At 47.2% G+C, this 72,089-nt stretch overlaps 1 protein-coding gene across 1 annotated transcript; it reads right to left on the reverse strand.

Moving 5' to 3' along the window:
• Window positions 1-25,745: 25,745 nt before the first annotated feature.
• On the reverse strand, window positions 25,746-43,719 carry SEC22C (SEC22 homolog C, vesicle trafficking protein; the record flags this gene model as incomplete). The annotated part of the gene is made up of 6 exons (XM_084280346.1): window positions 25,746-26,160; window positions 27,571-27,636; window positions 29,367-29,485; window positions 35,841-36,023; window positions 39,312-39,475; window positions 43,538-43,719. The coding sequence occupies 6 exons, from the start codon at window positions 43,717-43,719 to the stop codon at window positions 25,960-25,962; spliced, it is 915 nt and encodes a 304-aa protein (XP_084136472.1). The 3' UTR covers window positions 25,746-25,959.
• Window positions 43,720-72,089: the final 28,370 nt, after the last annotated feature.

Consider the following 72,089-nt stretch of genomic DNA (forward strand, 5'->3'; position numbering starts at 1 on the left):
AGTCATCAAGAGGAGTGGATCAAGTCTGCAGAGCTGAATATATATTCCAGGAGCTGTATCCCAGGTGATACAGAGGGTGAGGGAGCCCTGGGACAGGCTGCCCAGGGGGTGTGGAGTCTCCTTCTCTGGAGATATTCCAGACCCATCTGGACACTGACCTGTGTGACCTGTCCTAGGGACCCTGCTTTGCCAGGGGGGTTGGACCCAACGATCTCTGGAGGTCCCTTCCAACCCCTAGAGTTCTGTCATTCTGTGAAAATGAGCTTGTTTCAGCTCCCCAGCTTCTCCAGAGCACTTTTCCAATCAGCAAATCACAGCCTGTTTAAAAAGTCCCACCGCAGTCAAGATGATGTCAGTAATCACAGGCACATATTGGCAGCCTCAGACATTTCTTATTTTGCTCAAAAGAGGAAAAAATATGACAGGCAGGTGCACATGGAAAAGTGGATATCTCTAAGAAGTCATTTAAATTTGCTTCTCTTTAAACAGCCTACCCTCAGGTGAAGCAGCTTTGTTCCTGGTCATGAAGAACACCTACAGCAGGATGCAAACTAGGCCAGAGCAGTACCTTTTGTGCTCAAACATAAAGCTGGCTTTTTCACAACTCCAGGTAGCCTGCATTCCTGTTTTCTTCCTTTCAACAGAAACCAGGTCAATTGTTTCATGCTGCAGAGATTGCCTACAAAACAGAAAGAACATAGAAATAACTGGTGGTGAATACACTTAGTGCTGCATCTGACCACATCGTTTCCTTGTGTCCTCTCCCTGCAGAGAACCACTATAAACTGGCTCAAGTATTCCAGCTGTGAACAAATCCCAGTCAACCCAGTGGCAACTGGTAAAGCCTGGGCTTTCTCCTGCCACCAGAGCAGCATGGGGACAGTATTTGTCACTGGCATATGCCAGCAGCAACATTTCTGCCTGCTGACCCATGGAGATATAATCCATAGGAGACCAGAGGAGATATAATCAGAAAAATGAGGTGATGGTCACTGCTTAGTGTCAGCTTCAAGGTCAGCTAATACAAGCAGTGCTAAATCCCTGCTGAGACAAATATTTACTCCCAAAGGCTGCAGAGCTCAGGAATGAGCACTCTCACTCATGTACCAGTGCACATCTGACTCTTGCTAAGGTAGGTTTCTTAAAGGCATCCCTCCACCCTTTCCTCAGGGCAATTAAATAAAACTGTGGCCAAAAAGGAAATAATGAAGGACTTGAGGTCTCCTAAACACCTCATGCAACTTGGTGTGACCTCTGTTGCTCTTGCTGCTCTCTGGAAGGCTTTTGTAACTCTGAGAAAGTCCCAGCCTCGCCCAAGAAGAAATGTCCATGTCTCTGAAAACGAAGAGCCAGGTTTGATACAAGAGGCCTTGCTATTATAGAATGCTCTGAAAGTACCAGATTAAATGATAAATGGGCAATTCCTGTGTTCATACAAGCCAAAATCAGAAGTTTCTCCAGTCTGGGTGCCCAGAATCCATCACTGCCATTTTCAACACCTCATCCTCAGGCAATATTCTTTATTGACTGCAATTCTCCCATGTCCCATTCACCGACTGAGTTTGGTCTCAGGATTCAAGTATCATCATCTAGCTCTAAGGGCACTTCATGTTCACATGGAGCAGCTTCAAATACCACAGCACAGGCTTGAAACCAGACAGGCTCCTCCAGATGAGAAGGGCTGTTATTCCCTCACCAAGAGATACAAACTCTGAGTGTGGGAAGAAAGGGAAAAACACAGCAAGCTGGCACCCAAGGCACAGGAGATACACCACTGACCATTTCCTTCTGGATGCCAAGAAGTGCCATATTTCTTCCCCAAAGGACCAGAAGCTTTTCATATTGATGTTGATTAATATGAAATGAGATGGGTGTTCGTCTCTTCACCCAAGTGACAGGTGATGGGACAAGGGGGAATGGCCTCAAGCTGCACCAGGGTCAGAGCAGATGTGAGGGAAAAGCTCTTCCCTGAAAGAGTTGTCAGGGCCTGGAACAGGCTGCCCAGGGAGGGGGTTGAGTCACCATCCCTGGATGTGTTTAAAAGATGGGTAGATGAGGTACTTAGGGATATGGTTTAGCATAGGATGGGAATGGTTGGACTCAGTGATCTCAAAGGTCTTTTCCAACCTTGTGATTCTGTGTTTGAATTTTTCAGGCTTTAATTCAATTTCTCAGTGTTAAAGACTCAGGCAAAGGTGCAGGACATGCTACAGCAAAACTGTTCATAGAGGTTTCTTACTCTCAAGTGCCAATACTGGGGTTTCTTGAAGGCTTCTTCTCGAAGATAGAGGTCCTGCTCTGCCATGACACTAACTTGATCCCACTGCTGATCCCACCCATCACCAGCTTAGCATGGGAAGTGCTATTTGAGGCTGGGATTTTGCAGGAACAGTCGCCAAATGCCATAGATTTGGAGCTCTTAGTCCCTGTAAGTCTCTGCAGCCCCAGTCCATGTAGTTGACTTAGAAGACAATGAAATCTAAACCTGTTGGATATGCAGTGCAGACATGAAAAACAAAATTTTTAGAAAAAGAAGGGAAAAAAAGAGGTGAAAAGCAACACAAATATCAGCTGCTGCATTGGCATAGGATTAGGGACAAACAAAGGAGGGTGTCCAGGCTCCAGCCCCTTGCTACTGGCACCAAGGAGAATATAAATGCTACACACTGAAGGACGAAGTTCCTGTGAGGTGTTCACAGTCTCTTTGGCTGGTGATGTAGATGCCAGGAGGTCAGTGAAGGCAAGACTTACCATTTTCCAAACCAGCTCATTAATTAAAGCCAAAGAAGAACAAAGAAGCTGCACTGTGATTTTTTGCATGTGGCTGTTTGCTTATTCTGAGCTGCCTCATTTTCTCCCTTTCCCATTTCTCTCAAACTCTGAGTTTTCACACATTGACCCTTAAGAGACCTCGAGCAAGGAAGGATTTATTTCCAAAAACAAGCCACCATGGTTCTGCTTAGTTCCCATGCCTCCTCTCATCTCACTTCCACAGCATCTCCCACCCTTCCCCTTCTTCCTCTTCCCCCTCCCCTCCCCACTCTCCTTCCCTGCCCATGTCAGCAATACCAGGGAGAAAAATCTGCAAAGCTTCATTTCTTTCCTCCTCTCCTCCTCTCCCTGTAATTCCTGTAATGTTTTGTGTCCTCCCCATGTGATGCCCACTGCCCTCTTCAAGAGCAGGGGAGCAGTGACTGGGTTTGTGGTCCTTGCCCAGCTCTCCCTCTTTCACACACTGGTGGCATCACCCTCCCCTACCTGCTTTTCATTTTATTTGAGCAGCTGACAAAGGAATATCTCCTTCATGAGAAGTTTAAAGGAATTTTCTGGGTTTTCTGGCTTTAAACTCTACAGATTGCTCCTGTCCTGCTTCCTCCATCACCACCTAATGGCATGTGGGGAAACAGCATGTGGATCCTGCTAAATTCTGTGTAACTGGTGTTAGGGGAGCAGGTTCCCACAGAGGGACTTATGGGTGCAGCATTGTCACTGTGAATTTACTCAGGAGACCTGTCCACAGACAGGGCAGAATTTCCCAGGGAAACAAACCAGACACTAAAAAGTTCTTGTTTCCATTTTGCTGGAACAGGGAAAAATGATCAAAAGGTGGGAGCAATGCAGCATGGGGAATTGACTGTTCCCATAATTGCAGGTGTCGAAGGCCATCATCATCATCATCATCAAAGGCCAGTCACACCCTGGGCTGCATCACAAGAAGTGTGGCCAGCAGATTGAGAGAGGAGATTCTACCCCTCTGCTCTGGTGAGATCCCACCTGCAGCACTACATCCAGCTCTTGAGCCCTCAGCACAAGGAGGACATGGACCTCTTGGGCCAGATAGGACATAGGACAGGAGCAGTTGGACTTGATGATCTGAAACATCTTTTCCAACGTAGTGACCCTGTGATTCTGTGACATAACCAATAGTGAAAATACAAGGGCAACCCTTTGCCTTCTGCTTGATAATAGCATACAAGTTTCCATCACCTCAGGACACATTATTCTGGAGTTCAGCTCTGCAGTGTTAAATTTATCCCCTCACTACCAAACGTAGGAGTTGGTGTCAAGAGGATGGAGCCAGGTTCTTCTCAGTGATGTCCAATGATAGGACAAGGGGCAGTGGGTGCAAGCTGGAGCATAAGAGATTCCATGTGAACATAAGGAAAACCTTTTTCACTGGGAGGGTGACAGAGCCCTGGGACAGGCTGACCAGAGAGGTTGTGGAGTCTCCTTCTCTGGAGAGATTCAAATCTGCCTGGACATGCTCATGTGTGACCTAATCTAGGTGATCTACTCTGGCAGGGGGTTGGACTAGATGATCTTTCAAGGTCCCTTCCAACTCCTGACATCCTGTGATTCTGTGATTTAAGCTAGTTTATAGGTTGGTTCAGGTTTTAGCTACCTGCAAAGCTCCCCAAGGGGCAGCTGGGACTGAGGGGTGAGGGTTGAGTTCAGCATATCCCTAACAGCCAGGCTTGGGGATGAGAAACAGATGCTGTGATTAGCGAGGCAAGGATTTTATCTGGCAGCTTCTGGTGTCCCCAGTAACATAGAAATCCTCACATCAACTCCAAGAGTCCTCATCCTCCCACACCTAAGCCAGCCTTACACATAAATCCAGCTCAGGACACATTGCTGAACCCTTCCTCAACATAAACTTACTGAACCTTGATCCTAGGGCAGGCTCTGTTTTCTTAACTCCAACATCAGGAGGCACATAGAAGGTGTTCTACTCTTCTTTCACATTCATTTCTCAGAGGGCAAAGGTACTGTTTTGATTGTGGAGATAACTGTTGAAGGACATATTATTAAGAAGGACATTGACCTCTTGGAATGGATCCAGAGGAGGGCCATGAGGATGATCCAAGGGCTGCAACACCTCCTCTATGAACACAGCTGAGAGAGCTAGGGTTGTTCATCTGATTACACCAGACTTCCTTTCTGCTGGTGTCCCATGCCCTGGGCAAGAGGATGAGATGCAGATCATGGTCTCTGACTTGAGCAGCTCCTTCCTCAAAGCGACACAGCACCTCAGGCCAACAAGCAACTCCCAGCAGAAGGGCACTACAGAGAGCAGGAGGGAGGTGGTGCTAGCTCTGCCACTGCTTTTATCACCCTTTCCTAATGGCTTGTCTTCCCTCAGGTTGTTTTTAATTGGCTTTGATGTTAGAGGGGAGGATGGGTGCCAGACTCAGTGATGCTCAGACACAGATGTATTCATTGCCACTGGAGGCTGAAACTCAATGGGAAAGGATGTCAAGAAGCCACTTGTCCACCTTCTGCTTCAATGCATTGTTAGTTCTTCCTAAAACATCTTGATAACACATATTAATATGTTCCATATTAATATAGTATAATTAATTTATCTTAGTTTATATTCATGGTAATATGGTTCTAACCTTCTTCTTCCAGGGATGAAAGCCCTTCCCCAAAATCCCTTCAAGTTTTGAACTACCCTCATCATCAAGAAGCTTTTCCTAACATTTAACTAATGCTCCCCTATTGTAGCATAAACCTTTGATTCCCATCCTTTTCCCTTTGGATATGGCAAGGAATTTATTCCCTTCACTGATAGCTCCCCATTCCCTTCTTGAGGACAACAATATCTTCTCAGCTCGCACCCCAACACTGAACAAGTCCATTTCTTCTATAGAGCAACAGGTCTCTGACACTCTCATTCCCACCACATCTCAAAAGCTGTTCTTTATCTTATTTGGCCCTGGACTGCTCTCAACTCGTTAATCCTCAGGGTGCATAAAGCCCTTGTCTGGGAGTGGGCTGTGCTGCTGGGCTTACCTGAAGGTAAGGGGTTGACCTGCATGCTCTGCAGTGGGATGCAAGGACAGGAAAGGGTGCTGGGGGTTACACACACACTTGCACATGCCTCTTGCACACTCAGCCACCCACATACCAGTTTCAGTGAGAAATATACCAACATACCCTAATAAATATGTGCCCAAGCACCCTCATGGTCCACCAAGGAAACATGAAGTTGCTGAGTCCACCCTCTTTTGCCACCTTCCCAGTTCAATCAGATGACTCTCATTTAGCTTTCTCCACTGAATCCTCATCCATTACCTCATTTAATTGCAGCATTTCTGAATCAATGGGATTTCATTGATTTCTAAGGAGTCATTCTGGATTTATGGTGGCCAAACAGGTTGGAAACAGTTGGCAGTTTTCTTAAACGTTCTCTCCTCAAATCAATACTCAATAGATGAGGGGGGTACTTGACACTGAATATAACTTCTCCAGAATGGAAGATACTTCATTACAACATGACTGCCTGCTTTGTTTCCTACAGCCAATTTGCAGTCATATAAAATGATAACTGATATAATTTAAATCAAAACAAAGCAAATATTCCATGTGAAAGATAATGTGATAGTGCTCTTGGCAAGCCTCCCTTTGGAAAGATGCATGGGTTTCATCGCTATTTTTAAAGGATTCATCAAAGTTCTAGAGGCAAAAGTTGTAGTCCAGAAGAAAATTCAACTTGTTTAAGGGGAACTTGGTCCTGGGCAACCAGTTCTAGGTGGCCCTGCTTGAGCAAGGAAGGTGGGACCAGCTGACCTTCAGAAGTCCCTTCCACCCCTGACCATTCTGTGACAGTGTGACATTCCCCAGTACAAACCCAGGGATTTAAAGCATTACCATCAGACACACCTTCACACTGCTGCCAGCTCATGGACACATGTCAGTCTTGCAGTACCTTGTTTTTTCTAAAGCTTCAGGTCTGGAAATGTGTGAGAATGTAAGTAGATGCAGGCTCAGCAGATCAGCTTTATCCCCTCCTGTGATTTCCATTTGGGACAGGTGTGAGGAGTGGTCCCACTGCTTCCCCATTCAAACCAGCCTGCAGCTGCCTCAAGTGAGTTGACATAAAATGGTTAACTTGATCCTAGTGAAACAAACCCAAAATTAAGGCCCAAGAAATAGCTCAAGAAATACTTTCACCTACAGAGGACAAGCCACAACTGGGCTGGACTGGCTTTAGTCTGTGGTGACAGACTAAACTAAAAACCTCAGTGTAACAGAGGAAAAACCATTTGACTGAAACATCCCCATTCAGCAGATCCCAGAGGAACTGGGCAGCACTGACCCCACTGCCAATCCCACCAGGGATGGTGCTCAGTGATGTCTTTGGCATGCATGTGGAGAAGGCTCTGTATTTTGAGGGAGATGCATTTTTTGCACACAGTGATATAAAGAAGAGTGAACTCCTGATGGTCTCCACATCCCAACACAAACAGCCATCTGCTGGGATGAACATACCCACACAAACCAGAGAGTGCTCTGTCTTGTTAACTTGTTGATGTTTTCCTCTAAAAATACGTGTTTGAGGTTCTTTATCTCTTTACTGGTGGATTCTGCCATTAGTCATGTCTTCTCAGAATTAAATAATTTCTTTTCTGAATTTCTCAGCAGAAGCCAAACGTTGCTAGTCATGCAGACAAACTGAGGATGAGGCCAAGACAAGCCTGTGAAGGATATAGGACTTTTTACACTGCTATTATCATGATGAAGACATTTGAGCAGTAAAGAGACTCTCCAGAGCTTTGAGAAACTTTTTATGTTTCTACAGGACATTTTGGAAGACACCAGACCTCTATTCATGAGAAAAATGGGCATTTCTGCTAGCCCAGAGCATACTTACATGGTTATAATACCATTGTTGTCTCAACCAGACAATACAGTTGGGTTTGGCTTGGCACAGTCCTTCCACCCACACCTGTCAGAAGCAGGGGCTGTGGGAAAGGAGAGCCCCATCACACTCAAGAGCCATTCACAGTTGGCTTTGCAACAGCTCAGCTTGGCATGGGGATGGTGAGCTTGGCTTTGGTTAGAGGAAATGTTCCAGGAGATGATGGGGATAAAAGCAAGAGTTATTCTGGGAAACCCATGTGAGTTTTGGCCATGGTCCTAAAGGAAGAAGGAAACACAAGGCAGTAAACTCAGAGAAAGAAGTTTCACAGTGTAGAGGTTAGCTTCAAACAGAGCCACAGGTGGGATTTCCCAGCTGAAGCACTAGGAAATAACTAAGATGGACAAAGTAGAAAAGGCTTGTCCAGGTGACTACCTCACTGCCACCACACATGGAGCATCCCCTGATTATGCAGAGGGAAAGATCCCTACAAGCATTGCAATCCTTCAGGTTACCAGATGAAGCCATAGGAGTTCCTGCCTGGAGACAGTACATGGCAGCCAGTCCTCTCTGAGTGTGCAGCCTCTCAGCAAGGACAAGTGGTGGTGCTGCTTTTGACTGACTTTGATGCTGAGCAGCTGCTGATGGGATCGTCTGAGGAACTTCATCTGTCACAGCCTGTTGCAAAGCTGACCCCATCCAGCTGGATGTCTCCCTGCAGGTGTAAATCCCAGCGGCCCCATCACTGTAAGTGCATGGCACTGATTTATCCCAGCTGAGAATCCAGCCCTTTATTTTTAACTTAGATGGATGAAGACAGGAGGAAAACCGAGCTACAACAGATATAGACAAGTGAAAGGTTAACAGAGGGTGCTGGAAAAACAGGCAGACTTCAAGAGCAAAGTTTTTCACATAAACATGACTTCAGGTTGGCTCCAGCTCAACAGAAAAGACAGAGATTAATTACCTTCCCCCAGTAAAATCACATGTGCTGTTACTGCCAAGATGTGAAGGAGACTGGAGATATTTTATTGGCCTGAAAGACCAAGTTTATGTTGGCCATGTCAAGTTTGTGTGATGGGCCTGTGAAATACAGACACACACAACCTCTTCCTGCACACATGCACACAAACAGACTGCCTCATGGATACACAGATCTGCACCTTTACATACCTATACACATACACATGTCATGTGTGCATGTCTTTGTGTCATAGAATCATAGAATGGGGTGAGTTGGAATGGATCCCAAGGATCACAGAGCTCCATCCCCCCTGCCACAGGCAGGGCCACCAACCTCCAGGCCTGGAGCTACACAAGGTTGCCCAGGGCCCCATCCAACCTGGCCTTGAACACCTCCAGGGATAAGGCATCCACCACCTCTCTGAGCAGCCTGTTCCAGCCCCTCACCACTCTCTCTGGAAAGAACTTCTCCCTAATATCTCATCTAAACCTTCCCTCCTTCAGCTTCACTCCATCCCCCTTGTCCTGCCATTGTCTGCCCTTTAACAAGCTGATTCCCCTCCTGTTTCTCTGCTCCCTTCAGGGACTGGAAGGCTGCAATGAGGTCCCCCTGCAGCCTTCTCTTCTCCAGGCTGAACAAGCCCAGCTCCCTCAGCCTCTCTTCACAGGGTCATCTCTCAATAAGGCGCTCATCGAAGCAGAGATGATGAACAGGTACCTCCAAAGTGCTGATGTGGACAGCCACAGGAATCTATATAACATAACTTCCAATATTAATTAAATAAATAAATAGACAAATAAATTCACAACTAAATGTCATGAGCATCTGCAGGAGTGAGCAGGAAGCCTCTCACTGTTGGACCTGCTACTGTCATCAATGTCCTGGACTTACGTGCATGGTACAGACCACAATCACCACAAAGCAGTGATCTGTCAAACTCAGTGGCCAAAGAATAAAGTCTAAACATCCCCTAAAATCATTTAAATTGACCTGGGCAAAATACCAAAGACACACAGCAGAAGATTCCTGTTTTACTCCAGGAATGGAGTTGACATTGTATCCAACTTAATCCCATTGTAATTTCCATGAACCTGAGCATCAACCAAATCTCTGGACATCTGCAATGTTCAAAATGCCACCAGGAACAGAGCATGAGGGTCACAAAGGACTCTGAGGACACAGCAGCCACCTGGAGTTTGAAAAGTCCCTTCTATCCCATTCAGAAGGGAGTGGTGGTTCCACCTGTCCCAGCTGAGATGGCTCCTTTCCCCATTCACCCTCCCAGGACAGAAGATCACACAGAATCACAGAATCATAGAGGTTGGAAGAGACCTCAGGAGGTCATCATGTCCAACCCTAGGAATGTTCTCTTGGGGACGACTTTCAAAGGCCAAACTTTAGAAAAGAGACAGTTTAGGCTCTGATACACAGGGCTCAACTCATTTCCCTGAACACTGATACCTAACGACACCTGAGCAATGTTGGGACATCTGAGATGCCCACAAAGGACTGGAACACAATGAGGAGAACCTGGGCTGGTAGCATGGGACCAAATAGGAAACTCTCAAATGGCATCAGACACATCAGCATGCCTAAACTTAGGGAAAACATGCTCAAAGGCAGAAATTCCTGGCTCCTTACCAGAACTACATTAATATTCAGATGTTTATCACACCACTTATGCCCCAAACCATTTCTTTCTGAGCAACTGCTTTTCTGTGCTTTGTAAAAAAATCCCTTTGCAGAAGAAAGCTGGCAATTATGTTAAGCTCTCTTCAATCCCAGCCTTTCTCAGCCCAGTTCCAGTGTCTGCTTGTCTAGGATGTGTACTATCCCACTCTGAGTTTTATGATTTTAATAAGCAATGTTCATGCTGGCAGGTACTGACTAGATTTCTGGATAAAAAAACAAGCAATGCATCCACATCCTCCAAGATGCTAAACGATAGGAAGGGGCTTTTAAATATGAAATCAGTCTCCCTTAAGTCTTTAGAGATACACCACCCAGTTCCATGGCTCAAACAGGGCCAAAGAGGATGAGCTCACACCTTTTATTAAATCAAACCTCAAATCTGGGGGAAAAAAAAACCCCAAGCACACAACCAAAGTAAACTGCTGAACACGTGGTTCCTCCTTCAGACTGAAATCAAAACATAAATGTTTAAGCTAAATGTAAGATGAGAGAAAATACTCCAAATTCACTTTGCTTTGGACATTTAGGCACGTTGAAAGGTCAGCACCTGCAGACCTCAGGTAAGGCTACAAGCCTTTGTGAGACACAAAATGCTGGGATGGGGAGGGAAGGAGTAGGAATATGATTAATTATTTATATCCTGCCTGCCACTGCCAGGGGGAATGAAATGAGGGGGGCAGGCAGGAGGGGGTGGGATGTAAAATGCTATAAAATCAATTGCTATTGATTTTTCACAGCCAGTAGATTTATATGTTTTACCTGATAGCCTCATGTTTCAACAGATTTTATGGGTCTTTCCTGGGGAGGGTGAACACTGAGGGATCAGAGACAAATAGCTCACACCTTGAGAATATTCTCTCATGGGCACCAGAGTGTTTCTGCCTGCACTATTTTGCCCACCTGGCTCATTCTGGGTGTGTTTTTTTTCATCTTCACAGGGTCTCTGGCAGTACTTGGTGCTCTGAATGAAATCTATCCCGTTGTGGTGTGTCCTTGTGTGGGACTTGGTGGATTTTGGCAGCCCTGCACTGGTGTGTTTCTCAGGGTGCTGATGGGTACATAGGAGATGAACCCTGCTCACCACCACTGAGCTCCTGAGCCCGCACTGGTCCATGTGAGGTCTCTAACCTGGAGGGATGGAGGAGCCATTTGAAGTCTTGCAAGAGACCCTTCAGTGACATCTTCTTTTAGGGTATGTTCTTCTGTGAGGATAACTCTTTAATGCTTTTCTGGCATAGTTTGAAACTGCCCTTTACAGTGCAGTCAAAGCTAAATCTGGTGACCCCCAGAGCTGAGCTGATGCTAAAAAGTATCTCGTGCTGCCATCCTGACTGCCTTTTAACTTCCTAAATCAGCTGAACAGGTTGATAATGAATTGCTGGAGAGGGAAAGCAACTGCACACTGAGCAGTTGTTTCATTTGCTTTCGCCAGCTTATGAATCCAACTCTCCAGTGGCACTTTGCCCAGTTCGTTTTACTTTAGCAGCTGGTAAATGAATATGTGATCAGGAAGCATTTCCAATAAATGTAATTACTCCTCTGCTGGGGAGGCTAGTGGCAAATGAAGCCCAGCCCGTTTTATATGAAACAATAAAAAAAGGAGAGAAGAATTTCAACAAGGAGGATTTTTTTTTTGGAAGAGATTCCAGCTCAACTCAATTCTAATGGGTTAAAGGAAACCATCGTTCAGGTCCTAACCTGGTGGAAACCAGGAACCACCCCCTTCAGCCATGGTCAGGACTTTCTCCAGTGGATCTATGCACTCTTCAGGCACTGATTTCTCTTTAGGGGAATGAATATGTGGAAGAACTTCACGGTGAGGGTGACAGAGCCCTGGGACAGGCTGCCCAGGGGGGCTGGAGTCTCCTTCTCTGGAGATATTCCAGCCCCATCTGGACACCGACCTGTGTGACCTGTCCTAGGGACCCTGCTTTGGCAGGGGGGTTGCATCCAATGATCTCTCAAGGTCCCTTCCAACCCCTATGGTTCTGTGATTCTGTGAAATGCTGGTGGAAATAAAAGTCATTCTAATGCAGCAGCAACCAGAGGCTCCACTGAGAAGGTCTGGGTGTGCAAGGTGCTGTGCAGACAGTGTTTGCTGACACAATGGCTGTGGAGTTACCAAAATAACAGAACAATTCAGTTTGAAAGAATCTCAGGACATCTCTAGTCCAACTCCCCCACTCAAAGCAGAGCCAGCATCACCACTTAGCAAGATGCCCAGTCCTGTCCAGTTCGTTTTTGACTGTCTGCAAAGATGGAGATTACAGAACTTCTCCAGATCCCTGTTGCAGCATTTGCCAACTCTCGTGGTGAAAAAGGTTTCCTTATATATTGTTGGAATTTCCCTTGTTGCAGCCATTGTTTGTTGCTTCTCATCCTTTTGCTGGGCATCTCCAAGGAGAGTATGGCTTTATCTTCTCCATAACCCCTCAATAGGCATTTGAAGACAATAATTACGCTCCCCTTAGCAACTCCTTTTTCAGGTGGACCAAACCCTGTTCTCTCAGCTTCTCCTTCTATGCCATGTGCTCCAGTCTTATAACCATCTTGCCTCAACTGTCCTCACTTCAGCATACCAATGTCTTTCCTTAATGGGGTGTCCAACACTGAACACAGCACTCCAGATGCAGTCTCACAAATGCCATCTGGAAGGGAACCATCCCTTCTCTTCATCTTCTGGCCACACTGTCATTGATAGAACCCAGGATGCTGTTGGTCTTCACCACTCTGAAGACCCAACTTGTCCACTAAAATAAACAAGGCCTTTTCTACAGAGCTGCTCCCCAGCTGTCTGGTGTGGAACTCAGGTTTGGAACTCAGTATGAAGTTGACTTTGACCTCACTTCTCAAACACCTAAGATTATCATGCAGCAGCCTTCAGCTCCATGTCACCACAGCACTAAGCTGGCTAGGTCATACCCTACTGCAGATGTGCCTAAGTTAACCAAAATGGAAATAACCCTCCCACCTAGTAATCTTTGGTGCATGTGTGATACACATTGCCACAAAATCTGGAGGCTTTTGAGCCCTCACAAAAAAAACTCACATGTACTTATCTTTGCAAACACTGTGGCTATCTATCTTGTGCCCCAAATGGTGCCAAGGCTCCCAGAGAAGATGTCCCTTGAGAATCTGCTTCTGCCATGCCATAGGTTACTTGCCCATTCCACTACAACACCAAAACAACACTCCACTAGCTAAAATATCAACCCCACCTGGCAAAGACAGTTCTCAGTGTGAATAAACAGAGCAGACTCCATTGGGAAGGGTTTCCTGGACAGCACAGCACGCTGAGGCAGGTGGGTTTCCAAGAGATGCTTCAGCCCCTGATGACAAATTGAAATACTAATGTGCTGGTTTGAAAAGGCAAAGCCCTTCCCCATCACTCATTTAACACACCACCACGTCGTGTGTCATGCCCTGACCTTTTGCATTATTGAATATGCTCATTGCTACAACAAAAAAGGATTGATTTTCCTCCCAGGAAGTGATGGTTGGATAGATATGATCCAGGGGAGAGAGAGCTGCTTATTAACCTGGGTCAAAGAAACTCTGAAAGGTTTTGTGCACCTACCCAAGACTGTCTACAGCAGCGGTAGGTCCCACAATTAACCTACCGACTTCTTTTAATTAGTGCATCAGTGGGTTTGGGTACAACACAGCTGACCAGCCAGTAATGGGTGACTTTAGTTGCAGCCATTCATTTATTAAGTATTTCAATTTTTAAGTGGGTCTTAAAAGGCAATGGGGCCAAAGAAGGCTGAACATGACATTTTAATTGCTTGAGAATGTCAAAACCAGCCATAGAATCAGGTAATCATAGAATGGTCTGGGTTGGAAGGGACCCCAAGGATCATTGAGCTCCAACCCCCTGCCACAGGCAGGGCCACCAACCTCCAGGCCTGGATCTACACAAGGTTGCCCAGGGCCCCATCCAACCTGGCCTTGAACACCCCCAGGGACGGGGAATCTACTACTTCTCTGGGCAGCCTGTTCCAGCACCTCACCACTCTCTCTGTAAAAAACTTCCCCCTAATATCTAATCTAAAGCCATGGAACCAGTTGTATTCCTGTCTTTAAAATCCTTATGTGATCAAATTCTTTGAGGACAACTTACTCTTGCTGTCTCTAGGCCTTCCCAGATGAAAACTGTCCTGTGTTGAACAAAACCTTTCGTTATCAGGATGTTTTCCTCTTGACTTTTATTGAGATTGTAGCTGGCAGTGGAGTATCAGCATTTCAAGGTGAAAATAAAAAATCAACTCTGGATTTTTTCTGTTTGTGACAGAAACAACTGAATTAGTTCCAGTCATGTTTGAAAACCTCTTCCTCCCCATGCCTCTCAAGTAAAATATCCAGCAAAAATACTGTGCTGGGTCCTGACACATTCTAAAATATTTATCAGAGGGAATAGTGAGAAGGAATTAAGGAATGTCCAGATTCAACACAGCAGGCATCAGCACCAACAGACTTTCCTGTTTATCATACTCGGCATTGGTGAGGCTGCACCTCAAGTGCTGGGTCCAGTTTTGGGCTCCTCACCATCAGAAGGACTTTGAGGTGCTGGAGTGAGTCCAGAGAAGGGCAACCAGGCTGGGGAAGGGGCTGGAGGGCAAATCATATGAGGAGCTGCTCAGGGAGCTGGGTGTGTTCAGCCTGGAGAAGAGGAGGCTGAGGGGAGACCTTATCACCACCTACACTGACCTGACAGGAGGGTGCAGAGAGGTGAGTGATGGTCTTTTCAGCCAGTGACAGGAGATGGGACAAGGGGAAATGGGCTCAAGCTGCCCCAGGGCAGGGTCAGAGCAGATGTGAGGGAAAAGTTCTTCCCTGAAAGTTATGGCCTTTGTCCAGCATGGATGAGACAGCCTCTGTGGATGGAGAAACCCCAACCTACGTGACCTGTTCCAGAGCTGCACTTCCCTCCTGGTGGGACTTTCATTTAGTACCCAACCTGAAACCTCCTGAGCTCCAAGTTGCTCCATGTTTTCTTTCTGCTACCGGGAAGAGTTCAGATCTGTATCTCAGTGATTTTCCCAAGCGTAGCTGTAGGCTGCCGTCAGCTTGTCCCTTGGCCTCTCATCAAGACTAAACAAACTCAGATCTCTGACCTCTCCTTGAAGATCACAGGCCCTTGCCCTCGTCCATCCTGATGCCCTTTCACCCAATCCTCTCCTGTTTCTCCACATTCCTTTTAGACTCAGTATTTTCAAAGGAGGGGATCCTCCCCCTCTACTCTGCCCTGGTCAGGCCCCACCTGAAGTGTTGTGTCCAGTTCTGGGCTCCCTGGGATAAAAAGGACAGGGATCTCCTGGAGAGAGTCCAAAGAAGGGCTACGAAGATGATTAGGAGCTTGGAGCATCTCCCCTATGAGGAGAGGCTGAATAAGCTGGGACTGTTCAGTCTTGAGAAGATTAAGGGGGGGACCTTATTAATGTCTATAAGTATCTTAAGCAGGGGATGCAGGGGGAATCAGCCAGCCCCTTTTCAGTGTCTGTGGGGACAGGACAAGGGGCAATGGCTGCAAGTTGGAGCACAGGAAGTTCTGCACCAACATGTGGAAGAACTTTTCCCCAGTGAGGGTGACAGAGCCCTGGGACAGGCTGCCCAGGGGGTGTGGAGTCTCCTTCTCTGGAGATATTCCAGACCCATCTGGACACCGACCTGTGCAATATGAGCTGGGGAGCTGCTCTGGCAGGGGGGTTGGACCCGATGATCTCTTGAGGTCCCTTCCAACCCCTACGATTCTGTGATTCTGTGACTGATTCTGTGATTTTAGGTGCAATCTCACCAGCAGCAAGTAGGGGTGCAGAGCAGGATCCGAATCCCCCACTGGTCATGAGACGGCCTCGTCCCACCAGATCATTTCCAGGGGACTTTGCACGAATCACTGCTGAGAAGAAAAACTGCCAGGGACAAGAGAGAATCCATCAGTGCTAAAGGTGATGCCAAAGTAAGGGAGCAAAGCCAATGAGTAAGGCATTAAAACCATCCTCTGATGGTTGAGAATCTATTTTCCAAGCAGTGGCAGGAGAGGAGGTTTGCTTGGAAGCCCTCCAGCTAACGAGCTCCTCCAAAGGATGGAGGGGTCTGTCCAGGTGAGTGCAAAGCATCCTTCTCCAAAATGCCTTTGGGAGGTGGCAGTCTGCAAGGTTTTCATTCCAGTTGGATAACGAATTCCCCTCCGGAGATGGGTTCTTGTTTAGACATCAGCTGGGGTTTATGGGTTTTATTGTTCCTGGTTAAACATGGTGAGCAAACAGCTGGGAGCTGCCCAAGCTGTGTCATGGTGGAAAACGGTCCTGTGCAGTCAGTGACCCAGGAGTTTGGTTCTGCTTGTGCCAAACTGCTTGTGCCAAACTGCTTGTGCCACTGCAGAGGATGCCAGGTGGTACAGTTAGTACCCCTGGCTTGCAGAGAGCCTCCAAAGGGAATTATTTCCATGGGGAACTCAGGTGGCCTCTTTGCTCCTCATCTAGGTGCGAGCAACATCTCTTCTGCTCCTGCCTGTCTTGCCATTGACACCTCTCCCTCCATGTACCCTTGGAGGCATCTTGGAGATTAGGATGATGGTGGGGCAGACCAGTCTGCAGTCCCACGTGTCCTGGGTCCCGCTCTCCCCTGCCTCCTTTTCCTCCATCTATTCTTCACAGCCCCATGCTGTCCCCTCCAGCGTGCAGGTACATGTGGGTGAGGTAGGTCCAGTTTCTTCTTGACACACATCCAATTTCCCTGTGATCCTGGAGAAGGGAACACAGAAACCAGCTCTTCTGGCAGCAACAAGGCAGGAGGAAGATGCAGTCATTATCAAAACAAGTTAATCTCAGAGCATCTGCTGCCAGGAAGAAGGAAGCACTAACGGGATGCTGCGAAGTCCCTCTCAGGACCAACAACCCCCCCTCAAACCCAGTTAGGTCATTGGAAGCAGGCTGGTGCCCTCAGCCAGCTCCAACTGGGAGTTCTTCCCAGCACTGGCTCATGGGAGATCCCCTGGGATCGACAGTAAGGTCTGGGGTCCTGCCTCAAGCAACCCTACTGTCCTCTACCTCCACCACCTCCAGAGCTGCCCACTGCTGCCTGTGCATCCCACCTTCCCACACCTCATCACAGGAAAGGGCAGCATCCCTGTTTGTCCATTTCTTAGCAGGTTTGGAAGCAAGGTTTGGCCTCAAACCCCTTTCCCTCTGACCACTTTCCAAGCAGTTACCACAGACGGATTAAGTACCAGAAATATATGCACACACTCCTCCAGACTTCCCGCTAATTAAGCTGCTGGTTTCTTCCCTTGGAAACCCTCCCATCCCTCCCTAAATCCCTCAGGCTGAGAACAAAGCCCCAATGCTCGGATCAGGAGCACCAATATTTAGTGCAGAGAGCAATGCTTTGTTCCTTAAAGAGCAGCAAGGCAGAAAAAGCAAAGGAAAAGAAAAAAAAAAAGAAGCTGCAGTGATTTTGCTTATGACAAATTGGTTCCATCCAAGGTAGGCAGGTGGATTTGCATCCCTGAAGTCATCCTCCTACTGTCTCTGAGGTGTTTTATCTCCGTTTCATGAATCCCACAGCAAAATCTGCTGGGAGAACTGGAGCATTCATACAAACAGGTAGAAAAATTGGCTGGTTCCCTGAGTCAGCTGCTTGGCTCCGTTCCCAGCCTGGGCATGTAGGATTAGCTTGTACACTGGTGCCTCCCAGTGCTTGCAAGGGAAACAGAAAGAGAAGTAACAGTGGAGACTGTTAATAAGTTTATTTTAAATCCTGCTTGTGTACCAGGCCAGGAAATCCTGTGTGAGCACAGGGAACAACCAAGGGTACACAAGTCCTGGGAAGAGAAGCAGTAAAGCCTCTTCTCCCTGCTTGGTTTAGCCTGTTAATCAGAGTTTGGGACCTCCAGCCCCAGCATCTGCAGAGAGAGCCAGCCACAGGGAGCAGCCTCAAAGAAAGAGGAGGAAAATGACCCTGACTTAGATACCAATGGGCTGGATGTGAAGCAGAAGCTTCTGTACCAACACAGGATACCTCATGGCGATGCTGGCGTGTGAGCCCAGACCAGCCACCCAGCTTGACTACGCTGGGAGGTTCCTGGTCTGCATCATCCAAATGTTTTGACAAGAGTCCTAAACAAAACCTGGGTGCAGGGGACAGGCACTACCTTGGGGGGACACCCATCTTCTGTAAGGATGGCCCAGGAGCCAGGTCACTCTCAGCAGATAAGCCCAACTTCTGCCTTGCCGTGGAGGAAGCTCCGTGCTGTCCACGTGTTCAGCTCACACCTAAGGCAGAGCCACTGTGATCCCTGGGCCCCCCAGACCTGTGGCTGGCCCAGGAGCTGTGGCTGCACTGCCACATCCAAGCACAGCACACACCATCAAACACAGGGCTGTCTACTGCTGGAAGCTCACGCAGCACTCCTGGCACCTTCCCAGCAGCTCGACTTGGGGATTTTGGCCTCATGGAGCAGGGAAACATGAATACTTTGGGGCTGATCACACCAGGTCTGTGACTTGAGGCCAGAGCAAGAGGGAGGAGGTGGCACCTCTGGAGAAGACCTTGTGCTGGCTCTCCATGGCACATACCCATGAGGACTAATGCATTTCAGAGCTGAACTTTCTGCTCAGTTGCTCTCTAGTGTCACCCTACAAGAGGCTGGGAAATAAGGGATTTTGTATGTTAATATCCTCCCTTGCCTAATAAAGGAATAAACCTCAGCCCTCTGCAGGTGATGCCACATGATGGTGACTGGTGCTTTCCATTCCCACGGTCATTATTTCAAGCCCTCCTTACCATTCTTAGCATTGATTCCACAAAAGGGAATTTTTCATGCTTTAACTGAAAGCAAAGACTTTCAAGGGCTCTTCGTTTTGCATTACCATTTAATTACTTTTTAAAGGGTTCTTCTGAGCAGCCTGGAGCTAGAAAAAAATTGCTCAAGACCCACAGCCTCAGGGATGGGGAGACACCTCCCCCTCCAGCTGCATTGCCCCAAGAGATCGGCTGGAAGCTAATTGATAAAGACCTGCATGAGCTCAGGTTCCTGCTGCCCTTCACCACCATGGCTTGGGAAAAAGAGCTACCATGGTACCTGGGGAAAGTGGGGGTCAGGCTCAAGGGAGGGGATGTTACCTTCAATCCATCTGTCCACTTGCAGAGGTTAACAGCTTCTCTCCTTCAATAGCTCTTCCTGAAGTGCCCAGGGAATCATAGAATCATAGAATCAGAGCTGGTCTGGGTTGGAAGGGACCCCAAGGATCATAGAGCTCCAACCCCCCTGCAACAGGTAGGGCCACCAACCTCCAGACCTGGAGCTACACAAGGTTGCCCAGGGACCCATCCAACCTGGCCTTGAACACCTCCAGGGATGGGGCATCCACCACCTCTCTGGGCAGCCTGTTCCAGCCCCTCACCACTCTCTCTGTAAAGAAAGAACTTCCCCCTAATATCTCATCTAACCCTTCCTTCTTTCAGCTTTAATCCATCCCCCTTGTCCTGCCATTGTCTTCCCTTTTAACAGTTGTGTGATATCACACCCCAACAGAGTGGGAAATGTGGTGGATATTATCCACTCCCACTCCAAGGTCCCCGCTATTTTGGCTGGAAGAACACTTCAGAGGGAAAACACTTGGCACAGCAGTTGGTCAGATTTTAAAGCATCACTTTGCTGAGCCTTTTGGGAATGAAACCAGTTGCACTAGATGATCTTGGAGGTCTTTTCCAACCTTAATGATTTTGGGGGTTGGACTCGATGATCTCTTGACGTCCTTTCCAACCCCTACGGTTCTGTGATGCTGTGAAACACCGAGGGGAAGGAGATTCACTCTCCCCCACCCCTGGGAGCTCAAACACACCTTCAGTTCCTGCAGACATGAGGCCATGTCTTTCCAAAACGGTCTCTGAAAGGTCATTTAGCAGAGATTTAATTGCCCACAACCAGGGGTACCTGCCAAAGCCAAGAGGTGGGGAATAAAGCCCCTGACCCCTTCAGCTCACGTCCTCACGCTGAGGTTTAAGATGTGGGGGGTTGATTGCTTTTAAAAGCAAAGACATGGTCCAAGTGTTCCCAGCTCCTGCCCCCCACCCTGGTTTTGGGCTTGCTCAAAATCCATGGACACAAGAGCTGAGCCAGGCAGCATCACCAGCCTATAACACCTTTGGAGGCAGAGCTGTTCTTTTTTCTTGTGGCCATCATTTCCTTCCCCCACCATCAGCGTTTTTACATGCAATTAGGTCACATTTGAAAGTCAGCAGACAGCAGAAGCCGAGTTACTTTGTTTAAAATAAAAACATGTATTGCTATCACCTTAGGAGTTGTTCCTCTTTTGGCACAGGGACCCTCTGATCCTCCCACCTCCTTTTATCAGCATCTTCAAAAGGAAACAAAAAAAAAAGGGAGTTATAATTGCTTTCTCCTCTCACCTGAGGAAGAAAAGAAAGAGAAAGGAAAGGCTGCTGTTCTTTTCTATCAGCATCTTGAGAAGAAACATGCTTTGAGCAATCAGTTATTTACAGACCAAAAATAACATCTGGATTTCAAAGGGCAGAGTGGTGCAGAAGAATAAGGCCCCCTCCTCCCTCCCTGCAGCATTGGCTTATGCTGATTTCCACCCAGTGTCTGCACAGCCTACTTACTGCTCTGCCTCTCCTCACTACGGGGGTACAGGCGGCTTCTCTGGCTCTTCCTGGCACAACCACAGCATCCCAGCAAGCTCCGAGGGGAAAAGGCCAAGTCCAGACAAGAAGCAGGACGTTCTAAGAATGATGCTAAAGGTTTTTCACCGTTCTCCCAGATCCACTTTCCCCACAGCAGCTTTCTTGATAAGGAATAAACCATGAAGTTGGAAAAGGTTCTGGTTTTTACACAGCGTGAGCTGGTGGAGGAAGCCAGACCTTTTACCTGTCATGTTTTGCTTCTGCTATGGATATAGAATCAGAGAATGGTTTGGGTTGGAAGGGACAACAAAGCCCATCCAGTTCCAACCCTCTTCCATGGGCAGGGACACCTGCTAGTCCAGGGTGCTCACAGCACATCCAACCTGGTCTTGAACCCTGCCAGGGATCCAGGGGCAGCCACAGCTTCACAGGGCAACCTGTGCCAGGGCCTCAGCACCCTCAGAGTAAAGAATTCCTTCCTAACATCTGACCTAACCCTGCCCTCTTTCAGCTTGAAGCCATTGCCCCCTGTCCCATCACCCCACTCCCTGGTGAACAGCCCCTCTCCCACTTTCCTGTAGGACCCCTTTAAGTATTGGCAGGTCATAATTAGGTCTCCCCAGAGCCTTCTCTTCTCCAGGCTGAACAAGCCCAACTCTCTCAGCCTGTCTTCATAGGAGAGGTGCTCCAGCCCTCTGATCACCTTCGTGGCCTCCTCTGGACTCACTCCAACAGCCCCGTATCTTTCCTGTCCTGGGGATCCCAGAGCTGGACTCAGCACTGCAGGTTTGGTCACCAGAGCAGAGCAGAGGGGCAGAATCCCCTCCCCAGACCTGGCCACACTGCTCTGGATGCAGCCCAGGACACAGTTGGCCTTCTGAGCTGCCAGCTCACACTGCTGGCACCTGCTGAGCTTGTCATCAATCAGCACCCCCAAGTCCTTCTCCTCAGGGCTCCTCTCAATCCATTCTCCACCCAGCCCAGAGTTGTGATTGGCCATGTCAGCATTGTTCTGCAGAAGACCACTAAACTGGGAAGAAACCAGCAGTTCCACCAGCCTGATTTCTTCCAGTTTTTTGACTTTTACTTGATCCTGTGGCTGCTGGTTAGACAGGGAGCTCTATGAAAGCATCTCTCTCCCCAAGCATGTTCGCCAACACCTGAACCCATCACATTCAGACAGGGGGAGTGATGAATCCTTGGCCACTTAAGGAAAATCATTAAGTTATTATAGTACAGGCTGGTGTATAGGGGCAGGTCAAGCTTGGCTGAGGTCAAGAAGCATCTGGATGACGCCCTCAGTGCCCTGCTCTGACTTGGCTGGGCCTGTGTGGAGCCAGGAGTTGGACTTGATGGTCCTTGTGGGTCTCTCCCAACTCAGGAGATTCTAGGGTTTCTACAAAGCCTGACAAGTCAGTGTCTTCAGAACCTTTATCAAAAGTGGCTGAAATGAGCCCAAAAGGGTCCATAAACACTTAGCAAGAACTGACTGGTGGGACTAAGAAGAGATTAGGTTCCACTAAGAGACTGGGCTGAAAATCTGATGGCAACCTGCAGTATCTCTGCCACTCACTGCCAAGCAACTGGAAAAGGACCTGCAGGACCACATCCCACCTTACCTGACACACTTCCACAACCAAAATCCAAGTGTAACAGAAAAGGCCTTTAAACATGGTTGCTGGAAGTAAAGAGCAAGACTGTTAAAGCTACAATGATGGCATCACAGCCTCCTCTAACCTGCTGCTTCACTAAGCAAGTTTCTAATTTAAATATTTATATTTACATAGTTTAACTGACACAATCAATCACTTTTTAGAGTGTAGGTGACTGAATAAAATCATCCCTGATCCCACCCTGAACAAAAAGCCAGCAAGCAGCCAGGTAGGTGAGGTATCAGTGAGATCTTTAACTCAGAGGAAGCCACCCTGACTTTACATAGAGACATTTCTTCCTGGAAGAGAGACCACAAATAACCCAGCCCACACTGTGACAGCAGCTGAAACCAGGTTGGTTTTGAAGTTATTTGTTAAAAAGACAAGAACCAAGTGTGTTTTTAAAAGGCTTTTTGAATGCTGCCACACAAAGCACTAAATGAATTGCCCAACCTGGTGCCTCTCAGCTCATCAGGACCATAAATGAAGACAACCATTAGAAAAAAAAAGCCATTTATTAGATATATATACATATATACATTTACATGCAAAATGATTTTATACACATTTACACAGGTTCAATTATTAATACAGTGCAAAAAAGGTCTAAAAAAAGGTACCAGCCCACCTTCTACAAACTTAACAGGTCTTTGGGAGGGGGAAAAAGAGCCCCACAGAGAACGATCAGCTTTGTAAAGTGACTGAGCACTGCAAATCTTTACGTTAACAGAGTTCATTCTTTGCCTATTTTCTTGTGCTGAGCTGCTGGGTGAGGAAGAGCTTCCAAAAAGGACTCATCTGGAGAACTGAGAGAATTAAGGAGATGCAATTCAAAGTAGATTAAACAGTTTAAAAGTGGAACAAAGAGGGGATGGATTCCTGTTTGGGGATTTGATTCAATACAGGCATAATCCTGCATTATGAGGCAGATTTCATGTCCTCAAACTGCAAGTCATTCTTTTTCATTAAACCTTAAAGCACTGAGATCAATGTAAACTACATTCCTCTTGCTGTTTCAGCAGAAGAAAAAGGTTTAAACAGATACAGGAGCATTGTATTAACCTGAAAAATAAAACCAGGTCAAACTACACACGCTCTGCCTCATCTCCAAATCACATGGATAACACTCACATATTAATCCATGTGGGTTCCTTAATATGGTTTACACATATTGCAGGGAGGGGGGAAAGGTTGCAAAAGGATTAAGACTAACAGCAAACCAGAGTTTTGCTGGTTTAGTAGAAGAGAGTGAGTTGCATCCTCCATCTAATCCATAAAGGAGGGGAAAAATACAATATTGCACAAAATATTACACAAAACCAACAAGTTTTGTTTGGTTTTACCAAAACATTGTCAGGAAAAAGAAAATATTAAAGCTGAATTTAATCTTCTTCCACTGTAATTGAGCTAATTAGGCCAGCTATCAAAATGACTTGCCCTACTACTCTTACTGCAGTGCTGTTGCTAACACCACCTGGCACAGGGATGGGTTTGGTTTATGATGAAGCAAACTGATGCTCAGGAAGCACCAGGAACATTCCAGTTTAATGCAATCATCAGCTTGATACAGGGATGTGGAACAGAAAGCAGATAACCAGTTCACTGGCCCTGTGCCCCAGATGTAAACACTCTGCATGCCTGAAGCTACAGCAGGCAGATAAAGATCCAAACCTACTGAGCAACAGGAAAGCTCTTGAGAAGTCTTTAGCCTGGTGGAGGCTAAAAAGGGCTGGGGCTGGGAGTTGGGTGGTATCACCCAGTACAACTGGGACTGAACAACATGGAAACTTAAAGCTCATCAGTACTAAACCCTGGCACAAGCATCCTGACACCCTAGGAACTGTTTAGGTTGTAAGGAGCTGCCTCTTGATGCCACAGATGCAGTCAGCTGCATGGCAGAAACACTTCCAACATACACAGGCTTCTGGTCTAGTGGTCTACTGATACCCTTAGGTGTTTACACATCATGAGGCTTCAGGAAAATTCTCTGAGATGCAAGGAAGCAAGTGTGGTTCTGTGAGCTCAGGAAGACAACCCTGCATCGTGTTAACCTCTTTGCAACCACCAGAGGCAGAGGCAACACAAGGGGAAAAGAAATCTTTGGTGAGAGACGTTGGGTGGAAGAAATGGGGTGACCAGAAAAGTTTCTTAAGGAAAAAATAATAATGATAAAGAAAAACCTAGGACCACACTTTCACAGTAACACACCTACAGCTCTCTACCTGTTCTCTGTTCAAGGACAGCTGGATTAAAATGCTAGGCTGTGTTTACATTAAAAAAAAAAAGGCTTAAGTTACTCATAATAGGTTCTAAAATGCCCATCTGCACCTCAGCACAGGACACACAAGAACACCCAGTGTGGCTGAGGTGAGGAATTTCAGCTCTTAAGGACTATATTCCAAAGTGCACGCTCATAAATCCACCTTAGTGTGAGAACACCATTAACTAAAGGTGTTTTAGATAATAAAGAGAACCTGCTCTTGCTTGCCATTAATGGAAATGGCTTTCTACTCACCAGCTATACAGGTTTTATTTCTAAAAGAAAGGTGAAGGAGCTGGTGGCCTGTCATAAGAAGGCTTGGAAGATTTATTATCCATACAGACCAAGCAAATGTGGAATTACCCTTATGCTAGGAGTGACCTTAACCAAAGAAATAGAGGCCACTTGAGCTGAAAGATCACTTCTATTCACTTGGTTTATTTTATGCTGCCCCAAGCTTATTTGCAATTAACCAATGAGCACAAACTTAACTACAACGTGCTGTTTAGCCAGGAGATATTTAAAGCCTTTATGTTTTGGGGGTTTTTTAAAAGAGCCACAGCCTCCTTTCCTTCAAAACCTACAGAAATTTATCCTGAAGCTCACCCTAACAATTTTTCCTCACCGATATTGAGCTCATCTAACTATGGCAAACAACTCCTTTACTTACATTTACCAAGAATCTTAATTGTTAACAAATTCTACAGACAAAAATGGTGCCCACCACTTGGGTCTTCATTTTACTACATGGTTTTAGTATTTTCAGAAGCACTGGCAGGGTGAGACATCAACCCACCACAATGTTAGAAAGCCCAATGGCAAAATGTTGTCAAGGAGTGAAAAGCCTGTTTATGGTAAGGAGAACTTCCATCTGTTGATGCCACCTGACAAAGTCTACCAAGCACAATTCCCACGTGCCACATTCCTTGCTGTGTGTTTGAGACACTGACAGTATCCTACTTTATTTCAAGTTGCTTTGAAACATCCACCTTGGAATAACCATCCTTGCAGATCTTCAGAGATACTAAGAGCTGTTTTCCCCCAGTTTATTACAAAAAAGAAGTTGTAAAAATAAAGAGCAGTGAACCCAGAGCTTTCTTCATACTCCACAGTCAGGCTGTTTCTCCATGAGCTGCCTTGTTAGTATCTGATAAGAGGAGAGAGATGCCACTCCTATGTGAAAGGCTATTTGCCAGAGGTTCCGTAAGCCGTACAAGTAGACGTTGCATAAACACACAGAGAACAACAGTACAAACGTCTTCAGCTTCCTCCCCGAGCTGTAGAAGAGGTACAAGTAACACTACAATAGGACCAGAGAGACAGTGTTAGCATTAAACTATGCACAGACAAGAGATATAGCTGGGAAGTGTTGGCATATCTGTGCTGCTTGCAGGTGCCGGGGGTTGCAGCGATCCCAAAGGAGCTCCAAGTTTCCCTTTTACTGCTCTATCAAGAGGTCCTCCAAGAAAAGCTGGAGTGGTGGCCTCAACCCAGACACTGCTGGGTAGCTACAGTACTCAAAAACTGGTGTCCCCCTGCTCTCCTGACTCAGCATGGGTTAACAAGGAGTCTGAAAGCCGGGCCAGCTTTCCAAAACCACCCATGAGTTTTGCAAGACAAAGGCTCAGAAACAGGCAAACAGCAAACCCAAATCTCCTCCTGATGTGTTTGTTCTTCACTCTCCTGATTTGAACTGGCAGAAAGACCATCATTTCTATTAACTGGGGTTTTCAGCTCTTTTTCTTTCTCAATTCCAGATCAGGTGGAACCCATTTCCTAAGCATGTGTGAAGAGCAGCAAACCTTAGGGGAGCAACAACCCTTCCTAAACACAGAAGTGCTGGCAGAAGAGTTAAAAAAGTAACTGAGGCAGTAACAGATCGTGCTTTCTCACTTCAGGTCACAGTTTCCAACTGTGCTGATGACACAAGGAGGGATCAGCCTGTAGAAAGCACTTCACATGTGAGCTCAATTTCTGCACAAGCATTTTGGGAAGATGACTCCTATAGATCAGTTAAGAGAGAACTCATCTTTATTTAGCTGCTCCAGCTTCAGTTACTAGCTGAGCTCTGCTGAGAGCAGAGGTATAAGAAGGCTGAAAGACACTAAATCATTGTCTGTTATATTACAATAAATAGCCTCTCTGCAAGTTTTAAATACCATGGATAAATGGAAATTTTTAGGTGCCCAAACCATCAGCCAAATGCTGCAGTGCTAAGCAATGAATATACCACAGGCATTAAGTTATAACTTCTCCCATCCTGTAACCCAACTACAACAGCTCTGGGCCATGGCAGTCTAAAAATGGAAGATTTTACAAATCTTGTCCTCAAAGGTCTTGGACCATTGGTTTAGGCATTCAAGGAAACCTTTGAGAAGAACAAGTCATTTTGAGCATATAATATTTTCCTCAGACTCTTCTGCATAAGGAGGTCAGAGAAAATAATGTATTATGGGGAAAAAACACCAAAACAATCTATGAAAGTCAACAACCACATTTGTCTCAAGGATTAAAATTAATTTTTAATGGGAATTAGAACATTTTTGGTCACGTGGCTGTCCTGTATTTGCTTAGCCTTTCAAGTGCTCAGTGGAATCACCTAGGGAGGCCAGGAAAACCAAACCAGACTCCTGCTTACCTGGAAATTATTTCATCTTCTATATTATAACATTAAAATAATCAGAAAGTGGTTTATTTATATTTAACATACCTGAAAAACACAGGCTAGAAAAGGTAGGAAAAAAGCTATCACATTCCCAATTCCTTCATGGTCCTCCTGTTTGGATGAAAAGAAGTGACAAACAGCTACATGAGGTACAGCTTTGAGCCAGCACTGCTGGATATTTTGGAACACTGTATTACATGAAGTATCTCTCATCCTGGTTTATGCTGACTGACTGTAACAGTGTTAAACAGTGAGATGAGTATCACTGAACAAGATACCAAGAAGGCTTTAGGTGCCAACTCCTGCTAAATAAAGCTGTGCACCCTACAATCAGGACATTTCCCCCCCACCAAAAAAACAAGTTGTTTGCAGTTTTATATTTCTTAAAAAAAATTATATAAAATTATCTAGAACAAAATATAAGAATGGGGGGGGGGGGGGGTAGGGGGGGGAAGGGAAGCCAGCCAGCCTGCAAGGCTAAACTCCTTCTCTGGATTTCAATCTCCCTACAAAATAAAGGATAAACTGGAATATTTTAGGGCTATAAAGATGATTAAAGGCCTGGAGCATCTCCCCTATGAGGAAAGGCTGAATGAACTGGGGCTGTTCAGCCTGGAGAAAAGAAGACTGAGAGGAGATCTGATCAATGGTTATCAATATCTGAAGGGTGGGACACAGGGGGCCATGGGCAGCCTCTTCTCTGTGTCTGTGGGGACAGGACAAGGGGAGTTGGAGCACAGGGAGTTCTGCACCAATATGGGGAAGAACTTCTTCCTGGTGAGGGTGACAGAGCCCTGGGACAGGCTGCCCAGGGGGTGTGGAGTCTCCTTCTCTGGAGATATTCCAGACCCATCTGGACACCGACCTGTGTGACCTGTCCTAGGGACCCTGCTTTGGCAGGGGGGTTGGACCCCATGATCTCTGGAGGTCCCTTCCAACCCCTGTGATTCTGTGAATCTGTGATATGCTACAATATACAACTAACATGTGAGGAGTAGCAGGACTGAGAAGAGCCCTGAGGAGAAGGACTTGGGGGTGCTGATTGATGACAAGCTCAGCATGAGCCAGCAGTGTGAGCTGGCAGCTCAGAAGGCCAACTGTGTCCTGGGCTGCATCCAGAGCAGTGTGGCCAGGTCTGGGGAGGGGATTCTGCACCTCTGCTCTGCTCTGGTGAGACCCAACCTGCAATGCTGAGTCCAGCTCTGGGGTCCCCAGGACAGGAAAGACATGGAGCTGTTGGAGTGAGTCCAGAGGAGGCCACGAAGGTGATCAGGGGGCTGGTGCACCTCTCCTATGAAGACAGGCTGAGAGAGTTGGGCTTGTTCAGCCTGGAGAAGAGAAGGCTCCAGGGAGACCTAATTGCAGCCTGCTAATACTTAAAGGGGTCCTACAGGAAAGTGGGAGAGGGGCTATTCACCAGGAAGTGTGGTGATAGGACAAGGGTCAATAGCTTTAAGCTGAAAGAGGGCAGGGTTGGATTAGATATTAGGAAGGAATTCTTTACTCTGAGGGTGCTGAGGCCCTGGCACAGGCTGCACAGAGAAGCTGTGGCTGCCCCTGGATCCCTGGCAGGGTTCAAGGGCAGGCTGGATGGAGCTTTGGGCACCCTGGGCTGGTGGGAGTGGTGTCCCTGCCCGTGGCAGGGGGTTAGAACTAGATGGGCTTTGTGGTCCCTTCCAACCCAAACCAGCCTGTGGTTCTATAATTCATGGAACAAACAAAACACTTCTTGTAGAAAGATGTATGTTCCCCTAAGGAACAGAACAGCCACCCTTAATCTGGTTACCCAAATAACTCCCTCCCTCTAACCCATTTACAGGTTTGAATTCAATCAGGGTTACCTGAAATGAATACTCTGCCAGGTGAACTCCTCGAATGAGGTTCAGAGCCCCACACATGATGTTCAGAACAAGGGAGAGAATCCCCAGGGGAGTCACACGCTGCATTCTGTAAGTGGGGACTTGGAAAAGGAAAGAAATTGAAAAAAATTAGTGAAAAATCAGCACTATTCATTTGAATCTTTTAACTTAAAAGACACAGGTTTTCAACATTTTCAATGCTTGCTCCAGAGATGACTAATTATGGACAGAAACACCTTTCTTCTCTTGCATGACACTGCTTGGTTCTTCAGACACCTACAAGTCAGGAAGAGCTCTGGGGGATTTTTTTAAAACAGATTATGCCACAGAATGTGTATTTTTCTGACATTTGGCATTGATGTCTGGTTTTTATGGTGCACAGAGGTATTTTTTCAACTGTTTATTTCAGCAGATTAGCATGCTTAACACTCTTCACAGGTCAGTAGAAAAGCCAGGGGGTTTAAGCACCTAAAGGTCTGGGAATGAGCTTAAAGCTCTGACACCCACAGAAGCAAGAGAGCAATTCAGTTCTTCCTCAAGTAGTAATTACTTATTTCTTCTCACTGACAGTTTGAGGGTCCAGCAGCAATTTAGCTTCACCTGCATGGTTTCCATACAGCCCCTAATCAAGGAGTTCCCAGAAGATGACTGCAGGAGCTGAGGACTTCGATCCTCGGCTGCTGGAACAGTTGTAGAGTTGTCAAGATGACACCACTCAGTCACAGAGGAGAAATGCCTGTCACAGAACTGCTGCTCCTTCCTCTGGGCATTTTGGACTGATAAAACATGGTCAAATCTAGGGCCTAGGAATTAAACAGGATGCTACAGGTTTTGGCCTCTGAAGCCCATTTTACAGTGCACAACAGTGCCCTTTCTCCCAACCCACCCACCCTTCACAGGTACCCAATTACCTCTTCCCTTTCTCACCTCCTCCACTATCACTATTTAACACCTACACACCTAAATACCACTTCTTCAGGATGCTCTGTTACACACCCAATTAAGACCAGATCAATTATTATCATTTGCATTTAACTTTGAAACCAATTGCTTCAAACTCAGGGGTTTGGCCATCCAGAAGCTCCCCTATTTCTCCCCTAGCTATACTCCAGCTCAACAACAGACACCACACCTAGACACTCACCTACATTTCCAACCATACCCTCCCTGCCCTCCTATCACCACAAGAGGAACACTGTCAGCACAACAATAAGAAGGATAACTTACATGTCAAATACCAAACCCAGATCTTTTCCTACACAAGCAAACAGATTAGATAGAGCAGAGAATGAATGAGCCCTCAGGAAGTCTCCCTGGTTCTCAGGAACTCCTGTCCAGATGTAGCCAGCTCCTGAGTACTGTAGATGAACTAAGAAACCCAGCAGAGGACAGATCTGCCTTCATTCCAGTGGCAGGTGAAACACTGCAATAGCTTAAATGTTGCAGGGCTGCAGGTTTAAGACAGGGAAACACTTGTATCTGCTCCTTCAAGAGAGATTTTGAGAGATGGCTGTAAAAACGTGTGGTGACAAATGACTACAGGGATATAAAGTATCATTTATAGGTGTCTGTGCAATTATTTTGTCTGGCATGAATTCCAACTCCATCACAGGTTGGAAAAGACCTTTAAGATCATCAAGTCCAACCATTCCTGTCCTATGCTAAACCAGATCCCTGAGCACATCATCTACCCTTTTTCTAAACACATCCAGGGATGGTGACTCAGCCCCTCCCTGGGCAGCCTGTTCCAGCCCTGACAACTCTTTCAGGGAAGAATTTTTTTCCTAACATCTGCTCTGACCCTGCCCTGGTGCAGCTTGAGCCCATTCCCCTTGTCCCATCTCCTGTCACCTGGCTGAAGAGACCAACACCCAGCTCTCTGCACCCTCCTGGCAGGTAGTTGTAGGTGGTGATAAGGTCTCCCCTCAGCCTCCTCTTCTCCAGGCTGAACAGCCCCAGCTCCCTCAGCTGCTCCTCAGATGATTTGCCTTCCAGCCCCTTCCCCAGCCTGGTTGCCCTTCTCTGGACTCACTCCAGGACCTCAATGTCCTTCTTATGGTGAGGAGCCCAGAACTGGACCCAACACTTGAGGTGCAGTCTCACCAATGCCCAGTCCAGGGGCACAATCACCTCCCCAGACCTACTGGCCACATTATTTCTGACACAAGCCAGGATGCCATTGGCCTTCATGGGCACCTGTGCACACTGCTGGCTCATGTTCAGTCTGCAGTCAACCAACACCCCCAGGCCCTTCTCTGCCTGAAATCCCAGTACACTGCTTCTGCAGGCTGAAGAGCACAGCGTGGAATATTAGGTAAAAGTTAATTATTATTATTCTACTGGACTGGAAAAAAAAAAAAAAGCACTGTCAAAAATGCAGGGGAGAGGACAAAATCTCATTGCTCAGGATTCAGAGCCTGTGAAAACCAATCTTTAATTCTTTGCTGCAGAGTTTTGTCTCTGCTGTATCATTCTGGGATGTAATTCACAATCAAATTGCACAGGAGCAAGGTGGGTACTGCTAGGGAAAAATCATTACACTTCCTTGGGTGAATTCTATCATATTTTTATAAAGAAAATTTCATACAAGCATTTCTTATTACATTAAATAAGGGAAGAGGAGAGCTCTTAGTGCAAGACAGCAGGATTTTGCACAAACACAAACGCTAACTGGGATTCAACCTGATTCAATCCTTCAAGTAGAAAAGGCTGAGTGAGCTGGGGCTGTTCAGCCTGGAGAAAAGAAGCCTGAGAGGGGATCTGATCAATGGTTATCAATATCTGAAGGGTGGGACACAGGGGGACATGGGCAGCCTCTGCTCAGTGTCTGTGGGGACAGGACAAGGGGCGATGGGCTCAAGTTGGAGCACAGGGAGTTCCACACCAATGTGGGGAAGAACTTCTTCATGGTGAGAGTGAGGGAGCCCTGGGACAGGCTGCCCAGGGGGTGTGGAGTCTCCTTCTCTGGAGATATTCCAGACCCATCTGGACTCTGATCTGTGTGACCTGTCCTAGGGACCCTGCTTTGGCAGGGGATTGGACCTGATGATCTCTGGAGGTCCCTTCCAACCCCTATGATTCTGAGATCCTGTGAAACATTGAGCACTTCAGAGGATGAGAACCAGACTGATGATGTTCTGGGGACTGCAGATTATCCAGCAGCCAGGAAAAATGCATCTGCAGGCTTGAACACGTACAGAATGATTCTGAGAAAACATCCTCCCACAAGGAAAAAATTGAAGCTTCTGCCTATAAAAGATTTTCTGAGCAGAGGCCTCTGGCTATTTAACTGGAGCCTGACATGGATGTCTCCGTTCTGCCTCTTCAAGGCACAGCACAACAAGGGCTTGACAATGAGTCACATACTCACAGCTCCAGATAAAGGCAGCACCAGGAGTGAAAAAGGAAATCAGACTAAAAACATTTTAGAATAAAATACAAGCCCACAAAAAGACAGACCTGAGACACTGTCAAAAAACACCTTAAAAAGGATCCTGTGAAGGACTCCTCATGCCTACAAAAGACTAAGAACATTCATCCAGGGGAGCACAGCACTGCATAATTTAACAGCATGCTTACTAGATGAATGGCACAAGTTGTTCTTTGACTTCATAGAGACAGTTCTGATGTAAAAACTCTCTCTCTTCACAGAAACCTACCTAACACCTCACAGTTTTTCTCCTGTATACACACCCTGCTGTCCTCCAGAGCTTTATCAGCTTTGCCTGTATGGAGAGACACAAAGCAAAGCTCATGCAGTGAAAACTGAGGTTGTGTAGGTGCTGACCAAGGATATAATGCTAGTGTCTTTCTAGAAAGAATTGGGCTGGGTTTATTTAACAAAGGAAGGAACAATGTTCCTGGAACAGGCTGCCCAGGGAGGGGGCTGAGTCACCAACCCTGGATGTGTTTAAAAGATGGGTAGATGAGGTGCTCAGGGATATGGTTTAGCATAGGATGGGAAAGGTTGAACTTGATGATCTTAAAGGTCTTTTCCAACCTTGTGATTTTGTGAACAAAGAGAATAATAAAAAAGAAACAAACAAAAAAACCTCCCCAAAACCAAACACACACCCCAAAAAAAAACTCACAAAACAACCCCACTCTTATTCCCATATATAGTAACAAGGACAAAACTGCCCTGACTTTTTAGACACCTTTCACACCAAAAAGAAGAGCCAGGGGATGTGATCACACAGCTCAAAAGATGACAGTGCCCAGCTACAGCCTCAGGAGGAGATGGATGCTTTGACTGGTCCACTGATAGAGCTGTCTTCACTACAGAAAAGAGACACCATTCAATTCTGCTCTCCTGCAACCATAATGCTTCAAGGTATGCTCAAGAAGTCTCCTGTACAGCAGGGCCATCATATAAACAATGATTGACCAGGGAGGGGGTTGAGTCACCAGCCCTGGATGTGTTTAAAAGATGGGTAGATGAGGTGCTCAGGGATATGGTTTAGCAGAGGATGGGAATGGTTGGACTTGATGATCTTAAAGGTCTTTCCCAACCTTGTGGTTCTGTGATTAACATGGGAGCAAACACTCTCCACACTGCTAAACTTAGAGCAGCAAAGTGGAATTCAGCTGGCAGGTAGTGATGAGAGGAGAGAGACATAAGCCAGGAAAGCTGACTCCAGCTGAGGGAAACAGATGATCATCAATATGAGCCTTAAAATAAAGGCAGAACAATCTGGGAGAGTGTTTGGGTCAGACCAGAGAGAACAGCCAGAAATACAAAGCCAGATGGAAAGTAAAAGAAACCAATTAAGAAAATGGGGGAGCTGAAAATGTCTCTCTGATCTGTGGACACAGAGTAACTTGCAAATCTTTACTGGCACTGAAACTGCTCATACTGGTGCAAAGAATTTCTAAGCCCTGTGACATCATGAAAATATTTAAGGTTCAAGCACAGTTCCAAGGAGCACTCACAAACAGGACTGTCAAGTAAAATGCTTTCAATTCTATTTTTTCCTTCCTCCTGGCCACTTCCCATCTATATTTTAACTTCAAATACCTATGTCAAATTAGATTCCAGCTCATCCATCAGAAAAAATAAGACTGAGCAACTGGAACTTAATTTTATTAGTGTTTCATCAGTCAAGAACAACAAAAACAACAGCAAAAAAAAGGAAATACAAGCTCATGGCACTCCAGCTGCATTTAAACCCCCATGCTAATGGGATTAAAAGCATTTCATTTTGGAGAGGAAGTAGGAAGGACTTCTGACTGCACAACTGAAACACAAATAAAAGGATGCCAGTTTTAAAATAAATAAGCAGAGATTAGTACTTCTAAAAGCAGGTAAAATGTCAGTATTCATTACAAAAAGGTCCCTTGTTGTTTATACAGATATCTATCAGACTTTTAGTCAAATGCATTAAATTCTACAGAATAAGGTAAAAGGAGAAAACAAAGAGAGGAGAATAACTCAAGATAGACAGTCTGGGTATGAGAATTTTACCCTGAGCTCATAATCTTCTCACCTTTAATTTCCTCAAGGCTGAAGCGACTCGTTCACATTGTAATTATGTCTCTCACAAGCTGTGAGTGAGCAGAGCTTCTTTGCTCACAGAAAATTTAACAAACATCTCCTTTAAAGTGAATTTAACACTGAAAACTTCAAGTCCAGTTACAACCAACTGTTCACATACAGAAGCTGATCTAAGGCTGGAAAAAAAAAGATACTACCAAAAGTCCTGAAAGGCTCTGATGTCTATCTGCTGTAATCCAAAGACAGTATGATGTCTACTATGATACAGAATCATAGAATGGCCTGAGTTGGAAGGGACCCTAAGGATCATAGAGTCCCAACCCCCTGCCACAGGCAGGGACACCAACCTCCAGGCCTGGAGCTACACAAGGTTGCCCAGAGCCCCATCCAACCTGGCCTTGAACACCTCCAGGGATGGGGCATCCACCACCTCTCTGGGCAGCCAGTTCCAGCACCTCACCACTCTCTCTGTAAAGAACTTCCCCCTAATATCTAATTTAAATCTTCCCTCCTTCAGCTTCAATCAATTCCCCCTTCTCCTGACATTATCTACACTTTTAAAAAGCTGATTCCCCTCCTGTTTCTCTGCTCCCTTCAGGGACTGGAAGGCTGCAATGAGGTCCCCCCACAGCCTTCTCTTCTCCAGGCTGAACCAGCCCAGCTCCCTCAGTCTCTATTCATAGGGAAGCTGCTCCAGCCCTCTGATCATCTTTGTGGCTCCTCTGACCCCTCTCCAACAGCTCCACATCTTTCTGGCATTGGAAGCCCCAGCTCTGGACACAGGACTCCAGATGGGGTCTCCTTTTTTACTATGACACAAAGGCAGCCTTTTTTTTCTTGGGCTTCACACACATTACACATGTAACTTCTCTGTACAAAAGGAACCACCACAGTTGCACATTTTTCCTCTGCAAAGTTAGGCTCAGGAAGTCTACAGTCACCTGTGTGTAGTAGTGACTTACCAACCTCCACATGGACACCTGCATGCCCACCGTTAGCCATCCCATTCATCAGCTCTGTGTCCTCTAGTTTCAGCTGAACTGGGGGCTGGAACTTCAGCTCTTCTTCAACCTTCTCCCACTTGGCCTTGGTTTGAGAGCCACCTGCCCTGTTAAAGTGGCATTTCACCTTCTGAATAACGTTATCTGAAACAATAAAAAACAACCCCATGCTTCAATTAGCTCCACAGAACTTCCAGGCTTTAGGTAATTATTAATCAGCTCATTCCACACTGGTTTAGGTACAATAAATCATATTGCAGGTATTTTATATTCCACCAACTCCCTCCTGGATACATCTCCACATCCTGCCTGCCAGTGGACTGAAAAGGAGCTTTGATATTCCAGGGTAGATGTTAACACATATTTTAAACTCCCCATGAACTACCAGGAGAAGGAATTCCCTCCAGTGTTTTAACAATGTCAAGGATTATTTTTTTTTCTTCCAGCACAGAAATAAATTAATTCCCCTTTCATCTGAGTCATGAAGAGCTCTGGCAGAAGCAATTCCACTGTGATTACACCAACATCCAAGCCACGGGTCTACGTGAGGATCACCCTGTTTCTTCTCTCACACTTTAAATTCAATACCATCCCCAAGCAAATCCCTTTGCACAAAGGTGGCTGCTGGAGGAGATCTTGTCTGAGTAGGAATTACTCACACCTCCAGAGCTGAAGCACCTCACTGTGAGTACTGCTACTTCCTATTTTATTGAGCAGATACAGGCAAACTCAAGCTGATCTTGCAGCTCAGAAGGGCCATTGGTATCCTGGGCTAAATCAGCAGAGGGGTGGCAGCAGGGACAGGGAGGGGATTGTCCCTCTCTGCTCTGCCCTCATGAGGCCCCAGCTGGAGTCCTGTGTCCAGAGCTGGGGCCTCAATACAAGAAAGATGTGGGGCTGTTGGAGAGGGTTCAGAGGAGCCACGGAGATGCTCAGAGGGTTGGAGCAGCTCCCCTATGAAGAGAGGCTGAGGGAGCTGGCCTGGGTCAGCCTGGAGAAGAGGAGCCTGGGGGGGAACTCACTGCAGCCTTCCAGTCCCTGAAGGGAGCAGAGACACAGGAGGGGAATCAGCTTGTTAAAAGAGTAGACACTGGAAGGACAAGGGGGATGGATTAAAGCTGAAGGAAGGTTGGTTTAAATTAGATATTAGAGGGAAGTTCTTTACAGAGAGTGGTGAGGGGCTGGAACAGGCTGCCCAGAGAAGTTGTAGGTGCCCCATCCTTGGAGGTGTTCAAGGCCAGGTTGGATGGGGCCCTGGGCAACCCTGTGTAGCTCCAGGCCTGGAGGTTGGTGGCCCTGCCTGTGGCAGGGGGGTTGGAACTCTATGATCCTTGGGGTCCCTTCCAACCCAGACCATCCTATGATTCTATGATTTAGGGGAATAAAATCCAGAAACATTTAATTTGCTAAGATATCCTATAAGTGAAATCCATACCCTTAAGCTATTGTTACACTAGAGACTTGCACAGGTTAACCACAGCTGCTACTTGCTACAATACATATGTAACAGCTTAAGCATGAGTTTTGACACCACACAGGAGCACTTTATGCTGTCCTAGAATACAGAGTGTCACACACATCCCTTAGTGAAAAATCCTGTCTTTTACCTTAAACCTGTTCTAATTATCTGTAACTACCAGGTAAAAGGCTAAGATCTTAGGCATCAAGTGCATTTTACATCCAAACACAGGAAAAAAAGGGAAAAAGAAACAAACAAACACCACACAAAGAAAACCTCACAGAAACATTAGGCAGAGCAAGTAACAAAACACAGTCTAATAGTAAAACTGAAAGAAAAAGGGAAAAAAAAGGGTTTTCTTTCTTTAAAAAAAGCCTTATGCCATTAAAAGAGGCTAGAATTTCCTCAATTCTTACTCAAAGAGTAATTTAGATTTCTATATAAAATTATACCACACCTGGAACGTGCCCTGCAGGGAATCCACCCAAAATAACATATAAGAAAGCTGTATAATATGCTTTCCCTGTGGATTTCTCAAATCTTTTAACAATGAGCTTAACACTGTTACCAAAATCTGCACAGAAGTGTGTTAACTCACTTATTTCCCAGAAAAGAGCTTCTCACTGCAAGGAAATTTGGAATCAAAGCTGTGAGGTTCCATAGAGCAGCTGCTACATGGCTAAAAAAACCCCATTTATATCAGGTTAAAAAAGAAACACTAGGTGTGATGATGAAGTATTATGTGAATCTGAGTCGTGCCAGAAGTAAAACTGCCCATAATAATCTGTCTCCCTTTTTTCCCTGCACCCATCTGTTCAAGTATCCTGTCCTAGGGACCCTGCTTTTGCAGGGAGGGTTGGACTTGATGATCTCCGGAGGTCCCTTCCAACCCCCATAGTTCGTGAATCTGTCTCCACTTGTCGTGTTATTTTTTTTAATTAACTCAGAAATATGTTTTAGATGTGGATTTCTTTTTCTTCTGTGCTTGTTTAATCACCACAGCATTTTACTCATCTATTACAGGGGCTCTCAGGAACTGCAAAACCAACAATCTAATAGTTTAAGGCAATTGCAAGATCACAGAATCACAGGGGTTGGAAGGGACCTCCAGAGATCATCAGGTCCAACCCCCCTGCCAAAGCAGGGTCCCTAGGACAGGTCACACAGGTCGGCATCCAGATGGGGCTGGAATATCTCCAGAGTAGAAGACTCCACATCCCCTGGGCAGCCTGTCCCAGGGCTCCCTCACCCTCACTGGGGAAAAGTTCTTCCACATGTTGGTGTGGAACTCCCTGTGCTCCAACTTGCAGCCATTGCCCCTTGTCCTGTCCCCAGACACTGAAAAGGGGCTGCCCATTTCCCCCTGCATCCCATACTTAAGATATTTATAAACATTAATAAGGTCCCCCCTCAGTCTTCTTTTCTCCAGGCTGAACAGCCCCAGCTCACTCAGCCTTTCCTCACAAGGGAGATGCTCCAGGCCCTTCAGCATCTCTGACCCTCCTCTGGACTCTCTCCAGGAGATCCCTGTCTTTTTTATCCCAGGGAGCCCAGAACTGGACACAATACTCCAGGTGGGGTCTGATCAGGGCAGAGCAGATGGGGAGGATCCCCTCCTGTGACCTGCTGGCCACACTCCTCTTGATGCCCCCCAGGATCCCACTGGCTCTCTTATCCCCCAGGGCACACTACTGGCTCATGGCCAACCTCTCATCTAAAGGGACCCCCAGGTCCTTCTCTGCAGAGCTCCTCTCCAGCAGGTCATCCCCAGCCTGTACTGATACAAGTGGTTATTCCTTCCCAGGTGCAAGACAGCACACTTGCTTTTAGTGAAGATCTCCTCCTCTTCCACCACATGCATGCAAAGGCACACACAGAGATTCATTTTTATGATCAATTGCCAGGAGATATTGTATAACATCATAAAAGTAGTAGACACATAATTCTTACTATTAGAGAACAAAGTTACAAACCAAATTCAAGGAAAGCATATGGTCTGGATGCTAAACTGATGCTTGTTGTATCATAGGAAGCAGCAAATTCCCACTGAAGCTCTTCAAGGAAGCAAAACGCCATGATGGTGGAGTAACTGCTGGAACAGATTGCCATGCAGGCAATATCCCCAGAAGAAAGGAAACTGAAACAGGGGAGAGAAAAAAAAAGGAACATCAATATAAAAAGGTAAGAGAGTCAGGCTGGATGTGAGAATTAAACTGTGCTTTCTGTCAAAACAAAAATGTACAGGCTGCACTGAAGGAGCAGACTGCACAAAGAATATTCACACTGCTGTAACAGTCCAGCAGCCCCTCTAGACCTAAAACTTACTGTTAACTCCTTCAGTATGCCTTAGCATGCTAAAGATCACCATACAGATTTAATCAGTGAAATTCAGGGTGTTATTTTCCCAGGCTAACTCATGTTAGTAAGAGAAGAGATGGCCAGAAACATCACAGGTAACAAGATAATGAAGTAAAACACAGTGGCTTCCTACAAGGAAAAGTGAAACCAAGCAAGTTTGTTCAGAGGAAGCAAGCAGATGTATTCCTTGCTGCCCCTGAATGTGACAACTTCCTATGGACAGCAAGAGGTGTTTGTTAACTTGGAATAACCAATGTGTTCCAACACTGTTACTGGTAAGTCACCTGTACCAAATAAATATGTGTCAGAAAAAGTGCAATAAAGATTCTGCTCCAAAACAGGTTCCTCTAACACCGAAGCCATGTTTATGCCCAAATTTCCACTTATAGATGGCCCAAAATCTTCTAGGAAACTTAACAGGAGATTCATATGGCCAAAACACAGGTGTGTACTTAGAGATGAGATAAATCACACTTGTTCAGGCTTCACTAAACAAGTAGGAGCCAGGGCACCTAGTTCAGGTGTCAGAACTCATAGTGCAGATATCTAAACTTCCACAATCCCCACCCTAGTTACAGATTTGTAACCATCACTGTAAGAAGGCTGAAGATCTGCCCTCACATTTAGCCATTGATTAGCAATAATTCAGTAAAAAAGCAAAGTTTTGAAGCAGAACAATTCCTCTGTTTTCTCTCTTTTCTACTATTCATACATTTCATCTTTCTCATACAGAAATACTTGTGGGTTTGATTTTATCACCTCTTTATTTATTCATTGCACTACTGGGGTCTTGTTTAACATCTTCACTGATGACCTCAGTGAGGGAATAGCATCCACCCTCAGCAAGTACCCGATGATACAGAGCTGGGAGGAGGAGTGGCTGACACACAGGAACACTGTGCTGCCATCCAGAGAGACCTGGACAGGCTGGAAAGCTGGGCAGGGAGAAACCAAATGAGGTTTAATGAAAGCAAGTGTAAAGTCTTGCACCTGGGAAGGAATAACTGCTGGAATCAGTGCAGGCTGGGGGATGATCTTCTGGAGAGGGGCTCTGTGGAGAAAGACCTGGGGGTCCTGGTGGGTGACAGGGTGGCCATGAGCCAGCAGTGTGCCCAGTGGCTTAGAGAGCCAATGGCATCCTGGAGGTCACCAAAAGGAGTGTGGCCAGCAGGTCACAGGAGGGGCTCTACCCCTCTACTCTGCCCTGGTCAGGCCCCACCTGGAGTGTTGTGTCCAGTTCTGGGCTCCCTGGGATAAAAAAAGACAGGGATATCCTGGAGAGAGTGCAGCAGAAGCTATAGAGATGCTGAAGGGCCTGGAGTATCTCCCCTATGAGGAAAGGCTGAGTGAGCTGGGGCTGTTCAGCCTGGAGAAAAGAAGACTAAGAGGGATCTGATTAATCTTTATCAATAGCTGAAGTGTGGGACACAGGGGGTGTGGGGAAGGGGTCACAGGACTCTTACAGGACTTCAGACACTGTGCAGCTGTGTCTAGAAGGTGATGTGCTGGCACTTGCTGGTCACAAACCCTGGGTGGGTTAAACAACAGTGGAAACTTACTGATAAGAAGTGAAAAAGAACTGGGGATGAGTTATGAGGGCGCCAGACAGAGGAGTAACTAGTCAGCCTTGAATGAAAGAACAAAGCAAGCTGTAAGGAACGAAAATAAGGTGTGTACAAAAGGTTATGCTGCTAGGCTTAAACTGCTTTCACTGACAGTGTTCCTAAGTGTTTCTAACCAATCAGCAAATAATGAATGTAGAATGGCATCTGAGCACCAATGAAACTCAGGCACGTACAGGCTTTGTAGAGGGTATAAACTTGTGATTTGATACAATAAGTTGAGGTTTTGCTTGCATCAAGCTGTGTCCCATCTCTCAATCGCAGCAAGGGGGGAATGGGCAGCCCCTTCACACTGGTCTGTGGGGACAGGACAAGGGGCAATGGCCTCAAGTTGGAGCACAGAAGTTCCACACCAACATGGGGAAGAACTATTTCACAGTGAGGGTGAGGGAGCCCTGGGACAGGCTGCCCAGGGGGTGTGGAGTCTCCTTCTCTGGAGATATTCCAGCCCCATCTGGATGCCTCCTCTGTACCCTGTCCTAGGGACCCTGCTTTGGCAGGGGGGTTGGACCTGATGATCTCTGGAGGTCCCTTCCAACCCCTGTGATTCTGTGATATACTTGTGAATTACAGTTTTGATTAGGTCTGTGACAGCCTAGTCACACTGGGTAGATTCCCCAAATTCCTTTTGTCCCAGCTGAGGATCAACACCATCCCTACATAAAACTACCTTTTCCAAGCTGTCAGTAATTCAGAGCGTTATCTGTGTGCACTCTTCTCCATGCAGAGCCAGATGCACAGCTTACTGCTGTAGAGACTACAGTAGATTAAAAGCAGTAGAACACATTAGCATTAAAGGGTACAAGTTCACTGTGAGGGAAAAGGAATTAAAATGCTAATCTCAGCTTTTCCAATTCATTCAGTGTAAGTTCAGGGATATTCCTTCTCCCATCAGTACTCCAAAAAGGGACAGGAAGTTTTAGGTCAGGTTCACTTAAAATTTTTCTTACATTTGCTAATGAGAAATGCAACCATGAGCTACACCTCACTTTTAGAGCTAAATGAAAGTCAATAGTAAATTAAAATCCTCATCAATGACTGAAATCTTGATTTCTTTCTAGGGAGGTGGTTGTGCCCCTGGACTGGGGCATTGGTGAGGCTGCACCTCGAGTGCTGGGTCCAGTTCTGGGCTCCTCACCATAAGAAGGACATTGAGGTCCTGGAGTGAGTCCAGAGAAGGGCAACCAGGCTGGGGAAGGGGCTGGAGAGCAAATCCTATGAGGAGCGGCTGAGGGAGCTGGGGGTGTTCAGCCTGGAGAAGAGGAGGCTGTGGGGAGACCTTATCACTGCCTACAGTGACCTGACAGGAGGGTGCAGAGAGGTGGGTGATGGTCTCTTCAGCCAGGGCACAGGAGATGGGACAAGGGGAAATGGCACAAAGCTGCCCCAGGGCAGGGTCAGATCAGATGTTAGAAAAAAATTCTTCCCTGAAAGAGCTGTCAGGGCTGGAACAGGCTGCCCAGGGAGGGGCTTGAGTCACCTTCCCTGGATGTGTTTAACAGACAGGTAGATCATGTACTGAGGGATATGGTTTAGCACAGGATGGGAATGGTTGGACTCAATGATCTTAAAGGTCTTTTCCAACCTTGTGATTCTGTGATTCTTAAAATAAAGACAAGCAAATCCTTCTCCAATAAAAAAAAGATTTCCAATTTCTCCACACTGGCTACTGGCAGTACACTTCAGGACTCTGCAAGACACACTCATCAGCCAGAGCTTTAAAAGCTTGAACCCTGCTGGTATTCAGAAAACAGAGTGGCAGTACGTAGGAGGGAGTCAAAGCTCTGTGAAAGCCAGAATTGGAACTGTAGGAGCCTGAGAGAAGGCATCAGCAAGGGCTGACAGTCACTGAAGGAAAGGCTTTGGGCTTTAGACTGAACTAAGTAATTCCTAGGTATTTGTAGAAGTCCCAGGTACTCCAGTTGCTGATAGCAGCAAGCACTACCCAGCAAGCAGATAGAATTTCCTACAAAAGATGAAACCTAAATGAAGCAATTCTTAACACATGCTTACTAAACTGAGTAGGAGCTGTGTGGCTGCGGTGCTGGGAAGTAAGCTTTCAAAATACTGCTTGGAGGTTACAATCTAGACACATGTGGTGGGATTTCAGGTTGGAGTTAGGCACTATAAAATATACCTAGAGCTCAAGCAATCCCCAGGCCAACCATTTCAAAAATGAAAAGTAAAGAAAAAGCAAAGAAAGGAAAGGAGGGGCTTACTGTATGCTGAGGTCACGTCCTTTTGCTGTGCCTCGACTTGGGTACTGTGCCAGAACTGAGGACAATGCCTTTAACCTCTTCCTGCATTCCAGAAAGCCCTGGTTGAAATGAAAATCTGTGGAGGCTGAGAGGGGAAGTCCATCCCTCACCCTCACCACACAGGCAAAGAAAATCATGGACATTCTCCACTGGAGTACTCATGAGGACAACCTGGGAAGAAAACATTCCATCAGGATAATGGATGTGACAGTAGGTAGTTACAATCCAGTGTGCTAGCCAGAGGTATGTCAAGGTAAGAGTTTACTCACCACTGCCACCCTACAGCACCTCTTGCACTACTGCTGTTCAAAGACAACCAAGCTGTTCTCATGGCTTTGGCCACGTTATTTACTCTTTTGGACCAAAGGTGAGGCAGGGGATGTGACAGAGGAATTATCTACCTGAAAAGTATCACTGTTTCCCCTCCTGCTTTACCTCATGCATAAGAAAGGCTGAATTCTTCACAGTATTTATGGAAACTGAGTAACTCCCATTGATGTGCTGTATCTTCACTAGTGCTGCAGACAGCTGCATTAGCTTCATCTGATTTTCTAGTACAACACACATACATAAATAATTTTTAGGCTACAGCCTCATCAGGCTCCTTTTACAGCATCAATTAGGACTAAATATAGGCTAAAAATTACCCTCTCTTCACCTCTTCCTCTTTAACAGGTTACAATCTCCCAGGAGAAGTTGTTATGGGGATTTACCTGGTACATTCAGAACACAGAGGAGATCTGTCCTTCAGACATACCATGAGTATCCAGCTCACACAGTCTCTGAAAGATAACAGAATCACAAGGTTGGAAAAGACCTTTAAGATCATCCAGTCCAACTGTTCCTGTCTTAGGCTAAACCACAGCCTCATCTACCTGTCTGTTAAACACATCCAGGGATGGTGACTCAACCCCCTCCCTGGGCAGCCTGTTCCAGGCCCTGACAACCCTTTCAGTGAAACATTTTCTCCTAACATCCAACCTGACCCTACCCTGGCACTGCTTTGTGCCATTTCCCCTTGTCCTATCAAACCACAACGAGCATTTCAGAAAACAAACTAATGGCCATACCCACATCAGTATTTACAAGGTAAAAAAATCCCATGCAGTGAGTAAACATCATCTGGAAGAGTATTTTCTCTAAAGGAAGACAGATCATTTTTTTTTTTGATGAATTTTCAATATACGAATTCCCAGATGTTTCCAAAGACACTGTGAAATTACATGCAAAGGACTTCTGACAGCCCAATCACTGTTTTTAAGCCATCCTAGCTTCCTATAAGAGAGGAGCTCTACATCAACAGACTAAGTGACTATCACAGACAAGCCAAGAAAAAGGAAAAGAAAATAAATAAAGGATTTACTCGGCTTCAGGCAAACTATGTAAGTGAAGCACTTATAAAAGGCACTTGTATCAGTTAAAAAGAAGAAAAATCACATTGTGAACTCAAACTTTTGATGTAGGGCCTAGCAGCTTTAAACAGCCCTCTCAATTCATAGAATCACAGACTGGTCTGGGTTGGAAGGGACCCCAAGGATCACAGAGCTCCAACCCCCCTGCCACAAGCAGGGCCAACAACCTCCAGGCCTGGAGCTACACAGGGTTGCCCAGGGCCCCATCCAACCTGGTCTTGAACACCTCCAGGGATGGGGCATCCACCACCTCTCTGGGCAGCCTGTTGCAGCCCCTCACCACTCTCTCTGTAAAACAACTTCCCCCAATATCTAATTTAAACCTTCCTTCTTTCATTACAGTGCTCAAAGGTGCTTTGAAACGTGTCTCATCATCAAATATTTTTCCTGTCCAAGGAGGTAACAGAGCAAAGCCTCTTCTGGTTCAGGCATTCATAAGGTCTCTTGCCTGTAGAGCTGCTCTAACATCTAACAAGGGTTGTGTTCTGACCATGAGCAGCACTGAGAGACTCTCACTTCTGCTCCACAGGAATCACTTCCATGTAACTCACAGGAACTATCCCTTTGTTAAAGGCAGTTGGAATTTAGCAACACCTTAAAGCAACTAACACTTGTCAGAGGAACTGACAGAAAGCACAACTGCCCACAACTTCTTCTCTTAGAAAACGAAATTGAAACTACAGAAGGTTACACAGCACCTGAGAAGTGGTATTTTGAACTATTAAAACGGAGGCTGAAGAATTAGATGTCAAGTTTCTTCACTACCACTCCCAGTTCCTCTCCAGCAGTCGAGCTGTGGAATCACAGTAAGCTCAGTACCTTCCTTTCAGCACAACCAAGATCATTCCATGTGAACCTGGAACATCACCCCCATCTCCAATGGGCTGTGCTAGCAGCTGTGAAAGAAACAGTGCAGAAAGCAGTGTCTGTTCCAATGCCCAACCACTCTTTCTGAGAAGAGATTTCTCCTGATTTCTAACCTGAACCTCCCTTGGCACAACTTGCAGCCATTCCCTCTTGTCCCGTTGCTAGTTATCTGTGAGAAGAGGCTGACCCCCAGCTCTCCACAGCTTGCTTTCAAGGAGTTGGAGAGAGTGATAAGGTCTCCCTGAGCCTCCTCTTCTCCAGGCTAAACAGTCCCAGTTCCCTCAGCTGCTCCTCATCCCACTTGTGTTCCAGACCCCTCACCGGTTTCACTGCCCTTCTCTGGACACGCTCCAGGGCCTCAGTGTCTTTCTTGAAGTGAGGGGCCCCAAACTGAACACAGCATTCGAGGTGCAGCCTCACCAGAGCTGAGCACAGGGGGACGATCACCTCCCTGGTCCTGCTGGCCAAGCTATTCCTGATACAAGCCAGGATGTCACTGGCCTGTATCACACTGCTGGCTCATGTTCAGGTGAGTGTCAACCAACACCCCCAGATCCTTTTCCTCTGTGCAGCTTTCCAGCCACCCTGCCCCAAGCCTGTAGTGTTGCCTGGGGGTGTTATGACCAAAGTGCAGGACCCTGCACTTCACCATGTTGAACATCAACCCATTACCTCTGTCCATCAATCCAACCTACCCAGATCCCTCTGGAAGGCCTTCCTACCCTCCAGCAGATCAACACTTCCCCCCCCAACTCAGTGTCATCTGCAAACTTTCTCAATCCCCTCATCCAAATCATCAATGAAGATATTAAAAAGGATGGGTGCCAGTACCAACCCCTGGGGTACTCCACTTGTGACCAGTCCCTACCTGGATTTAACTCCATTCACCACCACTCTCTGGGCCCAGCCATCCAGCCAGTTTTTAGAGTGTACCTGTCCAAGCCATGGGCCACCAGCTTCTCCAGGAGAATACCATGGGAGCCTGTGTACCTACCCTATATAAATCATTCAACTCACCATGCCACTAACAGTTTAAGGCTAAGACATATACATTCACCACCAGGGATAACATGCAAAAGCATGTGTAACAGTAACACAACTTTCCAAGACTTAGAATCTGGCAGGCTTCAGGGCATGAGCCTTTCACTAAGTATCAGATGCCTGTCAGAGGGATTCTCTGTTCCCTTGGGGAAGATCTGGTATCAGTCACCATCAGGGCAGACTTCCAAATTAAATGTCAGATTTCACTGGGGAAGGAGTCAGTGATCCTTCCTTGGAGAATTCACCTGCTACGATGCCTGACCAGACTATCACTGTTGTATTCATCCAAAAGCCTTAATTATATTTTTCTTTTAAATCTCTGCCTGTCCATTATTTTTTTGCTTGGCTGCCCAGGAAAGTGAGGCCTACCAACCAAGTGGGAATGCAAGTGGGATAGACATTTTAGTGCCTTTAGGTTTTGTGAAAATAGGCAAATTTGAGTAAAAGGAAGGTGCATCTCCACCAGAAAGGCTGATGCAGTGACTCAAACCTTAATAGAGACCAAGAGAGCATAACCTTGAGGCAAAACAACTGGAAATGTGTTCATTGGTTCTGGTTTTTATAGAGCTCTACAGGCAGGTTTGCATTGGTGAAGGTTTGCCTTGGTGAAGGTTTGCCTGCTCCCTGAAAGAGCAAAGAGGTGGGAGATTTGAGAACTGTATCTGTAAAACCTTATGAGGAGTTAAATATATGCACACAACGTTTTTATATGTATAAATGTACATGTGTGTATAAATAATATATATATTATATAATGTATATATTTATCTACATAAATATAAATAAAATATATATAAAATAATTTATATATAATGTTATATATAAAATATACACATAATATAAAACCATATATAATAATATAAATATTATATAAATAATATCTATAAATAATATATTAAAGTGTATATATATATATACATACATACACACACACAGAGGTTTCTGTAATTCAGGGGCTTATTTCAGGTTTAGCTAACAGAAAGAGCCAACATCACCCCACAGAAGAGGGCAAAGCCTAAAAACAAATTCATGCAACTGGCTCACCTGTCTCCCACGTAACTCTCCTCCCCAACCACCTATCACTCCAAGTCACCCAGCCCTCTCCTCTCCCCCATTCCCCAGCCCACTTACTCTGGCACGGCAGCTCAAGGAGGTTTTTGGGATTGGGATTTTTCCCTTTTTCACAAGCCTCTGGTTCCTTGCACAATGGAAAAAGTTCTGGGGCAGGTAACAGTTACCACCTCCCTTGAAAGGGTGCCAGGCAACTTTGCCACGTCACTAAGTGGCTGCATATATCACCACTCACTGGGCTGATCAAAGTGTGCAGCACACAACCAAGTACATCTGTGATCTTACTATTTCAGCTTGACCCACCCTTTCCTCCTCCAGGCTCTATCTGCAGACGATTAGCAGCCCAAACTACCTGCAACTGCCTTCATGTGGCAGGCCTTTGAACTCAGGCCCTGAGCTTGGGCAATGGACTTGGGCCTTTGGATTAAGCAGATATCAAGTCTTGCAGCATTCAGAGCTAACAACATCATGTCAGCACAGCTCTTTCACTGGCACAAGGCAGGCAAAACTTTGAGAAGTATCTTAAGTGGTTGTTTCAGAAGAACAAGTTTTGATTTGTGAGTGAAGTAAACATGGGAACGGCATGAAGCTGCACTAGGGGAGGTTTAGGTTGGGTGGTAGGAAGAGGGTCTGTACTGGGAGGGGGGTCAGGCACTGGCACAGGCTCCCCAGGGAAGGGGTCACAGCCACGAGCTGGGCTGAGCTCAAGAAGCATCTGGATGATGCCCTCAGTGCCCTGCTCTGACTTGGCTGGGCCTGTGTGGAGCCAGGAGTTGGACTCGATGGTCCTTAGGGGTACCTCCCAACTCAGGAGGTTCTAGGATTCTAAAATATTTTTAAGTAATTGTTTCAGAAGAACAAGTTTATGAGCTTTTTTTTTTTTTTTCTCATTATTTGAAGTGCCTGCACATCTACCAACACTCCAGAAGAAAACTGTCTAGTCCAAGACTCCCACAAACAGTACCTGTTTACCAGCCTTGTAACAAACAAAACTCTTCTGGGTATTCCCACCCTGGCCATCTAAGAAGTTATCTGAAGCACTCTTCACCCCTCACTTCCTAAGTAGTGGCCAACTCTCTCCAGTGACTATGTAGGGATTATTCAGGCAGCCTTAATCAGACCTCTTATGTTTTACTACAGTTATGCAAGCTCCTTCAAATAAGGAGATTACACCAGATTCGCAGGTGCCACACTTCTCCAAAGGAACACCCTAGACAAACCCTAGACAAACTCCCACCTGATTGTCTGCACTTGGAAAACAATCTACTCTGAAGGCAAATGGAAACCAGTACATTGCTCATGGAGGGAATTACTTTAGAAACCTGTTATTCAATACATTATTTTATCTAACCATCGAAAGGAGAAGTTTCCTTCTACCAACAGCGTAACACCAGCAGTGAATGTCCTGTTACCAGGACCTCTCTCAAGCACTCATCTACTCTCCCTGTTGAGCCACATTTCTCTTCTTTCTAGAGGTGGCACATGGGACAGCTTCAAACTCAACAACATTTTGTCAATTTCTGAGATTTCTGCTGGAAAAAGAGTTTTTGTGAATGTCACCATGGTCCAGGAGGCTCCTGAAGCAGTCTGTGAAACCTTCTGGACATGTGCTAGCTCAACACATGGTAAGCATTGTTACACCTAATGCATCTTTCCTCAGGCTTCAGAGGGATGGGATACAGCTGGGATGCCAGAATGCCACAGAGATGTGGGTTGACTCGATCAAACACAGAACACTGAGCAGAGCTGCAGCTCAAGTGCAGGTTTCAGTCTCAACCAACAAGAAGAGGAGCTGAGACATGGTTCACAATGGAAGAGCTTCTACTCCTCTGCAGGATCACAAGGTGGATTTTTATCCTTTTCTCACATACATCCAAAGGCAAATCTGAAATGCTGTTAAATTTAATGCTGCACTAACTGTTTCCATCTGGGTCTTCCCAACCACTCTCCCTCGATGCTCACAGCAGCACTCACCAAGCTACGGGTATCAGACCTACAGCATGAGAGCCACTCTCCAGATTTAGCAGTGAATAAAAGCAATCTGAAAGCATGACACTGCCTCAACTTTTGAAACAGGTTTTGTGGATATCAAGAACCTATAGGCTCCTATAAACCCTATGGCCTTTATTCTTATCCCCCAAAGGAAGCATGAAGAAAACCCTCAGCACCACAAGTGGTAATGGTTTGGGGTTGGACCTGATGATCTCTCAAAGTGCCTTCTAACCCCTACTATTCTGTGAAATCTGCCTACACATGCTCCTATGAAGTACCACAAAGAACATGTGTTACCCAAAACTCAAAGCCCAACGTTTGGGTCTGCACTGCTCAACAGGCAGTCCTCCCATGCTTTGCCCAAACCCCACCACAACAGCTCTGTAAGGATCTGAAGCTCTCCTCCTATGCTCACCTCTCAGAAACATCAGCCACCTTCTCTGCTCCCAAATACACCCCCACCAACACGTAGCCTGAAAGCTCCTAAGAGCCCACCAGCTCACCTCCAGACCTTCACCAGCCCACGTAACTTGAGGGCCCTTCCCATACCCACCCCGTTTCATACACCATATTACACATGCCCAGTCTCTATTCACCACTCTTGGCCCCGACTTTAAGCACGCCAACCCCCCTAAAAGCACCCCTTACCCATGCTCTCCAACAAACCCAAACGCCTTGAAAGCCACATCCCTCACCAGGGCATTCCTCCATACTGACAAGCCTCCCCACACACCCTTCAAACACCCAGACACCCCCAAATCTTACTCCCAACCCACAGGTCCCAAACCTTCGCGTCACCCCAGCTCACTTCATGACACCCCCAGCCCAACCCAAGCCCCCCTTCCCCCTGCACCCCTCAAGCACTCCAAGGAAACCCCCCTCCAAAATCCTTCACCCCTATGACAGGATTCATCACCCACTCCTCCCCAGCCCTCACCCACGTCCCCCAAGACTCCAGAATCTCCTCATCCCCTCCCCACGCCCCCCTCAAGCACCCCAAACCGCACCTCACATCACCCCTGTGCACCCTCCGCCCCCCACCCGCCCCGCTCAGGGCCCGTCCCGCCGCGCACACTCCCCAAGCATCCCACACGCCCCGGCCCAGCCCAGCCCCGTCCGCGGGGACCCAGAAGGGGGCAGCGGAGGAGGAAGAGAAGGAAAGAGCCTCCCCACCCCCGGACCCCGCCGCCGCCACTCACCTTCCCCGCCCCTCGCCGCGGCCCCGGGCCTCTGGCACCGGCAGCACCACCACACGCCCCGCTCCACCCCCTTCCGCCCACAGAGGCGGCGGGTAGAGTGTCCGCGGCGCGGGGTACGCCGGGACGGGGGAGGCCGGGGACGGACCGGGGTTGAGGGTTCTGCAGGGACCTCGGCACCGTCACATACACCGGGGCCCCCGGAGGCGGCGGCGGGCCGGGCTTGAGCCTCGGCTGCCGGAGCCAGGCCGCGGGGCTGTGGTGATTCCCCGGGGGGCTCCCTCAGCGCGGCCCTTAGGCCCCTCCGCAGACGCCCGCGGCCGGTCGTCCCCTATGGCCGGGGCTCGGCACGGGCCCCTTGGCAGTGGCGGGGTAGCGAGGGCAGGGCGGGGGCCGCAGCGGAGCCGTGTAGCGGGGCGGGGAGGGGGGACGGCGAGGGCTCCGTGGTGACACGGTGGGCGTGGGCTGGGACGCCAGGTCAACCCCGGAGCAGTCTAGCCAGGCTCTGGTGGAAGCTGAGACACCGGCACGGGCTGCCCAGAGAGGTGGTGGAGGTATTAAAGGAGAATAAATCATATATATCATCCCTGGAGATACTCAAGCTCAGGCTCGGCGGGGCTCTGAGCGACCTGATGTGGTGAAGATGTCCCTGCTCACTGCAGGGGTGGGACTAGATGGGCTTTGAAGGTCCCTTCCAACCTGTTGTGTTGTAGGGTTCACTGAAATAAAGCTCTCCAGCTCAGTTCTTGTGCTGGTGCTTCAAGAGGAACTCCCTACCACCCTGCAGCCTAGGTGGCAAATGGATTTTTCTATTTCATTGAGAGCTGCTGCAGAAGATGAACTGGGATTCCAAGCAGATCACCTTCCTCCTCCCTTCTGCTGGTGCCAGGCATAGAGAAAAATTGGGCAGCTCCTCATCTGGATTGATACCTGTGCCTGCTTGCAAGTGTTGGGGCAGAGACACACTACAGGCTGTCTTCTCACAGGATGTTTGTCTGAAAAAAAAACAGCAGAATAAAAAGGGTTTAAAAGAAAAAAGTCTCTTACTGAATATGGGAGCTCTGAATTCATAAAGCTGGACATGGGGACATTGTTGAGTTGTTGCTGCTTCTAAGCAATCGCAGCACCACGTGTGGTGAATAACCACTGATGTTCTGCTGTTGTTCTGGCAGCTTCCATTCCTCCATAACACACGTCATCACCCTGGTGCAGCTCTAGCTTGTTTCACAATCTGATTTCACCCCTACCAAGGGTCGCTGGTCGGTATTAATGTTGGTGAAATGAAATACCCTGTTTAGGCAGAAAAAGATCTATTTGAGATTCTGGAGATCAGCTTAATTCCAAACACTTACTTCCTTCCATGCATGCAGGGTGGTGGTTGCCTGCTTCTCATACTGTGCTGGATTTTTACCTCAGTCACTCTGTCTTTAAAGGAAATATCTCTCTGTTTATCAGCACCACCAAAAGAATCACAGAATTGTAGAGGTTGGAAGGGACCTCCAGAGATCATCGAGTTCAACCCCCCTGCCAAAGCAGGGTCCCTAGGACAGGTCACACAGGTCGGTGTCCAGACAGGGCTGGAATCTCTCCAGAGAAGGAGACTCCACACCCCCCTGGGCAGCCTGTCCCAGGGCTCTGTCACCCTCACCAAGAAGTTTTTCCACATGTTGGTGCAGAACTTCCTGTGCTCCAACTTGCAGCCATTGCCCCTTGTCCTGTCCCCACAGACCACTGAAAAGGGGCTGGCTATTTCCCCCTGTGTCTCACCCTTCAGCTATTGATAACCATTGATCAGATCCCCCTGTAGTCTTCTTCTCTCCAGGCTGAACAGCCCCAGCTCACTCAGCCTTTCCTCACAGGGGAGATGCTCCAGGCCCTTAATCATCTCCGTAGCCTCTGCTGGACTCTCTCCTGTCTTTTTTATCCCAGAACTGGCCACAACACTCCAGGTGGGGCCTGACCAAGGCAGAGTAGAAGGGGACGATCACCTCCTTCAATTATGTTTGGCTGTGCTCATCCTAAGTGACAAAACCCTTCCTGCTGCTGCCCAGGTCTCCCAGCACAGCACAAAATATAAGGCTCCCATCCTTTACAGGGACTGGAGGGTTGATCTACAAATTCATTGCAAGTTCAGAAGTAAACTCCTTTGGTTACTGTCATTTAGCATCATCCCAGAGAATGACAACCAGTGCTTTGTAGGGCTTGGTCTTAACAGCAGCACCGAGTTGTAGCACAAGGGTTCCTCCAGACCCCACAGAGCTGCTGCTGTTCTTTCCTAGTACCTACTGGCAGAGAAAATGAGGAGCCCAACAAGTGAAAATGCTGAAGCACTGCCACTCGGTAGGAGCACCAGATTCTCTGTAGCTTTCCAGTTGCTCCACCAGCCTTTGTTCCTCTTTGCAGTAGGCAGGGACAAGAAGTTTGAAGGCTGAGCCCAGAAAGGTTTCCCTCTACATCAGCAGAGCTCTCTACCCACCAGTGCCAAGAAACAAAAAGCTCATTTTTCTTTTGCCACGACTCCAACTGTAAGACATGAGAACAATGAAGCACAGAGCAACAAAGAAAGTTGAACTTCCAAAGAAAACAGCGTTGCGTGTGGACAGGCTTGAACCAGATAAGCTGAGATTATCTGTATCCTGCATGAGAAGCTTTGCCAGGGAATTTGAAGCCAATCTTTTCTTCCATTTTGAAGCAGCACATCCTTGTGACAAAGATGAAACCAGAGCAAAGCATAGACTGAGTATTCAGAGCAAAAGAAATAAAAAAAAACCAAATCATCCACCACTGAATACTGGAGTGTTTGAGGAATCTTTCCCTGCCAACCTCTACACTGGCAATGAATGAAAACCTTGGTTGTTGGAGAGCTCTTCTGCCCACCGGCTGAGGGCTGGTGATAGCAATGGTTAGCAAGCACAAACCAGACAGAGAACTATTTGTTGCTACTCAGACTATTCTTTTTTTTTTTTCCAATTTGGGAATAAAGTAGCTTAAAGGTATTTAAAGAAAAGAAAAAAACAAAATCACCAAAAAACCAGAACAGCCTGTGGTGGTTTGGCCCTGGCTGGAGGCCAGAAGCCACCAAAGCTGCTCCATCACTCCCCTTTTCAGCTGGACAGAGGAGAAATTACATATTGAGAGGCTCAGGAGTCGAGATAGCCTTTCCTTCTCAGCTGAAAGGGGGGTGTGTGGGGGTGTGTGTGTGTGCAATATTCCTCAGCCCCTTCCCCTGCTGCACCGTGGGGTCCCACCCACAGCAGAAAGTCCTCCAGGAACTTCTCCAGTGTGAGTCCTTTCCCATGGAGCTTCAGCTCTTCTCCAGCTGCCCCAGCATGGGGCACTGCTATGGGTGCAGTCATCAATCACAGAATGTCTCTCAATCTCTCAGGCCCAGACTGCTCCAGCCTGGTCCCCCATGGGGTCACAAGTTCCCCCAGCAAACCTGCTCTGGCACAGATCTCTCATTCTCGATTATCTGTCTCTGAGTCACTCCACTGGCTGCAAGTGCTGGCAGGGCCTTGCTGCAACACTGGTCACAGCATCTCCTGCATGTCTCCCCCTGCTCCAGCGTGGGGCCTCTCCATGGGCTGCAGGTGGGGTCTGGGCCTTTCCCATGGGCTGTGGGGGGACACCCGCTCCACCATGGGTTTCTCCAGGGGCTGCAGGGGCATCTTTCTCTGAGGCACCTGGGGCACCTCCTCCCCCCTTCCCTGCCCTTGGTGCCTGCACAGCTCCTCACACCTTCTCACTCCCTTCTCTGGGGCAAAAAGCAGCTGCTGGTGGGTTTTACTCCTCACTGTGATTCCCAGAGGTGCTGTGACCATCGCTGATGGGCTCTTGGTCGGCAACGACTCCAGCCTTGAGCCGGCTGGTGTTTGCTCTGTGGGGCCTGCAGAAAGCTGCTGGCTGCTCCTTGCAGCAGCCACCCCTGCAGCCCCCTCCTCCACCAGCCCCCAGCCACACAAAACCACAATACAACCAAACCCAGCGCACAGTCTGAAGGCAGGGCAGCTCCTCATTTGCTGTGTCACCATGCCAGTTCCCTGATCCAGTATGTGGACTGGTGGGAGATGGTACGTAAACTGAATACATTTTAAGGCTTCGTTCCACAAGGTGATACGGAGTGGAGCCAGCACACACCAGACCATGGCACACTCTGGGTCAAGCAGCCTGGCTAAGTTGATTATACAACGTGATGCATGCCTGAATCCCCAGGAAGCTGTGGGAGTGCCAGGCAACATGAGTAAGCCTTGCTGTGAAGGTAGCTTGCTTTTATTTCACTGAGCTTTTACACTTTCATTTCATGCATTAAATGCAAATGCACTTTAAGAACCACAGGACGGTGGTTAGAAGGAGGCAGGGCACTCATCCACTCATTTCCCCATGGCTTTCAGAAAAGCACAGGGTTTTTTTTTCACTGACCTTCTGTTTGAATTACCGTGCCAGCCACAAAACAAAGGACTGCTTTATTAGATTGCTTGCCTTCGGGATTTTCTTACAATCCAATGATCCTGGCCATGACTGGGAATGAACTGAGCACAGCAAATACTGCAATTTTCACTAAGAGGTTTAAAAATTAAGAAAAGAAGAAAACATCCTGATATGCAAAACCCTCGACAGCTTTCTGGGTGAATGCAAGTTGGCATTTGGTGGTGATGTTAAAAATAGAATAGCCTGTTAGAGCTCAGATGGCTTCACTGATACTTCCTGAGTGAACCAGATCGCTGGACACAGATCCTGGTTTGAGGAGGCCCCAGTGCTGGTTCCAAGGTAAACAATTGTGATAGCACACAGCTCTGCTGAAAAAGAAGAATCACAGAATGACTGGGCTTGGTAGGGACCTCTGGAGAGCATCTTGTTCAACCCTCTGCCAGAGCAGGATCACCTCAGCAGGCTGCACAGGACAGCGTCCAGGATCATGGGGGTTGAATGTCTTCAGAAATGGAGACTCCACAACCTCTCTAGGCAGCCTGTCCCTGGGATCTGCCACCCTCACAGGAAAGAAGCTCTCCTCAAGGTTAGGTGGAACATCCTTCATGCCCATCGCCTTTTTTCCTGTCCCTGGGCACCACTGAACAAACACTGATCCCATCCTCCTGACCCCCACCCCTCAAGGATTTATCAGCACTGATAAGATCCCCCCTCAGTCTTTTCTTCTCCAGGATAAAGAGTCCCAAGTCCCTCAGCCTCTCTAATTATTGGTTTAAACCTGAGTGGTTTATATTGGCTGAGTGTAATATAATGTGGAGTCCTACCAAAAAAATGTCATTTGTCAGTTCTGGTTGCACACTAACAGCTTATTTTGTTACTTAGGAACATCAGAGTCCTTAGACAGGACCAGCACAGTCAGAGCAACAACCTGACTTCATCAGTAACCAGTGATGTGACTCCAGGAGAAGGTATGAGGATGCTACAACATGAAGGTACAAGCCACGTGGAGCATCCCACCACCACTGCTTTACCCTGAACAAGTCCATGGTCTGTGCTCCCCCTTCCTCCCCTCTCCAGCTAATACTCCAAGGACAAAGAGAGCAGCTTAATCCTCGAGGCAGCTCACAGCAGCTTTGAACTTTCAGCCCAGGTTTCACACGATGTAGAAGTGCCACAAACTGGCTTGATGTCTTCTCACACCCCCGCTGTTCAGTCCTGCCCCTGCAGTGAGGTGAGGGGTTTTGGTAAGGACAGCCTTGAGAACCATCAGAGAATGGAGCAGGAAAAGAAGAGGTGACCTCTTACCTCTTGTAAGAGCTCTCCTCACATCCCTGCTCTGGCTCAGAGCAGGTTCCCCAGGGGTGGTGAGAGTGTTTAAAGCCGGTGCTGCTGACTTCTTTGAGGAGGTTTCATTTTGCATTCCCCCTTGAGTCAAGCAGCTACTTGGAATGTTTTTATCAGCAGGGAGCCCCACGCACTCTGACTTTTAAAAGCCTGAGCAGCAGAAGCAATGTGCCAGATGTGCTTTCTGCTTCAGGCAGCCCCATCCCCACGGTGTCATCCTGTACTCCGTTTGTGGTCCGCGTGAAGCAAGGACTAAAGGACACAGTATCTCTACAAAGGGAATTAATAATCAATTAATCCTGGCAAATCATTGCACCACAGACCTGGTTTGGGTGGGAAGGGAACTCAGAGCCCATCTAGTCCCACCACCTGCCATGGGCAGGGACACCACCCCCACCAGCCCAGGGTGCCCAAAGACCCATCCAGCCTGCCCTTGAACCCTGCCAGGGATCATGAGGCAACCTCAGATTCTCTAGGCACCCCATGCCAGGTCCTCACCCCACTCACAGGGAAGGATTTCTCTCTCATATCTCATCTAAATCTCCTTCAGCTAAAGGCATTCCCCCTTGTCCTGTCACTCCCTGTCCTTGTAACCAGTCCCTCCCCAGCTTTCCTGTAGCCCCTTCAGGTACTGGAAGGCCACTACTAAGGTCTCCCTGCAGTCTTCTCTTCTCCAGGCTGAACAACTCCAACTCTCTCAGCCTGTCATCTTAGGAGAGGTACTCCAGCCCTTGAATCGTCTTCATGGCCCCCTCTGTGCTCTAATAAAGAATCCCACCTTTCTAATACTCCAATGAGCAGAATGAGAATAAGCTTTTACTTTAAATATATTACTCTGACCTCCACGTTCCTCCCTCCCCCTGCCAGGAAGCTGAAAGAACAGCCCAGCAAGGCCAGGCAGGAAAGAGCCATATGTGCACCCCAGCTCAGGCAAGGACCAAGGCCCATGGCTTGAGTTGAAACACAGCTCTCGAGCCCAGGAGCAGATGGTTCATGGACAAAGACACCAGACAGGACTTCTCATAACTCCTTCTTCCAACTTAGCTCTTTTCACAGCAGCCTGATCCAAGGTTAGAACTGCCCTACCTCAGCCCTGACCCTGAGCACCAGCAGCTGAAACCCTAGGAGGGGCAGGGGAGAGGTTGCAGAACGTGTTGGTGCACCCAGTGCTGTGACAAACACCTCCCTTCCCACCACTGTTTGTCCCCACACCTTACAAAGGTCTGGAGAGGCAGGAGTTGTGAAATGCCCAGTGTGCAGACACCATCCCACACACGCCAGATTCACCTCGAGGTGTTCCAGGGATGCCAGTTCAGGGTGCAAGGCAGTATAGATGCTCCCAAAAGACTCTTCCTTTGCTGGGATCAAACCAGTGGCACAGCCATACGGGCAGTGAGGGAGGTGGCAGTGTTTCTGTCCCCTTCAAAGATGTTGCCAGTCACAGCATTCATCTGGGACTGTGGCTGAGGGGGTACAATCCTGTCCCTGGGACTGAAGCATGGTCCTGGGGGTGCAAGGTTCAGCAGGACAGAGTCTGAGCTTTTGGATGTTGCAGTGGGAGAGGAACAGTCTCATGGCACCTTTTGGGTGCTCTTCCCTCCAAGAATAGTGGCAGTCATTGGGGTGGCTCAGGGATGGGTTGCTGGCAAACTCCGAGGCAACAAAATTATGGGATGCTCCAAGCCTATTAGAGCAGCCATTTCAGTGGTTCACATACCCTGTGGGAGACAGGAAGGAGTCCTGGGAGGTGGGCCTCCAGCCTTAGCCACAGCCTCATAGGTTATGGTACCCCCAGAAAATGGCCTAGAGCAGTGACCAATGTCAGGGTCCTTTAGTGTGGGGTCTGACATTCAGTAGAGTGCATGATGCCATCCAAGGCCCTCTCTGACATCTGAGACATCATTTTCTTTGAATAACTAGACTCTGACAAATAGGTGCCCAAGGTTAGTCACATCTGAATGGCCAATGCCATAGCCTTGCCCAGTCCCCATTGAGCAGTTCAGGAGTTGAGGGACAGGGACTGCTGTGGCTATAGAGGTGTCAGAGAAGCCTGCAAGGCTCAGACCTGCCTTTGTAGGCTGGCCAGAGTTCCCTAGAGGGTTTGGAGGTCATCCAGGAGCTGTGGAGAGGTAGCAGAAGGCAAGCCAGGAGCTCAGGGTGGCATCAGCCCCCTGACATAGGCTTGGTTCTGCAGCACCTGAGCAAGGACAGCAAGGTTGTAGAGCTTAGTGGTGCATGCAAGACCCGGACCAAAGCCTTGTTCTTCACACCATGTTGTCACACTATATTAACATTTATGGATTAAAGCTAAAGGAAGGAAGGTTTAAATTAGATATTAGGGGGAAGTTTTTTACAGAGAGAGTGGTGAGGGGCTAGAACAGGCTGCCCAGAGAGGTTGTGGATGCCCCATCCCTGGGGGTGTTCAAGGCCAGGTTGGATGGGGCCCTGGGTAACCTATTGTAGCTCCAGGCCTGGAGGTTGGTGTCCCTGCCTGTGGTGGGGGGTTAGAACTGTATGATCCTTGGGGTCCCTTCCAACCCCTGCCATGCTACGATTCTATGATTTAAGACCAGATATTTAGGCCAGAAGCCTCTCCAGCTGACCAGGAGTTAGTGGAGGCTACAAGGGAGCTGGTTGCAGCTTTGTGTTCCTTCACACAGAGCCTCTCCCTCTCTGATCCATCTCCCCTTTGCTAGAAGTCACAGCATCTTCAGAGACTGAAAGATGTCTGCTCAGTACTGGAGAGCTTCACTGTTTCTTGGGAACTAACAGGACACTCAGCTGAGGGTAAATACTATGACAGTTCTTCCTCCATCATTGTTCCTCCTCCTCAGGCGATGCTGTGGCATCTACAAAGCATTGACAGGAGGTAGTTTAAAAGCTCAATCATTTTTTCTGGCCCACAAATAAGGTAATTATCTAGATCTGTACCTGGAAATACAGAAGATCAGGGCTCACCCTCTGACCTGAGAGCTGATGGAGCTGAACTCTGCTCTTGTTCTTTCCAACCCCAGGACAGGAAGCTTCTTCCTTCTGCTGACCAGGAGGAGCTGCTGGCCCGTGGCCTTCTCAGACCATTCCAAGAGCAATGCCAACAACTGAACAGTGTAGACACCCACAGACAAGTGTTCAGAAGAGCTTCTGTCCCTCTTTACTGGTTTGTGTATGTCCACCTAGTCCTTTGGGTAAGTACATGCATAATTTTTGCAGAATTTAATCTAAAAAACTAATTTTCTCCTCTCATTCCTGACTCAGAAAGGGGTGAGGTGGGGGGCTAATTTACCTTCCATCCATAGGCTACTGACTTAGTTCCCCGATAAATGACAAGTTATCAGACTCTATGAAGAAATGAGGTCAGATTGGATAATTTCCTCACCCCTTTTAGCTCTCTGTATCTGAGGATTTGGGTGCTGGGCCTGACTTGTGTCACTCCATCAGTTTGGCTGTTCTGGCCAGCCAGTTTTTGACTTCTACAGCGGGATGCAGGGATGCAGTCCTTCAAAGAGGGAGGCAATGACCTTGATTTGCAGACATCTCCTGTCCCCTGTGGCACTGTTGGATTGCAGATAAAGAGACTCCCTGCTTGATGAGTGCCTTTGCCTACCATCTCCCAGCCAGAAAGGATATTTCAATTTCACAGCCTGTGTTTCATTTATTAACCCTTTCCCACCTGCTTTCAGGGTATTTTTCTTCCAGTCTCCAAGAAGACTCAGATCTGAGGTTATATCTGCCTAATTAGCAGTAGGCAAATGAGCTGTTTTAGAATGTTCAAAGGACCATTTTCCCCTGAGGATCCCTAGGATTAACCCTTTAGAGAAACAACATCCTGCACCATATAAACACACCCTGTGTGTAGCACAGTCACGCTGAGTGCGTGGGGATGGTGAACTTCAGGTTGGAGCACAGGAAGTTCCACATCAACATGGGGAAGAACTTCTTCATGGGGAGGGTGACAGAGCCCAGGGACAGGCTGCCCAGGGGTTGTGGAGTCTCCTTTCTGGAGAGATTCCAGCCCTGTCTGGACGCCGACCTGTGTGACCTGTCCTAGGGACCCTGCTTTGGCAGGGGGGTTGGACCTGATGAGCTCTGGAGGTCCCTTCCAACCCCTGTGATTCTGTGAACTGTGAATTTAAACAAACCCAAACAGAATCACAGAATCACAAAGCTGGAAAAGACCTTTAAGACCATCAAGTCCAACCAAGACATACAAAAAGTGGCCAGTTCTAATTATTATTATTTGTTGCTACTCAGACTGTTCAATTTTTTTTTTTTCCAATTCAGGCATTAAGTAGCTCAAAGGTATTTAAAAGAAAAGAAAATCACAAAAAAAACCCACCCAGAAGAGCCTGTGGTGGTTTGGCCCTGGCTGGAGCCTCAAGTTGTGCCAGTGGAGGTTTAGGTTGGACATTAGGAAACATTTCTTCATCAAAAGGGTTGTCAGTCACTGGAACAGGTTGCCCAGGGAAGTGGTGGAGTCACCATCCCTGAAGGCATTTAAAAGACGAATGAAGCTTTGGGGCAGGGTTTAGTGGTGGTTAACAGTTGGACTCATGATCTTAAGGGTCTCCTCCACCACAATTCTATGAAATGGAATGTCTTTCTCCTGTCAGCACACGGCAGGGATGAGATGAAGACGCTACCTTCCCTCCAGCAGCACCCCTTCTAGCCCAGCATGTTGTCCACACAACCCAATCCGTTCCAGTCCTTAAAACCTAAATCCCAGGCATTCCTTACCAGAAAGATCCATTCTGTCAAAGTAATTTGATTTTCCCTCTCCTTCCCAGTTACATGAGAGCTGGTCTGAAGATCACACACAGAATCACACAGAATCACAAGGTTGGAAAAGACCTTTAAGATCATCAAGTCCTGTGCTAAACCATATCCCTGAGCACCTCATCTACCCTTTTCTTAAACACATCCTGGATTGGTGACTCAACCCCCCTCCCTGGGCAGCCTGTTCCAGGCCCTGACAACTCTTTCAGGAAAAAACTTTTCCCTCACATCTGATCTGACCCTGCCCTGGCACAGCTTGAGCCCATTTCCCCTTGTCCCATCTCCTGTCCCCTGGCTGAAGAGACCATCACCCACCTCTCTACAACCTCCCTTCAGGTAGTTGTAGGTGGTGATAAGGTCTCCCCTCAGCCTTCTCTTCTCCAGACTAAACATCCCCAGCTCCCTCAGCCACAGTTCTTCATCCAGTACTTAGAAGGGAGAAAAGAGCTTACATAGCTTAATTTGGCCACTGTGATCATCTTGATCGGTTTTACCATGGCCTGTGAGATATGTGAGGTTTTAAGGTTTGAAATTCTGGAATAATGGGAAACCTGGGAAAATCCCAGCTTGCTTTCCAAAACAAAGGTAACTTCTAGATCTCATAACAGGAGAGTGGAGAAAAAAATATGAATCATTTAAAAACGCTTTAAAAAAGAACCTTAAAAAGCATAAAAGAAAATCACCCCTCTTTAAAGACTTTATAGACTTTAATTCAGTTTTATGATTATTTGGGGCTGGACTCAGGAGATGAGCAACTGGTGATGATGGTATCGCACCTTGCACTGGAGGAGGAGGTGAGTCACCTCAGGAGGAGGTGAATCATCTGCTGCATCCCAGGTAATACCTTGGCTGGTAGGGAAAGGGGAAGCCTTGCATTAAGGTTATGGAGTGACTTGTCTGAATAAAAACATGTAAAAGAATGCTTGAGAAGGACAGCTTGAACAGTGAGAACACAGAGGTTAAACCACTCACAAATAGATTTCTGTGGTGGTTTGGCCCTGGCTGGAGGCCAGACACCCACCAAAGCTGCTCTATCACTCCCCTTTTCAGCTGGACAGGGGAGAAAATATATATTGAGAGGCTCAGGAGTGGAGATAAGGACAGAGAGAGATCATTCCACAATCAGCATCATGGGCAGAACAGACTCAGCACAGAATAAAGGAAAGAAAACTCTCTAATTGATGGCACTGCCCTGCACCCCCAGTGACACCAGAGTCGGGTGATGAGAAGTGTGACCAGATCTTAAAGCACCTCCTCCCACCCCTCCCTTCTCAGCAGACTGCACTTCAGTCAGGATTTCCCTCCCTTCTTCCCCCCATTGTGGCACAGGGAGGGGCAGGGACTGGGGGAACAGGGGTTTCAGTCAGTTCCTCATGACACGTTCCTCTTAGTTGGGGGAGTTCATTCCTCACCCCCTTCCCTGGCTGCACCGTGGGGTCCCACCCATGGCAGACAGTCCTCCAGGAACTTCTCCCACATGAGTCCTTTCCCACAGGACTTCAGCTCTTCTCCAGCTGCCCCAGCATGGGTCACTGCTATGGGTGCAGTCATCAATCACAGAATGTCTCCCAGTCTCTCAGGCCCAGATGCTTCAGCCTGGTCCCCCACGGGGTCACAAGCCCCCCAGCAAACCTGCTCCTGAGCAGATCTCTCACAGCTCCTCACATCTTCTCACTCCCTTCTCTGGGGGCAAAAAGCAGCTGCTTGCAGGTTATTGTCCTAAATGTGATTCCTAGAGGCTCTGTGACCATCACTGATGGGCTCTTGGTCAGCAACAACTGTGGCCTTGATCCAGCTGGTGTTTGCTCTGTGGGGCCTGCAGAGAGCTTCTGGCTGCTCCTTGCAGAAGCCACCCCTGCAGCCCCCTCCTCCACCAGAACCCAACCACGCAAAACTACAACAATTTTCTTGGACAAAAGAATCTCTAGCGTACAGATACTGTGCTGGCATCTTGATTTCCTGCAGATATATCCTTATCCAACATCAGTATTTCACCAGATCTTTTGTGCCAAAACTTGCTTCTGCATCCCAAAGCCTGAATGTGAACAGAAAGTGAAAGTTTCACAACTTGCTTCTGCAGACCTCTGTGTGATGAGATCGACAGGGCTGCTTCTGAGTGATACCCACGTGTCACGGGGTATCTGCGTCCTACAGAACAACGGTGGGCCAAGCAGAAAGATGCCTGGTGGGTATCAAGCAGGGAAGAAATGTAGAACATAGAGTCACAGAATCATAGAATGGTCTGAGTTGGAAGGGACCCCAAGGATCACAGAGTTCCAACCCCCTGCCACAGGCAGGGCTACCAGCCTCCAGGCCTGGAGCTACACAAGGTTGCCCAGGGCCCCATCCAACCTGGCCTTGAGCACCACCAGGAACAGGGCATCCACCACCTCTCTGGGCAGCCTGTTCCAGCAACAAACATGAGAACATGCTCGTGCTCATACAAATCCTGGAAGTCAGGGAGCCAGGGTGAGAAGTGATTTCTATTTTGGTCCCTCAGTCTTTCTCCAAAGAGCCCTCAGCAAACGATGCCTGTGCTCAAAAATACCATTTGACCTAGAAACCTGCCTTCTAGGCTAAAGCTTATCTGACCATGGCACTACGGCAATCCTGCTATGACTGATCCAAATGAACTGACGTGCCTCGTTTTTAGAACATCACATCTCAAGCACGCTTCAGCCTATAAAACTGAAAAGAAGAGCACAAAGCATCAGGAAAGCAATTTGGAAAGTCTGATTGAACAGGGAGAGGGGAAAAAAAGAGAAAAAGTTTAAAAAATAAAAGAAAATCCCTGTCCTGAGGCAGAGAGAATGGGCTTTGTTGTCTGAACATGCTGTTTGCTAGAAAAAACGCAGTGCATGCAAACTGACTTTTGCAGCTCCTGCAATTATTGCCCAGCTGCCCTAAATTACTGCCCTAGGCTGAGGGAGGTGGGCTTGTTCAGCCTAGAGAAGAGAAGGCTGCGGGGGGACCTCATTGCAGCCTTCCAGTCCCTGAAGGGAGCAGAGAAACAGGAGGGGAATCAGCTTTTTAGAAGGGTAGATAATGGCAGGACAAGGGGGATGGATTAAAGCTGAAGCAAGGAAGGTTTAGATTAGATATTAGAGGAAGTTCTTTACAGAGAGTGGTGAGGGGCTGGAACAGGCTGCCCAGAGAGGTGCTGGATGCCCTGTCCCTGGGGGTGTTCAAGGCCAGGTTGGATGGGGCCCTGGGCAACCTTGTGTAGCTCCAGGCCTGGAGGTTGTTGGCCCTGCCTGTGGCAGGGGGTTGGAGCTCTATGATCCTTGGGGTTCCTTCCAACCCAGACTATTCTATGATTCTATGATCAGAAGGTGTTTTCTGATGGCAGGTTCATCCTATGATCATTTGAGACAAGGCAAAGGCAGAGGTTGTCTTTAGTGAAGGAAAATCATCTGTTCAGTGCTCTGGCAGGGGGGGAAAGAGGAAAAAACAAAGGCAAAGATACAGATTTGTTTCAAGAGAGGAATTGTTTTCACATGAGAATTAGGGAACTCAGTTTCCTTCCATTTATAGTGCTGGAAGAATTTAACTGAGCCACATCTTGTAAATCCCAGTGATGTGACCGAGTCCCTTCTAAGGAAGTTTCCTGATGATTTTCCTTGGCTCGTCCATTTTAACCAGACCCCAGTGTATCCAACTCTTGGGTCAGAAATTACATTCAAAGCATTTTACCCACCATGGGGAGAGTCAGTCTGGCCAGCTCTGCAGATGTTGGCCAGTAACACTGAAACTCAGTCAGATAAATGCCATAGGTACAGCAGGAAATGCAGTGGGAGGTTGGGACTGTGAAAGGTGGAGAGTCAGTAGATGGGCTCATGTCTTTAGGAACCCTTACTATGAGATGAGAGTTCAGTTCAGTGTTAGAAGGAGGGATGCTTTTGTGTATCATAGAATCATAGGATCACAGAACGGTTTGGGTTGGAAGGAATCATAGGATCATAGGGGTTGGAAGGGACCTCCAGAGCTCATCAGGTCCAACCCCCCTGCCAAAGCAGGGTCCCTAGGACAGGTCACACAGGTTGGCGTCCAGCTGGGTCTGGAATCTCTCCAGAGAAGGAGACTCCACACCCCTTGGGCAGCCTGTCCCAGGGCTCTGTCACCCTCACTGTGAAGAAGTTCTTCCCCGTGTTGGTGTGGAACTCCCTGTGCTTCAACTTGAGGCCATCGCCCCTTGTCCTGTCAAATATGCCAGTCCAACTGATGGTATATCAGCAATTATTAGCCTACCCCTAAAACAAGAACAAACCTACAGTGTTCTAGCATTTCAAGTAGGGAGCTAGAGTAAACAGCTAGTATTTTTATTTATATTTTGGGAGCTACAATTCAGAGTCTACAGTAAATATCAGGCCATTTTATTTATATGTTTACATTCAATTTTATCTTTAGACTCCTGCCTTATCATCAGACAAACTCTTCCTATGCAGAGGCATAAATAAGATTCTCACAAGCTCACGCTGGCAGGTTTATGTATCTCTGTCCACCGAGATCTTTCAGCATCCAACTAAGTGAGGCCAAAGCCTCTGAACTCCCAGCACAAATATTTTGTGGTTGTTGCAGAAAAGAGATATTGTCATTCCCATACAGATCGATGCCGTATCCGGCTCTGGCAGTGATCAGTGTTGAATCTTTCAGCAGACAGTATAAATCCTCCCTCTCCAACCTCTGCTGTCCATAAGTGCACAGCCACGCACTTCATTGTTCGATCCAGGAAAAGAGTAACTTCCTGACCTTAGCTGATGATAATTGCATATAGCTTTATTTATATCAACAGTAACATTGATCTTGATGGTTATTACTAATGCTGTTACCAGGAGGCACTGCATATTTTATTAATATTCCTCTCTAAGCTCCCCATGCCAGTCAAGGCTTTCTGGCAATCCTTCGGTCCCCAGCCGATTCCTCCTATAGAAACCTCCTACTTCTTCACAGAAACTCCCTGCATGAACCCATCCCTCTCCCTCAGTTGTCTAAACCTTGCAGAAAAGCCAGGAAATTTACACCTGAAGCTTAACTGGTCCACAAGCCAACGCTGACATCTTAGCAAGTGGAGGGGACAGCGTGGTGCTCCCAGGATAAGGCCTGGGGCCTCTGTTGTTTCTGTAACTGGCAGATCATAGAATCCCTCATCCCAGTGATTCTGCCCATACCCACAAGCCAGAATTTCCCAGCATCCTCTTTTGTTACCAGATTCTTCATTCTTCCCCAGTCTCAGGGGCAGGTAACTGTCCCCTTTTGCCTGCTCAGAGGGTTACTCATCTCACCACAACCATGGCTCTGCCAAGCACTCAGTAGTTTTTTTCCGATCGGCACTGTTCTTGCTTACATTGTCATTCTGCTTTGGAGCTTCAGCTGCAGATTCGCAGCTTTAACACCAGAACAAAGTGCTGCATCAATTAGTTTGACCTCCTAGGTCGTGGGGGACCACTACATTTCACCCAGGTTCTTTTGCATTGTGGCTTGAATTCTGTATCTTTAAAGCACTGCCTGGATTTAGATGTAGCTGGGATGGCTTTGGGTACAGACAGTTTGGTTTGCACAGGATGTACAGGTTCAGGAACAGCAGTGCATACAGATGGAGTGGTTGTTGTTCTGGGGCCAGTCTGGGTCTAGAAGTGATGCAGCTGTCTTGAAACTTGAGCTTGGACTAGTAAAGCTTTGCCAGAGCTCAGCTGGTTCTGCCTGGAACTAGCTGAACCATCTCTGCACCATACATCACACTGCTGGGCCCGGTAACTCAGGAGTGCTACACAAATTCCTTTCTACGCAAAGTCGGGACCTGGAACAGGATTGCCAGGGAGGTGGTTGGAAAAGAATGTCTCCAGGTTGAGTCACCTTCCCTGGATGTGTTTAAAAAAAGGCTAGATGAGGTACTTAGGGATATGGTTTAGCATAGGACGGGAGCTGTTGGATTCAATGATCTTAAAGGTCTTTTCCAACCTTGTAATTCTGTGATTCTAGCTCAGCACAGCAAATCTCCTCCAATGAATCTCTGCTGGTGGCAAACTGGTCTGCGGAGTTCCTTTGATGTCTCTGCTCCATGGTCCCCAACACAGGCCCTGCCCTGAACCTCTGTTTACATTTGCACAGCAGCTGAATTAACAAACCCTCCTGCAACCCACAGCGCTGGCAGCTGCGATGCAGAAACATCCAAACAAGCTCCAAATTACCTGAGCTGACTCAGCTTCAAGCATTTCACACATGCTCTTCCCAGTGAGAACATTGAGCTGGGTCTATACATCTATAACCTGAAGTTAAAAAGGTAGGCTAAACTTTATAGAGAAGAAGAAAAGGAAAAAAAAAATAGGAGGAAGGTGTCATCCTGCCATTTCCCCTTCAAAAAGCTGTTAATTATCAGTTTGGATCAGAGCGATTCTGGGGACGTTGCATTTCATACCAAGCTTCTCACAGGGTGGGTTACCTGCCTTCAGCACCCCACGTGATGTTTTCCCTTTTCCCCCACGTGTTCAGTACCAGTTTTTATTTCTAATCCCTACCTCAGTGTCACTTCTGCAGAAGGGTAAGCTTTTAGGCAAAATTGCCTTATTTCTTTTCCTGACATAAGACCGATACAGGCTGTCAAAGTACCTAGCAAAAGACCTTTGTTGTCATCCATTCCAAGAGCTCATAATTTAATACAAGACAGGAGACAACAGGCGCAGAGAAACAGATGGGAGATTGCAGGAACACGGTAACACAGTCTAATTTTATTGTGAGGATAAAAACCTCCCTTGTGTTGCTGCTGCACAGCGTGGCCTGCTTGTTGGTTTCCACACAGGAAAACAGAGAGTGTTGCATTAACCCTTTCCCATGGCACTGAGTTTCACTGGTTAATAACATGTTGTATAAAATATTTCTTTTAATTTTCTTTTTACCTATTTAAGTATTATTGAATGGGTAAATCGAGTCTGATATGAAATAGGCTTCATCCCTTGGACAAAGAATAGTTTTTATTACCAGCAAGACTTGGTTTTCTTGCAATTGCCTGAAGTTCTAATCCCCTGAAGGAAATGGGAAGAAAAACTAATTGCATTGGGGTTTGGATCAGGCCAAATGTGATCTTGAGACTTACACAATACACAGACCCACACATCAGACACCTGGTATTTATTGGTTAAGGAAATAGAAATTCATCTCTACATGAATGAAGAGCAAAATGAAGAAATGTTTGTAAAATTCTATGGGGAGAAATCAGATCCTAATGAAAGGCAGCAAAGAAGCAGTGTGGTAGATGGGAGAGGGAGGTCAGTCTGGAGCAGTCTGAAGCAGCAGGAAGAATTACAAGGAAAAATACACTGAACGATGTTCCTGCTTCTGAAATCACTCAGCTGCGGGTTTCTCGACGGCGTTGGCTTCTGAACGCTTCCTGGCCGAGGTGTCAGCACTGCTGGGATGTACCCTGCATCAGCCAGAGAGCACGAAGCTGATTGTTCATTCAGGGAGAGCAGCCAGAGAAGCAGACCTCACGTCTCCCAAACCTGACCTGGCTCTCAGCAACTGGCTGACTTCATCTCAAATCTCAGCAAGCTGCTGGTGATAATCTCCATCCTTTGTGTCCATTTAAAGGCCCACACACTAGTTAAGCTGAAACACGGGTGTCGGGGCCTACAGAAGCTGGACATAGGGGATATACCCTGCCCCATTAAGCAGTCTGCCACATAATGGGTTGATGTCCATCATGCTGGGACAGCTGTTAACAAACTCCCTTTGCTGCCCAGATGGCTCCATATCCTGGTACTTGGGGAGGTTAACTTGAGGAGGCCTTGGGGTTAACCTTGGGGTTATCCTGGGGAGGCCTGTCCAGAACCAGGACACTCCACCTACTTCATGCCAGGGACGGAAACACCCCAAAAGCTTTATGGCAGGATAGAGGAAGCTCAGTAATCCATTAGGAAGTGTGTTAATGGCTCAGGTATTAATTGGGCTGCAGTTCACAGGAAATCACTGGGGAAAGGGAAGCGTGGATGGAGAGAGGCATGGGGAGTGTTTGCATGTGTGTTATATCCCTGTAACCTGCCCAAGGATACCTGTGTCCCCACATCAATGCTCCTTTTCAGCAAAAGCAAGTCCTCAGACAAAGGTTTTTGCTTAAGACATGAATTTCAGCTATGAGACAGCTGTGTAAGCATACAAAAAGTTTGTCAGGGAGCAGAAGAGGGAAATTTATTGGAGCTGGCTCAGCACATGGGTGGCTATAATCTGGTTTTATTTTGCTTCTGCACCCTGTCTCTATGAAGTTATTAATGACATTGTCAGTATGTTAATAGCAGTAAATATAACTTATCTGTATTTGTGCACGGTCTGTGAAAGACTGATTTGAAAAGATGCTCCTTTCCATGTCTATGGGCAGGCTTGCTGGACAGCTCATGCGCAGGATGTCGGGCGGCTGAAGGGATTGTTTCTCCAGCAACCTTCCCAGGCTCTTTGAGTAGCTCTTCGTGCATGGTGCCAAAGGGGAAAGTAACCGTCTTACTTCCCAAACCCCCCAGATCTCCTGCTGTACTCACAACATTCTCCACTCTATGCCATTTTGGTTCCTGCTTTACAGAGTCCTCCAAGAGAGGAACCATTAACTACTCCTCAGGCTCTATGAAAACTCTTCAATGACTTGGCATTCAACATGTGGGAGAACATCAGGTGCCAGTGACATGCTGTGGGTTTTGATCAGCACCCAGAGCCGACAGATTTTACCAGTCATTACTTACCCCCAAGCTATTTACTTCCCTTCCACACACTGAACTCCACTCTCAAATGCTGACACAGGTATTTTATTAATTAAGCACCTTTGCACTGTTCAGGTTTGTTTAACAGACAGTTGTCAGCCTTTCACTTCTGACATCTTTGCTCAGCAGTGAAACTTTTCATAGCTAAACCATTTTTTCAGTTATTCTGGTCCACAATATTTCTTCTTCAGAAAAAATACTGAAGAAATGGTTTTGCATGGCTGAATGACTGAAGTAAACACTTCAAGTGCTCGCCTGTTCTTCAGTAACACAGTACGTAAAACTCAGCTGTAGTATTTTTATGTAATATATTTATGTCCAGTTCTGGGCTCCTTGGTATAAAAAAGACAGGGATCTCCTGGAGATAGTCCAGAGGAGGCTACAGAGATGATTACGGGCCTGGAGCATCTCCCTTGTGAGGAAAGGCTGAGGGAGCTGGGGCTGTTCAGCCTGGAGAGAAGAAGACTGAGAGGAGATCTGATTGATGTTTATCAATATCTGAAGTGTGGGACACAGGGGGAAATGGGCAGCCTCTTCTCAGTGTCTGTGGGGACAGGACAAGGGGCGATGGCTGCAAGTTGGAGCACAGGAAGTTCGGCACCAATATGTGGAAGAACTTTTACACAGTGAGGGTGACAGAGCCCTGGGACAGGCTGCCCAGGGGGTGTGGAGTCTCCTTCTCTGGAGATATTCCAGACCCATCTGGATGCTGACCTGTGTGACCTGTCCTAGGGACCCTGCTTTGTCAGGGGGGTTGGACCTGATGATCTCTGGAGGTCCCTTCCAACCCCTACGATTCTGTGATTCTGTGATTTTCTGTCTCTTTCACCCACCTTCTCCCAGTATTCAAAACTTGAGTGACCCTCATGAACAGCTCGTCACTTCATAGCCTGGTGCCAACACTTTGCACCCGTTCTCACCAGATGAGAATCTGTGTGGAGCAGCTCCAGACTGAGATCTCACAGAATCACAGAATCCTAGCACATGTTGCACAGATAGGTGTCCAACCTGGCCTTGAACACTTCCACCTCAGAAAAAAATGCAACTTTCAGTTAAGTATTTTCAGGATGAATTCTTAGGCATGAAATATAACATAAAGAAATCACTGAAGTTGGTTTTATGTAGAATAAACTTGGGTGTGCTGATCTTGGTAGGTGAGAAAGTTGTTTATAGGATTGGCACATCGCCGGGAAAATTTCAGCCTATAAAAGGGAGTGTTTCATAGATTTACAGCTCATCAAAAACTAGTTTTACACAGAAGAAATTATTCATAACTATAATGCTTTGCCATGCCATCTGTAATCCCCCTCAAACAGCCTACCCAGTAGTCACTGAGATCAATGGGGACTTGGCCACAGGACCTGGCCAAAACAACCCAGACAGAAAAGCAGGAAAAGTCTTTGTTGGTAACTGATTGTTTCATGTTTCCAAAGACTGGACCCCCTTTTTGACTTGGAAACTCTTTCTTTTGGGTATGTCTTTCTTCCAGCAAGCTGCATCTTTACCAGTTCTAGGGCCAGAGATGATCTTAAGGGCCTTTCACTCTTAAGAGTCTTTCACTTCTTTGCTCATCTGCCTTTAGCAAGTTCATAATTTGCAAACAGAAAAGCAAGACTGCAGGTAAAAGAGGGAAAAAAAACCCCATAAA

This window comes from Gallinula chloropus, assembly GCF_964237585.1.
Source record: "Gallinula chloropus genome assembly, chromosome: 2".
NCBI classification, from domain to species: Eukaryota; Metazoa; Chordata; class Aves; order Gruiformes; family Rallidae; genus Gallinula; species Gallinula chloropus.